Here is a 60,124-nt window from a genome sequence, read left to right on the forward strand (position 1 = left end):
TTTCTCATATCCACTGCCATATTCCCCACCAAATAGACTAATTCCGCAGTAAAGTTACATAACCACTGCCATAACTCATTATACCCACATGCAGAACCAAAGGCCATGTCTTTTTAGGGTCTGTGTCGGCAGGACTTTTTCTTTATTTTTTTATTTTGGGGGCCAGTTCAGTATAAGAAGATGCTGCACTTAATTAATTCTATCGTCTATTGGAGGATATGACTTACCGAATTTTGGCAGTTTTGTTAATAATCTGGTTTGGGGAGGTGGCTTCTATTTTATTCGTTGGTGAGTTGGGTGCAACGTGATGAAGGGTGGTGAGACCTTGCAGTTGACGAGATACCATGAAGGCTACCCAAACTATTTTGCAGATTGGGTTTATGGAAAAAGATATCAAGGTTCTATGATTCTATCCTTAGGATTTTGGGCCTGTGCTCGGTTTCGGACATGTTCAAAGTGGGTAATGCCAACAACAACAACCACCAAAAACAATCTTTCCGACACTACAACAATTCCACCACACGACTAAACAAGCAAGTATAAAACCATAATTCTAATAGAAATTAAACTTGTTGGGATTCCAAATCCTAAGAAAATTCTAACTCAAATATCAGTAAAATAATTCTAACAAACAAAAGAAATATGATCTTAGCTTAATTATGTTCTTCAAATTTTATTATGTCTTCTTCTTGAGTAATCTTTCCACATTGATTGACTTTGTAAAAATATATGTAATTTAATTTTAGGAAAACAAAACTCAAAATAATTTCTTTATTTTCCACTAACTCACAAATATAAAGCAATTTTGAATTAAATGGATGTTAAAAATTGTGATTTCGAAATGGATTTATTTGTGTTTGATTTTGAAATGACAACCCTTGAATTTGAAATTTACATGTGAATTTGAAATGATTTTAAATTTAAGCTGCATTTGGAATTCAACTTTGAGGAATTAGAAATTGGATGGCCGAATTCGAAATGGATGGATGATTTCAAATTCAACCTTTGTCACTAGCTCTAATGCACTTTTCCAATATGAAATTTCTTCTAAATTTTGGATGACTTTTGTTTTTCGCTCTTTTAATATTTTAAAGTTCATTTTGCTTATTTCGTCCTTTTCTTAGTTTGTCTTGTCCTCCAATATGTCCCCAAACCTAATTGAACATCTTTTCATGCTCTCCTTTGCTCGCTATATCATTCTCCCTTAATTTTACCTTTGTTGTCATGTCTTTGTCTTTGGTTTTTTCCATACCACGTCATAAATTAAGATGGACATTAGATCTACAACTAGAGTGCTAATGTGGCACCCAAGCTCTGAGGATAAGGGTAACCTTGTCAATTTTGTGTATCCCATAGAAAGGTAAAACATGTAAAAATTATCAAATAGTCACACTAATCAAACCTTAGAGATATTCCTTTCAGAGTGAATTCATAGAGTTTTTTCAATATAAAAGTTTAATAATTCATATAACTATGAAATACTAATTTAATTCAAGTTAAGTTAATAATTAAATATGACACATAATCCAAATCAACATGTCTAAACAAACTAAGGCAAAACAAATACTAAACTAATGAGAACGCATCTTAGCTACCATGTCACTCATTGCTATCTACATCTAGGATATTTGAAAAGGGTTTTCAAAACAAAAATAGTGAACTTTAGTTCAACAAAAACATACTAATAATATCTTTTTTTGAAAAATAAAAAAATAAAAAAATAAAAAATAAAAATCAACATAATATATAACATAATGATCAAATATACAAAACAAACAAATTTTTTTAAACTAGTGAAACCTTCATAAATAGATGACCATTCAATTCAAAAAGACCTAGTCAATCACATGGTATCATCAAATCAGTAACTACCCTACTGATTAGGTTTTCTAATCCTTATACAATTAGACAAATAAGGGTAAAAAATACAACTCATCTTGACTAGGACAAGATATCTTAGTATAGAACATTATTGATATGTTTCAAAATATAAAATTCTTTATAATGATAAAATACTTTGCTACTCTTTTAGAAAATAACATTTAAAAAAAATTAAAAGTCATGATTTTTTATATGCAAAAGTAAAATTTGAACTGAGTAGAAAAGTTAATTAAGTTTTAGTTTCACCTAAACAAATGAAATAAATTTCATTAATGCAAGTGTAGACCCTCCATTTTGTCCTCTTGGCACATGTATTTTTCATATTTGTCTTCCCTCAGTTTACTTATTTGTGATATAAGTTTATGATCCTCTTCTGTTTAATCATTTGTTGTGTTTCTTGGTGGTCTACTATTGCTCGGTTTGTTATTGATTTTCAAGCCTTTTTGGAGACCATTAAGGAGGATTTTATGGATCCTAACATGATTTTGAGTGACCTTTTAAGCTTAGGTCTAGGAATGCAATTGTTTATGAGCCGTGACCTAATGCCCTTGCTTGGTTCTTGGTTTAGGTTAGCTTAAAGGAGTTTTTAAGGGTATTTTGGAGCTTGGGTGGAGATGAAGACAAGTGTTCAAATCTCACCCACTCTTTGCTCTTTAAAAAAAAAAACCTTTTTAGCTTTTCAAGAGAAAAACTATTTTTTTTGGCATTTTTTCAAAGAGATCATTTTTTATTTTTTATTTTTTGTGAGAAAAAGAAGTTTCTTTTGGCAAAAAGAATATTTTTCATTGGGATTTTTGGGATAAAGAAAGAGAGGAAGAAAAACAACTTGGAAAAGAAGAAAGCAAAGAACCAAAGAAAAAGATGAGGAGGTTTATAGGCATACTTCTTTGAGGTAAGCTCTCATTTGTGGAATCAATGCTTAGTTTAGTTTCCCTATCTTTTCATCCACCATTATTATAAATTTCTTGTTGGTTGGGTATGGATATTAGAATTCACCCGTTGATTTATTGATTTTGGGTTGTTTATAGACTTGCTACTGTTCTGTTCATCTTTGGTTTCTTTTGTTTTGTGTGAGAAGAATTTGAATCTAGTTCATCTTTACTATATGACACTTTGGAGAGTAGATGTTGTTTTTTACTAGTCTTTCAAGGTTGATTACAAGAAGGCCATAATGGTGATAAACTTTAGTTACCTACCATTATACAACTTGAATTGTATCATTACATTAGTTATGATTATTAGGACTAATTATATTTATTGTTCATGATTGTTATATCATTACTGAGGGGTTATTCATTAAATTCATTAGTGTAGGGTCATCTATCTTCATTTGAGTAAAGGTCCACCCTTGCCATCCTACATAACATCCTATCAAAGTAATGATGGTAAGACTCAACTCACATTTTACATTGTGATGAGGAGGGGCTCAATTGAGATGAAATGGTGACTTCCTAGATTTGGGATGGTGCATTGCCCAATACTGCTTTTTGATCAATCCACGTGTCAGTGGATCATTGTGCCTCTACATTGTTTTATATTTAGGTTTTTTTTTTATGATATTTTGATCTCATTTTCTTATATTTAAGTTTCATTTTTCGTATATTCCTTAAACAATTCAAATATAATCATGTACTTCAAAGCTCTAGATTTTAAGTACACATAACACTTATTTTGTAATATAACATTTCCCCCATAATTTATATCAAAACCCAAAATATAGGACCTTGTTCTAATAGTATGTTTGAAATTTTATTTATGGTTATAGAGACTTATAAGCTAATAAATGATAACCAAATTAAGTTTGTGAGCATGGAAGAGTATTAGCACCTTGACTTAGAAAATGTGGCACCAAGGCCTCATAGGATTGCACCTTGTACCCATAAGTGCCTATTGAGCAAGGTAATGTGATAATCAAGGCTTACAAGGGCATCATGTGGAGATTTGGTGGTGGCTTGAGGTGCAACACACAGTGGCGGAGCCAACACTTTACATTAGGCAATGCAACTTTAGTACACATACAAATTTTGCCAATTAAAAGCAATCGTTGCCCTTAGCCCAATGGTTCGACCTTGTAATTGTTCATAGGGTATAGAAATAGACTTGGGTTTGAGTCTCTTGTGGTAAGAAAAGGAGTTTTTTTTTTCTAACATTTTCAGGGAGGGGTGGTAGTCGAAATTTCAACACATGGACATAGGTGAAATTTCAAGTGTGGGATTTTGGGTTATTGATATTTTTCCTTGGAATAAGAGGCTTTGAGATGAGATTTCAAAGGGAATTTTGATTTTTTGGATCTTCTATCTTTTTTATCAAAATCATTACGTATGCTCAAGCATTCACGATGTTTCATCCTAGTACTTTGAAAATTACTTAAAATGCATTTTAAGGAAGCAATGCATGACTCAAAAGTGGTGATGGTGGCTCGAGCTATACCAAGGGCACAACATGAATAAATCTTGCTAACACGCATACATGGGAAAAATACCATGAGGTGTGGTGCAACTCATGAGTGCAATAACATAGGGTGACGTTATGGCACGCAAATGAGCAAGGTTGTCTCAAGTTGGATGGATCAACTAGGTTGGCACACATAAGGGCCAAAATAGTAACACATATCATGAGCTAAGAGAGGGCTTATCACCAAGGCAAGTTGCAAGCATGTAAGTTAAAAGAGGACTTGGCACACACATGGATTGCCTAGACACAGGAGCAATAAGTTGGGCATATAAAAGGCTAACTAAAGACTTAAGTGGGTTGATGCTCATGGGCTCAACAACAAGCATGGGTTAATACCATGTATGACACATGGAAGACTCCATGACATTAGGGTCAACCCAAGCAAGAAAGACACCTTGGAGTTAGGGCAAAAAAAAACTAAAGGGTCATTAATAAGGATTTGACATTTGATGGACTACCATGTGGGCTGAAAGAAAAAAAAAAAAAAAAAAAAAAAGGTTTGGCATAGGCCAAGTCAATCTCCCTAGTAAGCACTAAGTCACAAGCACATATGCAAGCAAATAGTTCCTAAATGGTGGCATTATATGTTGACAACTGGAAGTAGTTGAGGGCTTTAAATCGATTAAAGGACATGTAACAAATGGTTAAAGCATGGAGATAGGTCAAAGACATTTAAGTTTGAATTTGAATTCAAATAGGTTGTTCACATATATGTGGGAAGCCATTGGTTGAAGAAGCTTACAGATAGTGTGCCCATCAACTATTCAAAGCATAAACTCACTAAAGAGAGTATAAGAGCCATGCTTGAAAGAAAGATCAAGTGTTTTTATCAACTTTGTCTAGAAGTTGCTATATCCCACGTCACTCGAGAAGTGAATAAGGAAGGGTCCTATATGGAGGCCTTTCACAACACACCATCAAAGCATTTTTTTTTTTTTTAGACCGTAAACCCAATAAAGAAGCAAAATTGGGGTCGACTGGTAGGCTATGTGTGCGTCACTATAACCCTGAACCAGACAATAAAAAAGGGTATTGAGTTGAATCTTATGGGTTCATTGTAATAAATAAATAAAAAAGGGTATTTTCCCTTCAAATTGATTACAATTTGTTGCATCTTAGGTGGTAATTTCTCTTCGGAAACTAGATTTCGTTACGCATTTGAGATTTGCATTTGCCAAATGGGACGGGACAAGGATGGGGACAGAATTATAATTTTGGTTTGAAAATGGGAATGAAAACGCTTACCCCACCCTGACTCGGGTTTGGGGCGGGGATGGAAAATAGTTTTATATTTTGGAACAAGAATGGGATAAGAGTGCCCCATTCCAAACCCGTCGCCCCGTTGCTCTTCCTAAACACAAGTGCCGCATATCAAGGTTTAGGATTTTATTAGCTCCATTGTCAATCCTAAATACAAGGGCCGCGGATCAAGGTTTAGGCTTGCCACAAGTCAATGTTTAGGTTTTTATTATTATTATATTAATATGTGGTTATAAGAAAAACTTCATTCAAAGCTGAGTGAATTTAACATAGAGAATGTGTGAAATTTTCAAAGATTAGACATCTTCATTCCTGTATTTGTGTAAAAGTCGGCTGTGGGTCACCTTTCTCATACATGGTACATTATAATTATTGTGTTGACATTTCTTTGTTACCTATGAAATTGATTACATCTAGCGCCTTTGACCCCTTGACCTTAATTCATTTTACAAAAAACAAAAAAATATTTTCTCTCTTGGTATGAAATTTTTGCCACCATCAAATAAATTAAAATTTTGGAGAAATGTATCATTATTGTTACAAATTTCTCCATGGATTTTTCGTAAATTCTAATAGTGTGATTTTTCTTTTTAAAAAAATGTTATTTTAAAAAATTATTATTAAAAAATAATTATTCAAAAACAAAATATAAAAATATGATACTTTTTATCATTTTTTTATTTTTATACTAAAATCAATAGACGAATTTGATTTTTATTAAATGAAATTTATCTTTTCAAAAATTGAGTTTCATTAGTAATTGAGAAGAGCATGTTTTATTTTTGTTGCTTTATATAAAATGAAACCTCAATCTAAAACCTAGGATGTGAAAATGGAAAGGGAAGGGAACCAAGGAAAAGTCGAAAAGACCGTGGAAGGGAGTGGCAGCCTGCGGAGAGGCATGACCTGTTCTTTGTAAATCGGGTTGTACTTGGATGCCTTTTCTCTTTTAGCCTCCAAAGTCATCAAGTCAACACGGCTGATATCTGGGCTCAATTGCGAGTATTCAAAGCCAAAAGCCCCTCATACTCAGTCCTGTCTTCTTCTTCTTCCTCATCATCATCAGCTTTCTTGTTCAAAATCGCAACTCGAAGCCCTATAATATTCTCCACTTGAAATATCTCCGAATCTTTATGAGCGACTCATTAGGCGCAGCCGCATTCATGATGAAACCCAAGAACTTCTTGCAGAATATAATGAAGCCCTTCAAATTCAGTTCCAGCAAAGGTAAATTGGAATTGAATTTAATCCAAATAGATTTTAAAATTCCTCTGCTGCTTCTGCCTCGCTCAGCATTAATCTGATTGTTTTTGTTGCTGATCAGAGGGACAGAAAGAGGAGGATTTGGAGAAGATCGCCGCCCAGGAACAGAAGCTATTCCCTTTCGAAACCCTAGTCGCAGCCACCAAAAATTTCCACCAGAAGCTCGGTGAAGGAGGTTTCGGTCCCGTCTTCAAGGTACGGTTTCAATTATAATATTGGGTCTGTTTAGCTGCCGAGAAATTTGGGCAAATTAATTTAATTTTGAAGTTGTGGTAGTTTTCTTCTCTTGTTTTTTGGAAATTCTATCCAACTTGGTTAAGTAGTTCCGTTAGGCTTAATTGAGTCCAGGGAACACATAAGGTTCTGTTTGGGAACCACGAAACTTGAGGAACACACAAGTTTGAAATTTTAACACTTTCTGATACTATTTAGGTTCCACAAAAATGAAAACAGAAACATCCATTGAAACGTAAGATATTTAGTTGGCTCGATTATCTTCGTTGCTTGGAACCAAAACAAAGAAGCAGCTAAGAATTCGGTTTTAATTTTCTTCTGTTTTCCTTCATTTTCTTAGCAACCGAACAGGGCAATTAAGAAAAACTCAGACATAGTTGTGTAGATGCTGGAATTCGATTGGGTTAATTCACTCAACTCTTCTACTTATTTATTTATTTATTTTTTGGGAAACTGAAAAAGGGAGAATGTAAGGCTCTATTTCTAATGTTGTCACTTTTCCTTCATTTTCTTTGCAACCAAACAGGGTGATTTAAGTCAAAACTCAATAAAGTAGTAAAGCTTCAGTTGGTTTGATTCTTATAATTTGTTTTGGAATCCAAAGGATGGAGAATAGAGGGTTTTAATTATTTCTTCTTCTTTTTTTCTTTTTCCTTCATTTTCTCATCCATTCAGTTCAATTGAGACATTTTTTCCTAAATAGTGGGAAATATTTTGTAGGGGAGGTTGGAGGATGGAAGAGAGATTGCTGTAAAGAAGCTGTCACAGAACTCGAATCAAGGGAAGAAAGAGTTTGAGAATGAGGCCAAGTTGTTGGCTCGTGTACAGCATCGAAATGTTGTAAATCTGTTAGGATATTGTACACGTGGTGCAGAGAAACTTCTTGTCTATGAGTACATCTCCAATGAAAGCCTTGACAAGTTTCTCTTCAGTAAGTAGTGCATGTCTTCTTCTTTTTCCTTTCATGCTGTTATTCATACTCATTTCTCCATTGAATCCTCTGTTTGGTTGTTGAGAAAATGGGGAAAGAAAAACAAGTTTTTACTTTTCGATTTCTGTCATTTTTTAGGTCCTATATAGTGGAAGATCCAAAATATCTTTTAATTTCGTACACTTTCTTGGCAACTAAGGAGGGCCTTAGAGAAACATAAACTTGAAATATTCCTAAGAGCTTAAGATGATGACATCTACTCAATTGAAATCCTCTATCTTCAGTAGGTTTTAAGTTCTGATTGAAATTGTTGTAATATTGTTAAATTCTTCTGCAATATTCAATTCTTAGGAGATTTGAGATTTTGTTTCAAGTTGGATTTTCGGTTCAAGATTCATGAGCTCTTTAAATTTTTAAAGCATTCATATTCAAAATATTGTGGTAAATTTTGTTTCAACTCCATACTGATGCTTATGAACTTTTAGAAAATTTTTTAGAAAGGCAATCATTTTCCCGTTTATTTATTTATTCAGTCCATCGCTTTCAAATTTTACCAAGTTTTTCAAAGCTTTAGTTTGAATTTTCCAGGTGGTTTACTTTGAAGGTGATATATGTAAAGATAGCTGATTTTTCAAAGATTTCCCTTTTTTTTAGTGAATAAAATTTTCAACCATGAAGTATGTTTGCTAAATTCAGATTCTAAGTAATATGTTTAGCATATAGAAGTGGAATGGATCTCTTTTTCTTAGTAGGCATAGAAGTGCATTCAACCTCATTGACGAACATTGTTGTTGACTTTAGGCATGCTTTATTTCCCTGTCAAATAATTTCTCTCTTTCTAGCATGACTTTTGGCATTCTCCTTTCTTATTTTCTTTGTCTACAATCATATAAGCAGGGATGGATACTAGATATATTTATGTACTTACATATGTGGTAACCAAAGGTATAATCAACCTTGAAGCAATAGTGACTTCGACATTCATGAAAGAAAAGGATACAGACCCATTATCAAAATAAAAATGGTGTTTTACAAAATTTACATTTCAAAAACGCACAAAAAAAGAGAAAAAAAAAGTGTTGTTTCCATTTATGAAATACTTATTTTAAAAATAGAAGGGAATTAAAAATCTCCATCTCTTTAATCTTTGTATTGTTTAGTTTTGAAAGTTTTTTATATTAAATAATCTAGAATAAAAATTAGGCATTTATCATATCAAGTTTTAGTGGCAACTAAGAAGGTTTTCCTTTTTCTTTTTTCTTTATTTTTTTCAAATCAAAAGTTCCAAAGGACAGTTTAGTGAACATCATATATTTTCTTCTGGATTTTAATACATCAACTAGATACTTCTATACTAGCTGTAGAACACTCTACTTTCATTGCTACTAATAGAAGGCCATTGAACTCTTTTTTTCTTTCTTTTTTTTTTTTTCTTTTTTCCCTTTTTGAGGTTCTGTTATATTAGGTAAGGAATTTTCTTTCCCTCAATATTTCCGAGGTGCTTGAATCTATACACATGCATTTTTTTACATTAATTTAGCAGCATAATATTTCATTTAAATGTACAGGTAATAAAGTGGCATATAAAATGTGTAAAACAAAATGAAATGTGAGAAGTTATTTATTGAATCGTTTCCTCTTCAATCTCTCTTCTGCAGTTCTTGAAATTACTACTATTAAGCAGTTCAGTTTGGATATAGAGTCTTTGAAGGATAATTTTATTTGAGACTATTAATCATGAGAAGCATTAGTTCAAGGGTCCTGAAGGGTGAATCTCAAAGATGAAATACACCTAGGGGGGGGTGAATAGGTGTTTTTGTGCAATTTTAAAAATTCCCAACATATATTATCTAACCTTAGAATTTTACACAATATATTCTTCTCTTTAAATCTTTTCTAACAAAAGAATTAAAGTCACAAGCAAGTATGAATGCAACAATACTCTCCCAACAATTTTCAAATGTAAGTCACATGCAAATGCTACAACACTTTCCCAACACAATTCATAAGAACCATTTCTCATCAACACAATTTTCAATTTCTATTGAATATCTATATCAAAATAACCAGAAAAAATATTCAAGATAACCAATTGAAAATCACAACTACTTCAACTCATTATTTTCCATGTAACTTTTATGCCCAAGTAAATAATAATATCAAATGTAAAACTAAACAAAAAATTAATCAAGCATTAGAACAAGAGAAAGAGAGACATTGACACCAACATTTACGTTTTCCAAATCCTTCTTCGGACTACTTGCTTAATGAAGATCAAGACATTAAATTTGCTAAGAGACTAAGGTATGTAGTTAAGGTTGGAGTTGGATGGAATTAAATCGATCATATTATTTAAATGTTGTTTTACTTGAAATATTTTTTTAAGAAATTAGGAAGGCTTGGGAATTTTTTTTTACTTAGTGTTCAAAATGCCTTGTTCCAGGATCAATCCAGGAATAGGTCGGATCGATCCAAGTTACACTTTCTTGATTTAATTTCAGCCGTTGGATCTAAGCCTTGATTCATTTAAAAAAACCCCCAAAATTTGCTTCTTGATGGGTAGAGAGAAGCAACAGTAGCCGTCTCCTTTCCTATTTTGGGGTGTTTGTTTGCCAAGAAAATCCGTCTTTCTACTTGTTTTCCAAATTGTTTTCAACGGATTTTCTTGATAAAAAAAAAAAGAGTTGATTCTTTTATTCATTCATCTCTCTATTTTGAAACTATTGGGTTTGGGAAAAACTCGTTTTTCTTCTTGTGTGGATTCAAGAAGAAGTCGAGATCAAGCTTGCTATGGATTCCAAGTGTGCTTAGGAATAAGAAGGTGAGAAGCTGAAAGTGAAAGATGCTAGTCAAGTGGTCCGAGAAGGATTGGTAAGCTTGAGTTAGGTAAAACCTTGTGTTTAATGTTTGTTCTTCATAGTGAATGTTTTCGATCAATCGTACGCTCGTGGTTTTTTATCTCCTCAGGAGACACGTAGGTATTTTGTCCGAAATTGTCAACCTAACTAAACACTCATAGGTCCCATAAAAATGTGTGTAATCATAAGAAACATAATTTCAAAAATCTAAAAAGACAAATGGATTGTGAAGAAATGAATGCAATTAACCAACCCAATGTGCTGAATTAGAGCTTTTTGACAATTCAAGGATAACTGTGGTGGCTCTAACAGGAAAAAGAACCCTTCTATTTTCAAAGCCATCGCTCTAAGCAATATGTTGATTAGCATTACCAATATTGATCTGGTAGTTATCATATTTATTATTTTCCTTAGGCTTGACTAGACTGGGAAGAGATTGACAGTAACATTGATGGTGACTGTGATGGTCTTGATTCAGAAACAGGTAGACGAGAGGAACTGGATTGGAAACGAAGGTATGACATAGTTGGAGGCATCGCACGGGGCTTGCTTTACCTTCATGAAGACTCCCATAGTTGCATAATCCATCGGGACATCAAGGCCAGCAATGTTCTACTAGATGATAAATGGGCCCCAAAAATTGCCGATTTTGGTATGGCACGTCTCTTTCCAGAAGACCAAACTCATGTCAACACCCGTGTAGCTGGCACCAAGTATGTGGTCTTGTATCTTAATTAAATTTTAAGTTTGAATGTGATTTATGCTGTCAAATTGAAGGAACATTTGGGTCCAACTTCTGGGATCTGGGTGGTAAGTCAACCTAATAAAGGATTACACCTTGTAACAGTGGGTACATGGCTCCTGAGTATGTCATGCACGGACATCTTTCAGTGAAGGCAGACGTATTCAGTTTTGGGGTTTTGATTTTAGAGCTGATCAGTGGTCAGAAGAACTCCACATTTGATGTAAATCTTGATGCACAGAACCTACTTGAGTGGGTAAGCTCTTAATCCATCTTTCTCATATTTCATGCTGGTTCATAATTAAATTACTATTCTGTGTTCGGACATTATCCTGTCAAATTTTAATCATTAGAGTGCACTTTGGCTAAAGCAGTCACAGAACTGGCCTGCAAGCATCTCTTGATTGATGATAATGCAAGGCTTTGAATTTTCTCCCATTCCCTACCCCTAGGTTTTCCTTGTATCTGAAGCCCTTTGATCCATGTTGATCTCCATGTAGAAGTACAAAAGGAGTAAAAATAAATAAATGAAAATGACAGAATGACCAATGGCTCTATGCCCCCAAGTGTTGTTTAGGTAACTCCTCATTTAGCGAAGTACCTTACAGCTTGTCTTGATTAAGATACTAATTCAGGACCAGGTTGCTAAGGCCATGGATGTCTTGAACTCGTAACCCTTCTTGCCCCTTCTTATCTTTGGTCGCGGGTAATTTTTGTAATGGATTACTTTAGCCAATTCTTATCCTTGCCCGAGTTGGTCCCTATCCAATGTATTACCTGTGAATGACCTTCCATCCACTCATGTAATTGAGTGGTAAATTTGCCATGTCAGCAGGAGAAAAGAGATGGAATGGCAAGTTTTTGTGATTATTGTAGGCTATTGCAGGTAACTCGGGCATTATTATTTGCTGGCTACACTTCTAAAGAGTCGTGGATTAAATCCATGATGTTTACTAAATGTCAATTACAATGTATGGAACCCTCTAAGAAAAAGCAAAGAGCCAGGAATTCAAATGACTATAATTCTGTGGCGCAGCCAACTTGGGCTGTGGAAGCTTCTTCTAAGACCACATTATGATTATATAAATGAAAGCAAATAGCCAGGAAGTTGATAGGAAACCCAACATTTTGTTCTTTATTTCTGGTTCATTGACTGGGGAACAACTCTTTCTATCCATGGTCCCACGCCCCAACCTATCAATTCTATATATTATGGCCTTTATTTTGAGTTCTACTTTACATTTTTCTTGTGTTGTTCCATTTGGTTTGGCTGTGTTGTTAGAGTGTATAAGAAGGGAAAGTGGAAGAAAACAAAATCAAAAGGAATAAAGAAGAGAAAATAAAAACTAATGAAAGATAAAAATTAAATTTAAATTCAATAATTATTTTTTATTATGAAAATAAAAATTTTAAAATATAAAAGTTTCAAATATTTTTATTGTATTTCATTTTCCTGGTATTTTTTTTATAATCCTAATTAAGCCTTTGTATTATATCATTATTCAACATAGATACAGCTGTTAAATCAATCTAGGACGGAGCTCACATGCTCAAAGTGGCTTGTCCTAAATATGAGTCATGCAGTGATTTTAAAAATTGCCCAATAATTACATAAATCATTTGTCAGATTGGAGTGTGAAGCTGAAGTTGGGCAAAATTTGCACTAAAGCTTTGGCTTTACATTTGGAATTCTATCAAAATCTGGAAATTCTGGATTAGGAATCTTTTTTTATAAAAATAAAACATTAAAAAATTTAAGAAGAAAATTATTGGTTCACCTAAAATTTGGTGAAATTTGGGTCATCTAACAATGAGAAAGAAAAAAAAGAGGGTTGAATTGTCCAAATTTCTCAGACAAATTCTGTAAGTTGGACAACTTGGGATCTGGGTTAGTAGTTTCAATTATTAAAACAATGGTTACTTGTATCGTACTCAGCAATCACAGTGAAGCTCCTCAAAACGTCTGATGCAGTTTTTGAAAATTTCACCAAAACACTGCCCCTAGGTTTTTAAGGTCACTGTATTAGTAATGAATGTGTGCTTCATGTTTTTCTGACTCAGACTACACTCTTTTTTTTTTTTTTTAACTAGTAAAAGCATTCATGTTACATTGCATATTAGCTTCCGCTTCCCTATTATTTTGTGATGGTCTAGTGCAACTCTTTCTTTAGCTACGCTTTGCTATTATTGTCCGAAATTCCACTTGAACGTGTCCATAAGCGGCATCATTGTTGTGGTTTATCATTGCTGCAGGCATGGAAACTTTACAAGAAAGGCCGAAGCTTGGAGGTTTTGGATCCCTCATTAGCATCATCTGCAGTTGCTGAGCAAGTAGCGATGTGTGTACAGATTGGTCTGCTGTGCACTCAAGCTGATCCACAGTCACGGCCCAACATGCGCCGTGTCGTGGTTATGCTATCAAAGAAACCAGGCACCCTGGAGGAGCCAACTAGACCTGGATACCCAGGTTCAAGATACAGAAGATCTCGTCGGCCTACAACATCAGCCTCCACAGCTGGAACTTCGGGTGAATCTTCACACACATTTGAATCTACCACAAATAGCGCCACTGCAACCACGTCAGGGGTGGCTAGCCCAAGATTAGACTCAAGAGGGAAACGTCCTGTGCAAGGTTAACCATTCAATTTTGCTTATTCTTTGTGTACTGTGTAGATATGTGGTGTTGTTTTATTAGTTTGTAAATGTTAGCAAGGAATGGGTTAAAATGAAATGTCAAAATGTAGTTGTTTTAATAGGGTTTCGGTTATGGACAAGACATTACATCATGAGCAAATACCACGGAGAAATGCACACCTTCCTTCAATTTTTTTTCCCGGAAGCAGTATGGTTTTTGTTTGGAACGCTGTCCATTTGCCTTTTGAAGAATCACATTTACATTCACATCCAAAGGACAAAACCTGTTGGCATCTAAAAACAGGAGGTGAAACAGAAGGATTCTCTGATCTAAAGGGTCAGGGACTTATATTATTATCACCCATTATATGCCAAGCTTCTTCTTCCCCTTCCCTCAGCTTGGCTTCACTGGCGGTGGTATGTGTTCCTTGACGTTGTTTGAATCCAACTTTATACCTGTTTATCTGGGTTCTTTGGTAATGCCAAAGGCCAATAGACCCAGTAAAACCCCAAGATTCAGATGTACAGGCCGTGGCTTTTTGAGAGAGTTTGGGCCAGGCAATCCCTGTGCTGCTTTTCTCCACTTGAAAGCAGAGGGAATTAGAAAACAATAACAAAAAGAGTAATTTATTCTTTTATTTAAACTTATATACCAATATCAATTGTTGATTCCAATCTTTAGAGAATATCTATTTTTGAAGCATCTCCGAAATTTTTAAGAATAAATGTTTATTATTTAATTTTATCATCACTTTATTGTTGTCATTAGAAAAAAAAAAATGGGTTGTCGTATTTTGAGTCAAATACAACACACCAAATTCAAAATAAATGAAAGCGCCATCTTATTCTGATCTCTTGGATGAAGTATTTATTCTTGATATGACTTATAATTACTTTTTTAATTTAAGTAAATTAAGGGATGTTTGATAAAATATTTAATTACTGAAAAATAATAAAATTTTTCAGTCTCATTTTTTAAGTGCAATTGATATTTCATATTAATTCTTTTTTTATAAAATAGATATTTTTATTATTAAATCCTCTTTGTATTAAATTTTATCTCTTTTTAAAAGAGGGGTTTTGTTATTAGTTCCTTCATATAAATAACAAATAATAAATATTCTAAAAAAAATTCTATGTTAATTTATTTATGATAAACTATATTGAATCAAACCAATTTATTTATATTAAAATTTTAGTTTTAGTTTTTAATACAATAAAGTTAAATTTCTAAATAAGCTCTATTTAATTGGTTTATTAAAACTATTTTTTTTCAATAAAGTGTTGTAAAAAAAGATATAGTTATTCTTCTTTAAATGATTTTGATAAATAAAATAATAATAATGGTGAAATAAAGTAGGAACCACACTATTTTTATTTAATATTAATTATTTATGTTATATGAGAATATTTTTGTTGCAAACTTTTTAGTCCAAAATTTATTTTCATATTCAAATTATATATTAACATCACATTTGGTTATGAGAAAGTTTGAAGAAAATAAAATAAAAAGGAAAAATTAGGAGGAAAGGAAATGGTATAAAACATTTTTTCTTTAAGGAAAATATTTTATAGTTTTTTTAGTTCTCAGAAAATAAAAGATTTATTTTTAGGTATTTTCTTAATATAAAAAGTCAAAAATTTAATTCTTGTAAGGAGTTAGAAATTCCAAATATGGATTTCATATAAAAATAAAAAAAATAAAAAACCCTATCTCACCTTAAATAAAATGTTGTAAGATTTTTTAGCTGAAACTATTTTCAAAATTTTCCACTCACATATTTAATACTACAGACCCGTAATGAGATAACAGCTTTTATAAAGTGGAAATTTAAAAATGTAAAAATGAAATATTTTATTATAAGGCACATGTGCACAACAGGCTTCTGTGTTTGTGTTTTTGCTTTTTTGAAACACCTTTATCATTTTTATATTTAAGGAATAAGGACCACTGAATTTTTTTTTATTCCATCTGACTTAAAAAAAAAGTGGCAAAAATGGAAATTGTGGTATTGGAAGTCAAGGGCCCAATGCAGACAATTTTGAACTCTAATTCTATTAAAAATAATTTTATTCCAAGTTAGAGAAACCTTTGTTTTGAAAATGTGATGCAATCATGGAAAGATTTGTTTTGTGGTTGTCATTTTGGCTTAATGGAATGCTTGTAATAGAGCTTCTTATGAATTTCTTAGACATTATTATGATAAAATATGTTAGGTCCACAACAATGTCACTCCTAAAAAGATTGATAGTTCAAAAAGTGAAGCCCAAAATTTAGTACACTTGGGATTTGATGATGTATGATGTGTTCCATAAATATGTGGAAGATGACTTGAGAAGTAATGTCCAATATGTTTTTGTGACTTGAATTTTGTGCAAATTTGTTTTGACTTGAAATTTGGTGTGACTCGAACTATATAAAGATGATTAATTTGACTTCGATGGTAATCAATTGATTCTGAAATGAAATGACAAAATGTATGAAACTTGGTCTTTACGACAGAAGACCCAAATGAGAATGAATGTAAGAGAGTTAAATAGATCTTAATAATGTTCAATAATGTTCTTTTTATAAAAAATGTCATTTTGTAAAGGTTTAAAGACTTTTAAAATTCTAAAAAAAAAAATCATTTAAAATAATTTTTTAGTATATTGAGTATATTTGATACAATAAATTGATATTATAGCTTTAAACTAACTTAAAATAAAAGGTCAAGATAATTAACTTTTTTATAAATGGCATACTTTTTTTTTATTATATAATTCCATTACATAGTATTGAGAAAGTAAATATAAAAATTTAGGTTTTTCGAGAATAATTTTATGTTATTCATAACAAATAAATAGGAAAACACGTTTGATAACTATAAAACAAGGTGTTTTTAAACAACTCTTTTAGTTGTTTTTTGTTGCTTTCACTTATTTTCTTATGGTTGTTTTAAAAAAATAATCACACAAGTATGTAAGATGATTAAAAATAAAGAATTATATATAAAATTTATTTTTAAAAATATTAAAAATAAGTTAAAAACATTTTAGGTTCTAAATAGGCTTTTGTTTTATAAAACACTGTATAACAATTTTAAAAAATTATTTTTGAAAATAGTTATAAAAAAAATGCCTTAATAACTTAGAAAGCTTAATGTTTGCCTATTTTTTATTTTTAAAAATAAAAAATAGTTGTAACTTTTATGTAAAGTATATTAATTATTGTCTAAAAAGTATGAAGTTTCCTTATATCCTTAAAAATTATTTTCAAAATTTTTAAAATTTAAGGTAATATTTTTTTTTAATACCTTAATTTTTCTAAATTAGTTTTTAAAGTCACTGCCTTATAAGGAAAATTTCAAAATATTCTTTTACTTTATGTAAGAATTTCTATCAATTTTTATTTGTAAAAACATAAGTAAATCTAAATAACACCTTAACAAATAATTTTAATATATAAAGTAAAAAATCAATTGAATAATACTTTTTAAGTGAGAAATATAATTTAACTTCAAATTATTTAAATCATTAAATTAGAATAATTTAATGTTTTAAATTATTTTTCTTTCCCCCTATTTTCCTTCCCTTAGAATATTTTTTTCATGATTGGTTTTATCATAAGAAATACAAAATAAAATGAAATATAATTAGTTAAAAATTTATATATTTTAAAATTATTTAATCTTTATATATAAAAAGAAAATAAGTTAAATAAGTTTAAAATAATATATAAAAATAATTTATTGATTTTAAATTTATTTATTATTTTCCATCATTTTTCCTTTCTCTTGATTTTTTCTTTCTATTTTATTTCTCTTACATTTTTTCACATATTTTCCAAAACGCAAACATAATCTAAATGATCAAATACATTACCTATATCATCAAAAAGTAGTATTAAGGTAATATTTCTTACTGAAATTTTGCATACAAACAAATATCTTCGAACAAGGAATCCTCATTTGAATGATCCATAGTGTGTATACTTATAAAGATTTTTTTTTTTTTTTTTTTTTTTTTTTAAGATCCAAGAAATTTCAAGTTTTGCACAACTACTTATTATTTTTAAATATGTATATTAAATTTAGATTTTATAAATTTGAGTCACTATTTGCAAACTTATGCCTTCACCCATAATCAATATGATCGATGATGGAACTTCTTAAAAATTTATTATTTTCCCAAAATAAATTGTCATAAAATATATGAAACTCAAGGTACCTTGTTCGTGAAAAGATAACATTATTATCAAGGAAGAGTTGAACTCCATATATTTGTAGATTTCTCATAACATCAAATTGATAGCTGTTTTTGGTTTATGAAAAGATGATTTGCTTAAATTTTAACTTCATTGGTTTATAATTTATACATGATATGAGACAGACACACTAAAACTTCAATAGTATCTAGATCCTTAAATTATTGAATTAAATCACGTCATTTTCAACCTTTTAACTGGCACCTAACTCTCCTATATGATCTAATTACCATAATTAATATTTTTAATTTAATTATAATTCAAGTTGCAACAGTCATGATCTCTCAAATTTAATATATTAGTGTTATGTATTAAATTTAATTAGCATATGGATGAAATGATTGCAACATAGAATTATGGCTTAAAAGATATTTTGAAGGTTGATTGAATCGATTTTGCCAAAAGAAATTGTTGGAGTTGGGTGGATATCCAAGTCGGATTGACCCAATCTATTCCAACCAAATAGGAGATTAAGGGAGAGTTTCAAAGAGTTGGAACCGTAAAAAACTATCTAGAAATCACCCCAATAGAAAAAATAAAAAAAATAAAAAATTATCTCTCTCTCACATTAACCTTTCTTTAGGAAAAAAAAAATCTAGAGAATTTGAAAAGAAAAGTCCTCTAAAAAATAAGGTAAAAGACTTTTGTATTTTGAAATAAACCGATTTTCGATTTTAATGTAGTTCTATTCACTACTTGCAACAAATAATTAAAAGGTGAAACAACTATTTTTTTGAATTTTGGGCATCTCAAATAGGTAATTCAAAGTTTTTCTATATAAATGGAAAAAAAAAAGAAAAACCTCCAAAGAAGGTTTATCAACTTAATTTTTTTCAATAGCTTTCTTTTTTTAGAAAGATTAATATTTTAAAATTAACATTTAATAAGAAATTAAGTATACATTTTTTGAGAAATACTACCCCTTTATTCGGTTTATATAACCAAACCATGAATTATCAAAACAACTAAAAATAAAAGGTTATTTGATTAAAAGAGTAATTGAAAATCCAAGGAAATCTAATTGTTCATTATTTTTTAACCTTATTTTGATAAAAATATCCTTATTTTTTTTCTTGTAAAATTAATCATTTCTTTTAAACATAAATGTAAATATTTGAAATAGTCAAGTTTGTTTTTGTAAAAAAAAAAATGGTTACTTGTCAAATAAAAACATAAGAGAAGTTAAATTTGAAAATATAGGGATTATTTCACTCTTTTTAATTGATTATTTTTTTTTAAATTATTTCTTAAAAACAGCCGGTTAAAAAAGAGTTTCTAGTTCACTTATTCTTACATGATACACCTATTTAACATTCACTTAAAATAAATTATGTGTTGTTGCAATTTTGGTTGGTTTTTTATTCAAGTGAATTTCTAACTCAAGTTTAGGCAATTTGTTTTTCAACTCATTTGACCATATATTTAAACAAAAGTTAGTAAGAAAACTTTAATTTAAAAATGGGTAATCATTTGTTATCTTAAATTAATGAATAATTTTAATAGATTTTCTTACAAATTTATTAAAAAGATGTGTAAATATTATTACAATAATAAAATCTAGAGTGAGTTTGATAGTGTTTGTATTTAAAGTGTTTTTAATAAAAATATTTTTTAAGGGATTATATATTGATTTTTTTTTTCAAAAAGTATTATAAGTGGTTTTAAATTTTTTTAAAATAATTTTCAAATTTTATTAAACATTTATTTATTTTTCAAAAATAGCTATGATATTAAAAATATTTTCTAAAAGTATTGATAAAGGAATTAGTGTATCTATTTTATTTGGTGACACACTTATGAAATATGCTTAAAAGCTTGTTGGGAATAGATTCTTAAAGTTAAAAAAATTTATTTAAAGCCAAACGCAATCTATAAAATATATTTAAATAAAGTCTCAAAGTCAAGTTTCACATTTCTCAATAACATTTATCTAAATATTAAAAAAAAAGAAAAAAAAAACTACTTTTTTTTCTTAAAAAGAAATATGAGTGGGTAAATTTTTAAAAATTATTACACATATTTCTAATAAAGGGCTGGAAGAATGTATCAAAAAGGAAGTTTTGAGAAAAAAATAATGTATTTGGAAAAAAAATTTACAAACTAATCCTTCATTCAAAACAATTCTCAAACTAATATATTATGGACAGACATATGCATGGCTCGAGATTTATTTATTTATTTTTGTCACAAAACCATAATTAGTAATTTCGGTTTTAAAATTTGTTTGAATATAAAATTATGATTGGTGATTTAAGCTTAAAACAGTAATAACTGCTATTTTAAGTTTTGCTATTTTAAGTTTAAATTTAAAGTGGTTCTCATCAATTTTAATCATTTAAAGAAAAATTCAAAATAATAGTTTTCAACTATAGTTTTGTGACATGATAAACATGGCATAAAATGCACTAATTTAAAATTTATTTGGGGAATAAAATTACTTTGTGGAATTTCTTTTAGGCTATATTTGGTTTTCAAAAAATGTAAGGGAAAATGCAAATGAAATAAAATAGAAAGGAAAAATGGAAGAAAAGAAAAAACGAGAGAAAATAAAAATAAATTTAAAACCAATGAATTATTTTTATATACTATTTTAAACTTATTTTACTTATTTTCATTTTCCAGTATAAAAATTAAATAATTTAAAAATATATAAAATTTTAATTAATCTTACTTATTTATTATTTTTTATAAGATAATCAAATATAAAAAATTTATTTTTAATATTTTTTTTCTTTTCTTCAGTATTTTTCGAAACCACGCAGAACCTTAAGAAATCATTTTTACTCAAAAACTCAAAAAAAAAAAGTCAAACGTCATCATAACAATTTGATGATACAAATTGAAAACGATGTAGTATTAAAGTCAAACTCATTGACTTAGAATACCAATACATACGACATAAGATGCGAGGTGATACGGAACTCACACATTAAGAATCTTCATCTCCAAATCTAGAAGAATAGAACTTGTGTCTGAAATTTAATTAACGGCTGCGATTGATTTATCCAGATTTATAGTGTTAAAAGCTTGAACAATGGGCGGTTGATTGGAGTATGGAAAGGATAGATAGGGACCCACAAGTCAAAATAGCTGTGGGATATGTATGAATCAACGGAACATAGTCTGGTTTGAATAATTGTACGGTCAATAACCCATTGAATTTTGGGCAAAGCTGTGACGGGGTGTGAGAGAGGTACCCCTGAAGGTACATTTCATTACAAAAGTCAACAGCAATTCTCCGAACACTCCAACTATATATCACACCAGATGCTGTTCTCCTTAACTCCCTACTCCTCGGTCCTCAGTCAGCACTCCTCACTCCATCAACACCGTCCCATCTCCCTCTCACACATCATGGCCCACTCAAGGGCCCAAAAATCCCATTTCCAAGCTCTGGCTTTTACTAATCACTTTCTCACAGCTCATTCCAAACTTCATTTCACGTGTCGACTTTTCATTGGGTGAATGGGGAATCATTTGCTCGATTTACTTTGACTCCAGAGAGTGGCCCAATGGATTCTTGACGCGCGCTACACCTCTGGAGTTTCGCGTGTAGGGAATCACGGCCTGTTTGTTTTGTATTGTGGGGCAATATGGGAATATATTTAAAACGGGGACCACTTTGGTAAATGGAACCATGGAAATTTTGAAAAACCCCACAGTGTCCCGTCCACGTCATCAATCTGTGTGATGCCTTTGAAAAGAAATAAGAACCCTCGGATCCTCACCCAAACACACAATCCCCAGCCGTCCGATCTCTCCCCAAAAACTCATCCCTTCTCTTTTCACTCGATCCGATCCTCAGAAACCCCCTCTTTAAAGCCTCGCTTTGAGTCTCCTTCACCATCTCACCTACAGTTCCTCCTCTTTCTCTCTCCTAAACTATCTTTCTCTCTCTTCCCCCTTCCCCTCATGGCCACCGAAGAGCCCAATAACCCTCCCCAACCACCTTCTTCTATTCCCCAGTATTCAGAGGTAAATGGGTTTTCATTTCTCTCCTCATCTAATGATGGGTTTCGAGTATCCCGTGAAAATCCAGCTAGATTCCGTCAGGGTTTGCTGATCTTTTCATGTTTTGTGTTGGATTTCAGATGATTATGGCGGCGATCGAGGCTCTGAACGACAAGGGCGGCTCCAACAAGTCCTCTATCTCCAAGTACATCGAGTCGACGTACGGAGATCTGCCGGCGGCTCACTCCACCCTGCTGGCGCACCACCTCAACAAGATGAAACAGAGCGGCGACCTCGTTATGGTCAAGAACAACTACATGAAGCCCGACCCTAACGCGCCGCCGCGGAGGGGTCGCGGCCGTCCTCCCAAGCCCAAGGTTCCTCTTCCTCCAGGAACCGTTCTCGCGCCGCCGAGGCCCAGGGGCCGTCCGCCAAAGCCCAGAGATCCATTTGCTCCGGTCTCTCCGCCGAAGAAGGCTTCCTCAGGAAGTGGAAAGCCACGCGGACGTCCTCCAAAGAAGCCCAAGGTGGGAACTTCGTCGGCCCCAGCGCCGGCGACTGGGGCACCGAGGCCCAGGGGGCGGCCGCCAAAGGTGAAGCCGGCGGTGGTTCCTGTTGGTTGTTGATTTGAAACTGAGAGTAGGGTTTTTAGGTATATTAGCTCTAATTTATGGTTTCTCTTCATTAGCTTTTCAATCTTTTTTTTTCTTTGTTTCAGTGTTGAGTGTTGTAAGCTAGTGGGTGTCTGTAATTGCATGTAAATTGTGCAGCGGCTGTTTAAGGCTTTGGCCTATCTCTCTCTCTCTCTGTCCCTCTCTCTCCTCCACCCCCTTCTCTCTAAAAAGGATTTAAAGAGACTGATTCTGATTACATTTTCCTTGCTAATCGCTTTGTGCTTTTGCTTTTTTCCTTCCCTGTTTCACCCCTAGAAAAAATGAAGTAGCTTTGGATGGGACATTGGTTTTCTCTTTGTTTTCCTTTTTTTCTTTTCCTTTTCAATTCTGGGTTTTGAGTGGCAGTTTCTTTGGAAGAATCGTGCATTGCTGGTGAACACACATGAAAAGCATATAAAGTTGCTAGCCTTGTTGGTGGACATGTGTGTAGGCTTTCCCTTTGTTTCCTTGCGGCAGTTTCTCTGATACAACATGACATTGTTTGTGAACATGAAAAGCATATAAAGTTGAGCTTGTACCATACCCACATTGGTGTTGTAGGTTTGCCTTCACTAAATTGTTTTGGAGACATGGTCCTGTAGATTTTAGCCTGTTGGGTCCTGTCATTTTGCACACTAATTTCAGTGTATGTTGGTATGGTACACTTTGGCATTTTGGACATGCTCCTTGTCAATTTTGTGGAAGGTTGTGCCAATGTGGGTAGTTGTTTGATGCTACCTTGCTTTGCTTCCATGCCTAATTATTGATTTGATTGCAACTTATTTTGGAAGCCAAGTTAATGGTGATGTTATTTAAATAGATTTGAGAGTGAACTATTCATTTAAACCGGGTTGTCATATTCATTGCTAATGGTTTGTGTTATATCTCTCAACGTTTACATGGCATAAATGTCTCTTGGCTTTTCATTTATATTTAATAACTTCTTCAACCATGAATAATGTCTAGATCATGTTGCCATGATGAGGAGTAAAAGCTTGAGATGGAAGGAAGGGTGGACTCTAATTTAGAAGACGAACCGATTCGCAAAGCTTGGTTAAACAATACTCTACCTAACAATTAGGTGAAATTGGAATTTAGATTTGAGGAAGAGGAAATGATCAACATTGTATGGTAAGGGGAAGTTGGGAAATGTGGAAAATGAGGAAATGTGGAAATTCATAAAAATAATAATAATAATTCCTTACTAGTTATATTTGCATTTACCCTTCATTTAGACCTCAAAAGGATGGAAAAGGGAAAAATTTTGAACTCTGAGTTGCCATTAAAAAATTATAGAAAATAAAATATAACGAAATTGTTTAATTTGTTTTTAATATTCTTTATATATTTGTATTTTTAAAACTTTTTTCTTTATTCTCTTATTTTCTTAAATATTTTTTTGTTGCTTTTTATTGCATATATTAAGGAGAATTTTAATTTCTTATTATTTCTTTTGGAGGGGGAGGTAGGCAAGTAGCAAGGGAAGAAAAATAAAGAAAATGCATTTCAATTAAATAATTTTTTTCATCCATTTTAAAATTTTATTTTATTTTTTAAAATGTAAAACTAGAGTGTGATTATCTATGTGTAAAATACTCTTGATGAAAACTGAAAACCAAAAACCAAAGAGAAAAGTTGATAATTTTTTCTTTTTCCATTTCTTCTTAATACTTTTAAATATTTAAAGTGATCATAGAAGTTTGATTCCAAGTTTCGAAACCCTGTCTTACAAAGGTCAGAAGGGGAGTTTGTTTTGTCGTTTTATCTCAGAAAGAGGAAAAACCGAGAAAGTCCATTTTGGTATGAAGTTGTAATATGAAGCTTAAGCAAAGGGTAAAGATGAACATTATGTTAAAAACACTTTTAGACTTTTAGTATACACGAGTGTTGAAATTGAGCTTGATAGCTAACAAGTTTTATTGGCAGATTGAAGTTGTTGAATGTCAATAGCTACAAGCCCAGAGTCCCTATGTTCCATTTCTTCTTATGTCACATTTTGAATTACATACAGATTACGGCGTAAGCCAATACTGCATAACTCTTGTATCTATTGCAGAGCCCAATATGGCAAAACTGAGTTTCTCTCTTCCAAGCTCCTCAAAGCGATGCTTTCTTCCACTTGCATTCTGGTCGAAAGAGGATTAGATCCCTTCCCGTATCTAACAAAGCCGTGTCTCTTTGGTTGCCAAGAGAACCACGGAAACAGTCTCACTCTTATTTTTGCTTGTCTAAACAGCGACTAAAAGCTCAGCTCAACTATGCAAAGTTCACTCTAGTGAGTTTGTTCTATCATTGTTGCACTTCCCCACTGAATTTGTTTCTTTTGTTTTTTTTTTTTTTTTGTTTTTCTTTCTAATTCTGTCTCATTAACTAATTAATCTTTTGATGGACTTGTTTTTGGATTCACAAAAAGGGATACTACAAGCACTGAGTTGAGTTACTTTCAGGTCTTGTACTTATCTATTCATAGCAGCAGCCGCAGGGACTGGACATAGGCCCGCAACTTCAGTGATTTCGGAAAGTTGCCCGTGTCTTTCTGTGAAAGGAGTTCAAAGAGAGAAGCACGAAACTTTTGAATCTTGTGGTTTTTTGTTCTCAACGTCCAGAAATCCCCTGTTTTTCTTTCGATAGCGTGTCGCTGATCATCCGCTCCTGGGGGGGCTTGCTGTTTTGGATTAATTTCAGTCCCTTTGTACTTGTGATCTTCCACGGAAAAGAAGTCTCACACGTGTAAAAGCGATGAATCCATCCTTTTGTCGTTACTCGTATTATGGTTTCATTTGGGCTTCATACAGCCTCGATATTTGGAACATTCTTCATTCTCAGTGAATCTTACTTTAGGCATACCAGATGTTTTCTTGTCTTTAAATGGTTTTTCAACCAATTAGAAAATTGCCTTATCGTCAGAGTGGAATTGTAACCAATCAATTGTTTAGGAGCCAATCGTGGATCTGTACTACTACTACCTACAAGTAACTAACGACCAGAGCGACATTCTTCAAGATTGGAAGACTTTTGGGACTGCTTTCCAACCTCGTGTCCCTTAATTTGTTGTTCTCCAACGTGTCTTAGATGAACTTGGGAGCAGAGTTGACTACTGCTCTATGAAGTTGTCGTATATCTGCTAAGATGGATTTGATTCCCACTTTCTCTTGACCTGCGTGTGCTTCTTTTCCCTTGAATACCAGCATGTGATTTAATCGAGATAAGGGCCAACAATATTTTGCCACAGAACTGAACCAAGAGTCTAATATTGTTTTCAGATACCCGAGCGCATTGACGTGTAAAACCATGATCCATTGGTTTAGCCGTGCTTCTCAAGCTCTTGATGGTTCAATTTTGTGTTGAGGAAAAAGTTCTTTCACTAATGATCTCTATTTCTGCAATCTGCATCATCACAGATAGGAAAAGGGGTGCATATTTTAGCTAGGAGGAGTTAGCAGAGGGAAACGTTAACTGAGAAACCATAATGGCTACTTTTGTTTTTGGGTGTCGAGAAATAAATAGAGAGTAGGAGTCTAGGCACCGTTTTCCTCAGCAACGACTACGAAATTGAAGGGAATCGTTGGGATCTTTGCCAGGAAGTGGAAAACATAGGTCCACTTGATGTAGAAGATTCGTGCTTCTCCAAGCATGCATTTCGGCATTTGAGGAACAAGAGAGAGGGGGTGGGACACTCAAGAGCTTCAGTGATCATTTTGAGAAAGACTATTCCACTTCCATTTCAAGAAAAAAATCATTTATATATGATCTGCGAGTATGGATCATCCTTAGGGATACATGCATGGAACTGAGATTTGGGTTTGAGTTGGTGCCTGGATGAGGGGTTCTGAGGATTTGAAATAAAATGAAATAGAGTCTTAACTCTTTAAATTCATGTCTGTGACATGACAGGATGACCGTGAAATGAACAGCAGCGTATACAGTTCATGCTCGGGTAGGCGTCAGCAATAGTTTTGAATGGTGGGAGACTGTCAGGGCGTGGAGAGTTCCATTTCATCCATGGATTCATGGAAGGCTGTCCACAAGGACAAAGGAGGGCTTGGGACACAGTACGATGTGCTGCAGAATCAAGACAAAGGAACGCAAAGAAAGCATCGATCTATTTAATGGCATGAATGGATGCTCCAGTCCAAAATACTGGAACAGGGCATTACATTCAATAGTATGAAAATAGATATACTAAATTTAAATGAGATAATATAAACAACGTAAAACAATAACAAGCTGACGTATTGGAGTTGGGTCATGGCCAGCTGTTCCAACGTTGGAGGAGAAAGAGCTAAACATGCATCTCCTTCCAATGCTTTAGAGTTGGAAGGGCAGGGGATATGTTGGTGTTGGCTAGTAAACTGGAAGAGAACACACAGCGAACAGATCTGATGAACGGATTTCTTAACCCAAATGCAAACCGCGACCGAATTATTGTTCACTTCCTCTTGAGATGGTAGTGGAAGAGACCTTCTATAATTCCTAGTACTCATTTCATCCCTCTTGGTGTCTATCAGTCTCTCATAATTAAACACGTCTTGGAGAATGATCCCATGCTTTTGCCTACATCTTATCACCTGAAGACTTCATCTCACTTCTCTTGTTAAACCATGTCCTGGCTACCCTTCTCAGGCACTTTATAGTGAGAGAATCTTGAGCCAAAAATGGCCCTTTTTAACCAAATAGTATCTTCGTACTATGACCTTCCTTCGAAACTCACGTTCAATCTAACTCCCTTTTGTTCGCTTACATGCCATGTTGATTTTTTTATTTCTAATTTTCAATTGAAACCACATCCTACGTTAAATGTGCTTTCATATTTTGAACTGAAACTGTATTTTCAAAACATCTTTCAGTTCATATGAAACCATATTTGAAAATTCAGTTTCTATCAAATTATTTTAAAAAAAAAGTTATATCGTGAAGATAAAAGAACTACTTCGAACATAACTTTCAAAGGTGCTCCCATGTGATATTTGTTTTGATAAGACAGATTATTTGGACTCAAAACTCTTACAGTGAAACTAATTGCGTTTGCATTCTTTTGCCGATCAAAGGATATTTCCATAATATCCCACTGGGTTGTTCGCTCAGTTTAATCCCGTCATTGGTTATTAGTTCCCCTAGTGATCATAGTCGCTTTTGTAAATGAAAGCATCGCTGTCATAATCCTCGAACCCATCTACTTCCATCTCAAGGTCATAAGATTGCTTTGCAAGTTCTGGATATTCATGTAAACCTAGGAATCCAGTTTTTGTCATATTATGGTTTAATTTGGGCTTTCACGGTGCAGTTTATGATTAACTGTAGTGTTGTAGCATACTTCATTCTTGTTGACACTTAGGCGTATGCATATTTTCTTATGTCTTACAAATAAAATTTTAACAAATTAGAAAAAAATGAGTTTGTAAGCAGGCAAATTTATAATTACAAACCAATTGCTTACTAGCCAACTGAGGTTCTGTACTATATGTTAGCTTTTTTCTTATAATGTGTGACTATATATAATTATATTTGTATAAATATTATTTAAGGGTATCAATTGATAAGTAGGTGAATCAATTGATTGAGCATCTAAGAATTTTATGTATGGAAGACTCAATTATAAATGGGGAGTTAGAAAATTTAATTTATATGAATATAGTGTTACAACTTTTGTAACACCATCATTATAAAATTTAATTTATACATTATATTTATGAGTAATTGAGGAAAATGGAAAAGTATAACTTATTTAATTGTATAGATGAATTCAAGTTCACAACCCACCATTATCTATTAATTTTTATATAATGGTTATAAATAATAAGTATAACTCCATCTTTGATGGAAAGACTAAAAGATGTACAACTTTTATAAGTTAAGGTCCCAAATCACACTCTCATTCTTATGTCCTTTTGTTATTTTATTTTTAACAACATACACCACACAAATAACTCATCCACTATATGAGAGTAGTGAGTTGAAGACTTTGATAATATAATTCATAAGATGACTCAATCTCACTTTAAAAATGTCATTGATATATCATAAATCAAAGTAAGAATATGATAATTGTTTTAGTACTTATATTTATCTTGTTTTATGCATCTAAAATTGTTTTTTAAAATAATTATTTTCTATAAAATTTATAAAAATTTGGTTAACACTATCTAATAGTAGCTACCAAGCAAAGGAAGATTCTTGAAGATTTAATGGCTTGTCCGATCACTTTGGAACCTTCTGTCACTTTCATGGCGTCATATGATTCCATCCTGTCCTGAGTGAGTCCGAGTCGGAAGTAGAGTTGACTTCTCACTAGCATTGTGATACAAACGTGGTTCCATGTGTTTTCCATGCCCACTCACGTTCTCATATTTTTGTCCATCTCCTTGAATTTTTTTTTTCTTTCAAATTTTTAGAGGGGTGTGATGTTTATCAAGATCTTCATTTTTAAACATAGCATATATGGGCAGCCAGTTCATTCCTCGAGTACTTTTAGGTACCTGAACATCCCATTTGGAGCAGGAAGACTGTTTTTAAGCCGATTTTTACATTTGATGAAATGTCTCTCCTTGATACACAAGGAAAATTGAACTGATGCACAAGTTAAGCTGTATGGAGATTAACCATGAAGAGAAGTTGCGTGACCGACCCAATCCAAGGATGCCATGAAGCCCGAATCAAAGCCGGTAAGACCGCAAAAAGCAAGCTACTTTTGGGCCCTCCAAAGCGCACATTCTCTATCCTGGAACAGCATATTCTGTATTCCGGAGCCGAGCATTTGAAGAACTTGTCATTCTCCTTTCTACATCAACGTTATTTTTTAAGGACAAAACAACACGGAGTTGCTTCCAAATGGAATCGAATCTGCACCTGTAGTGGATTGGGCCATAATACATAGCGAACATAAGACGCAAGTGCCATCGATTTTGTTTACTAAATAAATATGAGTCCAAAATTTTGATGGAGGCATCCAAATGTTCAAATCACGCAGCAACAGAAATCGCAGATGGTGCCAAAAAAGAAAAGGGCCTGAAAAAATTTAATTACTAGTAATTTAAAGAATTATCATTAGGGAAAAAAACTTGAAAGGACAAAATAAAGAAAGAAAGAAATGGCAGTGGGATTTGCGAACCATCAAGAGAAGAGTAGCGATGGAAGCGCTCTCTAAAGGGAGCTTAAAAATGCGTGAGCTTCGGAGGTCCTCATCACTAATGTGCGGCCCAAACGGAACCCAAACCCCACCCTATTTCTCTCGTTGTAAATAAATGCTCATTCGTGCGTTTTTAACACTCACTTTCACTAGAGCTGTACACTTGTATCCTCTCCCGTCTTGACATCTCCCAAATCAAAGCTTCTTCTGTCATCCCCTATAAGTAAGATTTCTCTTTTCCTTATCTTTCCCATTCCCAAAATTCCTCTCTCGCCTTTTTCTCTTCTCTCAGTTTAGGGTTTTGTTGCAGGGGAAGCAATGGTGATGTTCAAGGTTTCTCGAGTCACAACTTCGCCGTTTGATGGCCAGAAACCGGGAACTTCTGGCCTCAGGAAGAAGGTTTTAGATCCTTCTATTGATTTCTCTAAATTAGGGTTATGATTTCTCTGTGTTTTGACGTTTGATCTTCGATATTAGTAGATCTGTGTTCATGAAAACAGTGGCAATCGATGGATCCGTTTGTCCTTTGCTTTTGTGTTGTAAAAATGGTTCGTGTTTTGTTTCTCTCCTATGCTTGATAGATCCGATCGGCGACTGCACTTGCTTTGTTTTCGATCTGATTTTTGCAATTTTTGGGCTCGCAATTCATTTAGTAGTTTTAATTTTTCAGAAGCAAATTATTATGTGATCAGATCTTCCTCATGTCAAATAAGAAGACTATAATAGATCATGGATCGTGTTGATGAGCATTTATTGAGTATCTATAGGCAAAGGATTATTTTCTTTAATGATTCTCCGTATTATTCTGCATGTAAAAAGTTTAGAGTTTTCTCTGCTTTTTTCGTTTGTCATTTGGAATTTCGGTTCAGTGTGATTCCGGTCTTCTGGCTTGTGTTTCTGAAAATGGGTACCCTGTTTGTTTGTTTTGTTTGAGATCAGAATCTTTAAAATATCCCATTTGTTTCTTTTAAAGTAAATCTCATTAGATAATGATGGATCAATTTTATATGTCAAATTGCTTCCTTGGTCACACACCTTGAACTTTGACTGGACTGGTGGGTCTCTGTTATGTATCTGAGACATAATAATCAATTTTTTGTGGATCTTTGTTTTTTGTTGGGTTTTTTTTTTGGTTAAAATTTTATTTTTAATTTGAATGTTAAATGAAGTAACTGTTGCTATTGTTAATTCATAATGTCATTCCAGTTTGGTACCTGAGGTTAATTCTGACTCTGTGCCAATCTATATATAGATTATCTATCCAATGGGCTAAGGTTGACAGTCAGATCTATCTCATACCCTAGAACTGTTAATAGAACAATTCTTAGTAGTCAACCATGCTGGTTGGCTGATGTTTTCATCATCCTAGTATTAGATCTTTTACTAATACATTATTGTCTCTGATGTTATTTTATCAATTCAATATAGTTTTTTTTCTTGATATTCTACTTAATGCTAATAAATAATTAGAGAGAAAGGATAATAGGAATCTGACAAAATTATCATTGTAAGAATGCTTTCAGGTTAGTAGGACAGTTTCTAAATGATTCTCCTGTTCTGCTAGATGGGGGAGGGATAAGAAGAGGTAGTATCCCTTTCAGATCTTAGTTTTAAAAGGCTCAAGGCGCACCAAGGCGCAAAGTAGTCCTAGAGCCTGAGGCGCAAGACGCGGGTTTTAGTGAAGTGAGGCGCACCTTAATTTACATATATATTTTTATATAATATAATCAAATTTAACAATCATTTATTTGTCCTAAACACATAAATCATCAAATATCATTCAAAACTTCAATTTAATCAACAAAAAACATAAAAATAAAGAACTTCAAGCATAAAAACAAATCCAAATCCAAAGTTTCCAAACCAAAAGGTCCAAAACATGAAATTTGTCCACAATTCAAAAACATCATTAAAAACACTTAAATAACAAATTTGTCCACAACAAGCAATCATCACTCCTCCTCTAAATAAACAAAATCATCATCATCATCATCATTTCCATCACCACATTTGTAGCCTTCTCCATCTTCTTCATCTGCTGAATCAACCATGTCTCCATCTTCATCTTCATCTATTAGTGAATGAGAAGGCAAAGTTCTAGAACTTGAAGCTATCCCCCTTGTTGGTGGTATTATGCTTGAGCTTGTTCTAGCTCTAGCTCTAGTATCAAACCTAGCCTCCTCAGCTCCAGTAGCTCTAGCAACATCACCCCATGTCAAATTATCATCATCAAATACAAAATCATCTTGTGCACCTCCATGAGAATCCTCATCTTCCATTCTTCCTATCAACCATTCATTGCTATCACCTATATCTTTCAAAGAAATTGGGTTAGTGGTGTTACGTTCATTGTATCTTCTCTTCAAGGTTCAATTATACTTAATGTATACCAAATCATTCAAGCGTTGATGATCTAACCTATTTCTCCTCTTTCTATGAATCTGCAAAAATTCATAAGCTTATGAATATATTTTAAAGTTTTAACTTTTAAATTACATTCAAGACTCTATTAGACTATTACTTGTAATTATTTTGGTCACTTACATTTTCAAAGATGCTCCAATTCCGTTTACAACCTGATGCACTGCATGTTAAGTTGAGGATTTTCATTGCAAACCTTTGCAAATTTGGAGCTGAAGCTCCATATGCAGCCCGCCATTCAGCTGTAGTATAGATATTAACAATTTAGTGAAACAATTCCCCTATTTTAGCAAAAATACAGTCTAATCATTTAAATAAACAAAACTAAATAACTAACCTGGTGCTATAGTCTTTCTTGTCCTAACAGCTAACTCATTCCCGAATAGTCCTTGGGCATTTGTGAACAAACTTACTTTGGCCACAACTTTTTCTTGCTTAGCAGGGTCTCTTGTTAGCCTTAAGATGCATTTATACAAATAACTCATAATCTCTGCATCATGATCTATTTCTGGTTTATCATAGAAGAATTCCGGGTTCAAAAAGTACCCTGCTGCATGCAAAGGCCGATGAAGCTGAATCTCCCACCTCTTATCAATGATGTTCAAGATTTCTTTGTACTTCTCTTCATTTCCATTAAAACTTCTCACAATTGAATCCTTAGCTTCATTCATGGCCTCATAGATGTATCCCATAGGAGCTTTTTTTTCACCATCAACCAAACGAAGCACACGAACTAGGGGACTTGAAACCTTTAAGCAAAACACAATAGTGTTCCAAAATGAAGGCATTAGAACTATGTTGGTTATAGTTTTCCCTTTTTGCTCTTTTGCCCATTTACTATCTGACCAATCTGAGCTTGTAAACATCTTCCTCAAGTTGTTTTTTTGTTCATGCTATCTCGATAATGTGATGAAAGCAGTTGCAAACCGAGTCTTAGCAGGCCTAAGCAATTCCCTTTATCCAGTAAACCGCCTCATCATGTTGAGTAGCCCTGAGCGATTATAAATATACCCATTTAGTGATATAGCCCTCTCCAATGTCCTCTTGATGTTTGGTAGCTTTCCAATATCTTCCAACATCAAGTCAAGGCAATGTGCAGCACATGGTGTCCAATACAAATACGAGCGCTTTAATTCTAACAACCTCTCTATGTGACATTGTAGATAATAAATTTACATAAGTTCTCAAGATAAATAATTCAAATTTTAAAAGTAAATAAAAATTCAAGAAATAGTATTTATTACCTGCCATCACATAACTTGAGTGGTTATCTGTTATAACTTAAATAACATTCTTCTCACCAACTTGCTCTACCCATTTGTCAAGTAACTCAAACATCTTTTCTCCTGTCTTAATCATTGAAGAAGCATCAATGGATTGCATGAACATGGTTCCCTTTGAACAATTAACCAAAAAGTTCACCAAAGTTCTCTCTTTCCTATCAATCCATCAATCCGACATAATTGAACATTCATTTTTTCCCCATTCCACCATATGTTCTTTCATCAAATCTTTTGTGAGAGCAAATTCTTTCTTAAGGTTAGTAACTCTTACCTCATGAAAAGTTGGTCCCTTCATACCCACACCATATTAGCCAATAGTCTCAATTATTGGTTGGAAACTCGGATATGTGATTGCATTAAATGAAATAGCAGCCTCATACATCCATCTTGTGATAAGCATACAAACTCTTTCTCTTGCTTCCTTTTTGTAGGCATCATTGATGGTAGTTTGATTCATCTTTCCACTCCTTCGATTTTGAACAACCATTTCTGCATTAGGAGTGAAAAAATGATCCATAGAACCTTTTTGTCTTGGTTTTTTTGAAGAAAACATCCTACCACCACTACCTCCTCGGTTACTACCTCCACTAGAAATGTTGGTGACATTCGTTCTACTATTAATCTCCTCACCAAAATCTTCATCTTCCAAACCAAACAAATCTTCATTAACATCTTCGCTCCCCATATTCATTTGCTCTTTTTGATTTTTCTTGAAACTCATAAACTCTTTCATTTCTTCTCTAACATGTTTCAGACATTTTCTACACTTTTTAGCATTTCTATATCCACCAACAAGATGTTGTTTGTGTCTATATATGCCTCATTTGGTTACTTTATCACAAAAAATGCATATGATGGTGTTTAAATTTTTTTCATTAACCAAACGAGCATATTTCCATCCGGGATCTCTTCTTCCACTTGCACTAGAGTCCACTTGAGTTTTACTCTCATTACTTATCTTGCAAACAAATTATCTATACTCTAAAATAAAATAATTAAAATTAAATTAAAAAAAATTGAAAAAAAAATGCATATCACATTAACAACAAATATGCATATGAGTGTTTTTTGTTTATTTATTTTTATTTAGTAAAATTTTTATGTCAAAATACAATATTTATATTTTAAAAAAAAATTGCCAATGAGAGTTATGAGATAAGAATGGAAAAAAATGCAGAAAAGTGAAGAAAAGAGAAAAATACCGAGGTTCAGAAGGTACATGACTATTTTTCCCCTATTTTTCTTCTTCTTCTTCTTCTTCTTCTTTTGCTTCACTTCTCCAGCACGGCTGAGGTTAGGGCACGAATGGGAGTGGTCTCGGGTTGAGAAAGACCAGAAAAGGGGGTTGGAAGGGAGGAACAGGTCAAAACGGCGTCGTTTTGGCCTGTTTTTTTTTTTAAAAGGAACAGGCTCCAAAACGATGTCGTTTTGGCCTGTTCCTTTAAAATTGAAATGGCCAAAACGACGCCATTTTGGACCCACAAAATAAATAAAAATATTAGGGCTCAGCCCAGCCCTCTGCAACCCGACGGAGGAAGAAGGAGAAGGAGAAGGAGAAAGAGAAAGAGGGCGTACTTGGTCAGAGGCGAGCGCCTTGCGCGCCTAAGCGGCGCCTTCGTGAAGGGGCATCGCCTGCCTTCAGGCGAGACACCGGAGGGTGGCGTCGCGCCGCCCTAAGGCACGCCTTTCACAACTATGTTTCAGATTTTCCAAGATGTGGTTGAAAACAAACGGTTTCAATGATTTGATTAAGAGTTGGTGGATGGGATTTCAGTTAAGTGGTTCATGTGGTTTTATTTTGGCATCTAAGTTGAAAGTGTTGAAATTTAATTTGAAGGTTTGAAATAAAGAGGTTTTCGGCAACAAATTTGTAAGAAAAGAGATGGCTTTTAATCAAATGGCCTTTTCAAAAGCTAAGGAAAGGGAATCCTCTCTTTTCACTTGAGGAGGTTGAAGCTAGTTGGATAGCTTGAGAAGGTTATTGTAAGTGGGCATCTTTGGAAGAAGTTTCTTGGAGGCAAAACTCGAGAGAGATTTGGTTAAAGGATGGTGATAGAAACACAAAATTTTTTCATAAGATGTGGCACAATATAGAATAAGCTTTTTGAACAAGAGCAAAGTTAATGGGGCTTGGCTATATGAGGATAATGCATTAAGATAGGGATTGCTTAAACTTATCACAATTTGTTGCCTGATCTAGGAGATTAGAGACCTAGCATTGATGAGATGTTGTTCAAAATCTTGGAGAGTTGGGAGGCTAATGGGTTAAAGGTGCCTTTATCAGCGAAGGAGGTGTTCTTTGAGGAGTTAGAATTGAATGGGGACAAAGTTCCTAGCCTTGATGGGTTCTCTTTAGCCTTTTGACAATTTTGTTCAGATTTTGTGAAAATGGAAGTATTAGGCTTGTTTAGGGAATTTTTTTATTAAGAAAGGTTGGTAAAAAATCTAAATGCCACTTTTTTGGTGTTAATTCCCAAGAAAGGTGGTGTCGAAGACTTGAAAGATTTTAGACCTATTAGTTTGGTAGGTGAGTTGTACAAGTTATTAGCTAAGGTTTTGGCTAGGCTAAAAAAGGTGGTGGGAAGAGTAGTTTCGAAATTTCGAAATGCCTTTTATAAAGGGAAGTCAAATTGTTGATGTGACTCTTATTGCTAATTAGGCTATTAACTCTTTGTAGAGGAGTAATTCTAGTGATGTTGTTTGCAAGTTAGACATTGAGAAGGCTTATGAGTTATGATCATGTTAATTAGGGATTCTTGCTAGATATTATGGAAAAGATGGGATTTGGTTAGAGTTAGATTAGATGGATCAAATGGTGCATTTTTAGGGTGAAATTCTTGGTCCTCGTAAATGGTACCCTTACGATTTTTTTCCAAAATTCTAGAGGATTAAGACAAGGAGATCCTCTCTTTCCCCATTTGTTTCTGATGGCGATGGAGGCCCTCAATTGCTTGGTGGAAAGGGTGTAGGAGGGTTTTTTTTATCGGCTTTCGGGTTAAGGGGAGGAAGGGAAAGGGAGTGGAGGCTTTGGATTTGCTATTTGATGATGATACCCATGTCTTTTGTAAGGCTTCTCACTCTTAGATGATCTATTTATCTTGGCTTCTTATGTGGTTCAAAGCTATATCAAATTTGAAAATCAATGTTGAAAAAAGTGAATTATTTCCTATAGGTGAGGTTGCCAATGTTGAGGTTTTGGTTGTTGAGTTGGGTTGTCGGGTAGGTAATCTTTTGTCTAGTTACCTTGGTCTTCCTTCAGGCACTCCTTTCAAGGAGGATTCAATTTTGTATCAGATGAAGGAAAGGTTCAAACGTAAGCTCTCAATGTGGAAAAGGCAATATATTTTGAAAGGAGGGAGACTTACTTTGATTCGTAGCATTTTATCTAGTTTGCTTATCTACTACATGATTTTATTCACCACATTGGAGAAAAAGTTGCAATTAGTGAATTGGTCAATCTTATGTAGAGAAAAGATGAAGAGGGAGCTAGACATTGAAAGTCTTTCTTCTCTTAACAGGGTCTTGTTCAATAAGTGGAGTTAGAGATTTGCCTTTGAAGGATATGTCTTTTGGAAGTGGTTTATTTAGGAAAAATATGGAGAGGAGGTAGGAAGGTGGAATTCTTGCATTGTGAGAGGAGGTTTTGGAGACCGGCATTGGAAATCGATTAGAAAAGAATGGGATCTCATCAAAACTAAAGTTTCTTTTGCAATGTAGGATGAAGGGAGGGTAAAGTTTTGGGTGGATAGATGGTGTAGAGAGGAACCTTTACATGTGTCTTTTCCCACCTTGTTGCTTTAGTGTTGAATAAGAGGCTTGGGTGGCAGATGTTTGGGAGGTGCAAGAAGGGGGGGCACTGAAACCCTTGTTTTGCTAGACATCCGAACAACTAGAGTTGGAGATCATGGAGTTTCTTTTCGCAACATTGCATGGAAAGGTTGTGAAAAGGGGAGAGAAGGATAGGTTGATGCGGGTGGGCTCAAAGAATGGGGTATCCTTAATAAATCTTTATAGTCTATGTTAGAGCCAGGACACTCATTTACTTTCCTCCATGGTATTATTTGGAATTCTTGGGTTCCAACTAAAGTGAGTTTTTTAGCTTGGGAAACTTGCTAGGGGAAGGTTTTGATGTTAAAGGAGAGGTTGGTTGGTCCTTAGCAAATAAATGTTACCTTTGTAGAAGCAAAGTGAGGTCTATTGATCATATCCTTCTTACTGTCCTAAATCTAGGGAGTTATGAAACTTTCTTTTTGCTTTATTTGGTGTCACTTGAGTTCTTCTTGTGTCGGTTAAGGCCTTGCTAAGTTGGAATGCCTCCTTTGTGGAAAGAAAGCGAAAAAAGGTTTGGAGAGTTGCCCCATTGTGTATTTTTTGGTCTTTGTGAAAAGATGAAAATCAAAGAGCGCTTGACAATACGAAACAGATGATTCTTCCTTTGAAGATTTTGTTAGTGATTAATCTATTGTTTTGGGTTAGGGTATACATTGCTGAAAACACTTTGTCTCTATTTGACTTTGTAGTTTGGTTAGGGTCTAATTGAGGGAGGGAGTGGTTTTTTGTATTTTCCCTCATTTTGGCTAGACCTTTTGATTTCCTTTGTATGCTACTTGTGGACCTTGGTGTATAGGCCTTTTCATTAATATACTTTTCCTCTTGCTCACTTATAAAAAAAAATAATAATAATATTATGGTGGTTGGAACTTTTCAGGTGAAAGTATTCAAGCAACAAAATTACTTGCACAATTTTGTTCAGTCAACATTCAATGCCCTTTCACAAGACAAAATAAGAGGTAGGAGTTCTATTATTTATGTACCTTTTGTGTACATTTAATAAGATTGATATTGTTATTGGAGGTATTTTAATCTATACAATGAGATGATTCCCACTCTATAATTGCAATGAGAGGCTTTTGAAACTCCCAACATGATGTGAGGCTAAAGGAAAGCACTTTGAATTTATGTTCTTCTGAAAGTTATTTACCATTTTTCAGAAATATGCCCCCCTTTTGTTTCATACCTCACATGATTTTTGTTTTGATCTAATTTATTATCTGTTAAATGGGTCAGATTTACTCTTTTCCTAGTTTATGTTTGTGCATGCAGGCATGACACTTGTTGTTTCTGGTGATGGCCGCTATTTCTCGAAGGATGCCATTCAGGTACATTCTTGTCCATTTGCGCGCATATTTTTATCATCTTGTTCGTATATGGTTTTGGACTAGTAATTTTATTTATTTATTTAATTGTTTTCAGTACATTGTTTGAGGCCATGATATTTATGTCATGCTATTAGTTGTATTTACAGTATTTCACCTTAAATAATAGCAGAAAGTTCAAATTAGAAACACTAGCCTTTTACTTCCCCAAGAACTGAATGATAAATGTAGTTCTCATTCCTTCTCCCCAAATCCCAGCCTTCTTATAGCTGCTTTGTTGTAAGCAAGGTTTTCAAAGGCGTATCTCAGGCGCGCCTTGAAGCGAGGCAAGGCAAAAACGCCCTGACGCGTAAATAATAAAACGCAATGCCAGAAAGGCGTACGCCTTTTCCACCGAGGCGTGTCTGAGGCGCGCCTTGATTGCGCCTTTTACGCCCTAAGAAGAAGGCGCACGCGTTGTGGCCATGAAGAAATTTAAAAAAAAAAGCCCTAACTGATCCCTAAAGCAAAACTCGAGTCCCGATTGAAGGCAAACAGAAATTGGGAGAAAAACTCCAAAAGGAAACCCTACCTGAAGCGGCGGCGACCAATCCAGAGCATCTTCTTCGGCGACGACCAATTGCAGAGCATCTTCTCCAGCAGCGATCCTTCTCGTTCATCTCCAGGTATGTCGCGAACTCCCTTTCTTCGTGTCTCCGATGCTTCCCCCTCTCGGTTTCATCTTGTTCTCCATCTGCCATGGTTTTCTTCATCTTCCATGGCAGTCGACTTGACGCAGAGAGGCTGGCTCTCTCTTGGCAGTCAGGGTCTCCTTCTCGTTCTCGTTCATCAATTTTATTTTTTTTAATCAAATGCCATCCCCAATTTTAAAAATAAAATGGTGCGTAGTACGCACACCCTCAATAGCCGTCTGTGACTCCTCTGTTGAAACAGAGGTGCATCGCCCTCCTCTTCTCAGTTCCCACCCGCCTAACCAATCGGCAATCACTTTTTTTTTTTTTATTACAAAAATATAATCATATTTCACAGGTGAAAAACCTTTCTTTCCTTGATGGTGTGTTTGGTTCACGAAATATTTATTTTTTTATAAAAATAAATAAAATTAGTTTAAAATATACACTTAATTTAATAATTATAAATTTATTTTTTATTTCTTTTTTTCTATTTTTCCAAGGTATTCACTCTTATATTTTGTCTTCACTCTTATAAGTATATTTTTTATTTCTTATTTTTTTTAAATGAAATATAACATTCATTTCCTTATTAAATGGAATTTAGATTATAAAAATATCTCTTCCCTTTTATGTGTATAATTTTAAAATTCTTCTAAAACAAATATTGGTTTTTTAAAATTAAAACCAATTAAATTTTGAATTTCATTTTTAAATTCCTTTCAATTATGTCTTGTTATTATTTTTTAGTCAATTATATTATTATATAGAAATTTGAATATTATTATTGGTGTTTTTTTTTTTAGAATGAGTTCCTCCGATTCGAAAAATTCAAGAAAAGATTTTGTGTGGAAGTATGTTCTTGAAGTTGCCGGGGAGCAATATTTAAGATGTAAATTTTGCAATCAAAGATGCACGGGAGGGGTGAATAGACTCAAGCATCACTTAGCCGGAACTCATCATGGTATGAAACCATGCAACAAGGTTAGTGAAGATGCTAGATTGGAATGCAAAGAGGCATTGGCCAATTTTAAGGATCAAAAAACAAAAAGAAATGAATTGCTCCAAGAAATTAGTATGGGTCTAACTTCAATGCATGAGAGTGCCTTGTCTAAAACAATAGGGACACTAGGGAGTGGGAGTGGGAGTGGGAGTGGGAGTGGGGAACCTATTCCTAGGGGACCCATGGATAAATTTACCACTTCACAACCTAGACAAACTACTTTGAATTCAAAGTGGAAGCAAGAAGAAAGGAAGGAAGTGTGTAGAAAAATTGGTAGGTTCATGTATTCAAAAGGTCTCCCATTCAACACTGTGAATGATCCTTATTGGTTTCCTATGATAGATGCTGTTGCAAATTTTGGGCCCGGGTTTAAGCCTCCATCTATGCATGAATTGAGGACATGGATTCTTAAAGAAGAGGTAAATGACCTAAGTATCATTATGGAAGATCACAAAAAAGCTTGGAAACAATATGGATGTTCAATTATGTCAGATGGTTGGACAGATGGAAAAAGTAGGTGTCTTATCAATTTTTTGGTGAATAGTCCTGCTGGCACTTGGTTTATGAAATCAATTGATGCTTCTGATACAATAAAAAATGGGGAATTGATGTTCAAATATCTTGATGAGGTGGTTGAAGAAATTGGAGAGGAGAATGTTGTGCAAGTCATCACTGATAATGCCTCTAATTATGTGAATGCTGGAATGAGGCTTATGGAAAAAAGGAGAAAATTGTGGTGGACTCCTTGTGCTGCTCATTGTATTGATTTGATGTTGGAGGATATTGGAAAGCTAAATGTTCATGCTACTACACTATCTCGAGCTAGGCAAATAGTGAAGTTCATATATGGGCATACTTGGGTTCTTAGCTTGATGAGAACATTTACAAAAAATCATGAACTTCTTTGTCCAGCAATTACACGATTTGCTACTGCATTTCTTACTCTTCAAGGTCTTTATAAGCAAAAGCAAGCTCTTATAGCAATGTTCTCATCAGAAAAATGGTGTTCAAGCACATGGGCTAAAAAGGTAGAAGGTGTGAAAACTCGAAGTACAGTGTTGTTTGATCCAAATTTCTGGCCTCATGTTGCTTTTTGCATAAAGACCACTGTTCCATTAGTTAGTGTCTTGAGAGAGGTTGATTCAGAGGAAAGACCAGCCATGGGTTATATTTATGAGTTGATGGATTTAGCTAAGGAGAAGATTGCATTTAATTGTCGGGGTGTGGAGAGAAAATATGGCCCAATTTGGAGAAAAATTGATGCAAGATGGACTCCGCAACTTCATCGACCTTTACATGCAGCGGGTTATTATCTTAATCCTCAATTGTGGTATGGAGATAAGTTCTCTAATGCTGATGAGGTGAGGAAGGGATTATTTGAATGCATGGATAGGATGTTGGATTATCAAGAACGTTTAAAAGCTGACATTCAGTTGGACTCATATGACCAAGCAATGGGTGAATTTGGGAGTCGTATTGCAATTGATTCTCGAACATTAAGAAGTCCTACAAGTTGGTGGATGCGTTTTGGGGGTTCAACACCGGAGTTGCAAAAGTTTGCTATTCGAGTCCTTAGCCTTACTTGTAGTGCTTCGGGATGTGAAAGAAATTGGAGCACATTTGAGTCGGTAATACTTCTATTTTTGTAAATTTTTATACATATATTTCTATGTCAATGTTAGAGAACCTTATTTCATTTTAACACATAAATTTGATACTTTTATTATTTGTAGATCCATACAAAAAAAAGAAATAGACTTGAACATCAAAGGTTGAATGCTCTAGTGTATGTAAGATACAACACTAGGTTGAGAGAGCGAAGTCTACAAAGGAAACAAAATGTTGATCCGATTTTGGTAGAGGAGATTGATTCGGATGATGAATGGATTGCGGAGAAAGAAGATCCCCTCCTCCCCCTTGATCTTTGTTGGCTTCAAGATGATGAGTTATTCAGTGTTGATGCCATTAGAGCTGTGTCATCCAACTCCCAAGAGACTAAAACATCATCGGATCACATGGTTTCTTCACATTCCTACAAAAGGAAACATAATGAAGTACCAAGTACTCAAAAATTGAAGTCATAAATTTGATTAAATTTAATAAAAAAACTTATAATATTTACACTTAATTAATTCTTTATGCTAGGTACAAGTGGAGGCAAAGGCAAAGAGAAGGAATTGAATTGACACCAATTGATGAAGATGAAGATTTACATGAAATGGGGATACATGATAGTGGACATTTTCCTACTATTGATACATTGGATGAGGATGATGATGACCTTGAAGATGAGGATTTAAGTTGAAACAATTGACTCTAGTTGTTATTTTATGACTTAGTTATGGATTTTTTGTAAAAGTTTAGAACTATTATTATGGTTGACTCTATTTTCTATTTCATGACTTAGTTATGGTTTTTTGTTAAAGTTTGAAACTATTAGTATAGTTGAATCTAGAATCTATTTTATGACTTTGTTATGGTTTTTTTGTGAAAGTAGGGTACTAGTATGCTTTTTTTATTATGATTCTAATGAATTGTTTTCATGTTTCTATTTATGCTATTTTATTTTATATATTTAAAAATATTAATTAATTATATAATGTGAGGCTTAAAAAGCTTACGCCTCAACGCCTCGCCTCACGAACACAAAAACGCCTCGCCTTACGCTTTCGCCTTTAAAAACTTTGGTTGTAAGAGGGGAGGAAGGGGGTGGTTGGGGTATGGGGTGTGTTTGTTGATATTCTATATTTGTGGCTCCAAATTTATGCCCCATTGTCTTTGTGCTAAAGTATTCTGGCCATTTTTTCAGTTCAGTGTGAGTTTGACAATAATCCTATTATGCTAGCTCAGCTATTAGATTTGACTGGTTTAATATTTCTTAGTGGTGGAAGTTGGTAAATAAAGTCTGTCCAAAAGTTGGGTTGGGCAAAATGGATGCATCAGGTGACCTAAGCAAGCCCATCTACATGAATGCATATACCGTATGTATGTCCATGTGTTTATGTGCACATCTATGTATGTATCTATATACTCATGTATGTATGAATAATCAATCAAAAGAAAAAGAAAAAAATAAATAAGGGTGGTTGATCTAATATTAGAGCTTAGGGTTTGTAAGGACACTCCCAATTATCATGATGCCTCTACTGCATCCAAAAGCTTTGATAAACTGAAAACTTTGACACGACATAGTTTTCGCTTGTGTTGTGCTTTGCTATTGGTTGAACATTCTGCTCTTAGAATTGGACTTTAAACTGACTTGACTAGGCCTCCCAGTGTAACCTGGCCTATCTTACAACTGCAAAACATGGGTTATTGCTTTCTGCTTTTTCTCTATTCTTTTCTCTTGAGTGAGAGGTCATTGCTTTCTATCATCTGTGTGGTACGAAATCCTTGCATCATCCGAATGATTCTTGATGGCTGTGTTGTAATGCCTTTATCTAATGTTTTTTTTAATTAATTTTTCTATTTTTATAAAAACTGCCAGATTATAATTAAGATGGCAGCTGCAAATGGAGTGAGATCTGTCTGGGTTGGTCAAAATGGGTTGCTTTCAACTCCTGCTGTATCAGCTGTCATCCGTGAAAGAGTGGGGAAAGATGTAAGTAATTTGGCTTCAACTATCTACATCTTACTGTATGTCCTTCTTCGCCGCCGCACGTCCCCCCACCCCCCCAGTTTCATTTTTAAATATTGTTTGCTTGCAGTTAGGAATAGGTTGAGAACAACAAAAATAATGAATTTGTATATGTACTATATTAAATCAGGGAACCAAGGCATCAGGAGCATTTATACTGACAGCAAGTCACAATCCAGGTGGTCCCAACGAGGTATACACAAACTGTGTAATTTCTTAGTTTTCTTATTTTAGGAAAATGGTTCAGTTTGGTAGTCATGAATTAATATTGGCCTCTGTAGGATGCCAAACAGATGGGATACTTAGTTATAACTTTTCACCTGTTTGGTTCAGTCTATCCAAAATAGTGTTCCATTTATTATGTTCACTTCCTTGTGGTTCATTTCCGTTGGCTCCTGTGACCATTGAAAATTCAGAACTCTAAGATTCTGAAACCATTCTTAAAAATGAGCTAGTTGCAAAATGATATATACCTCCTAACACATGGATACATTGAACAGATGAACTAGAAGAACAAAAGGGTAAGACCATATTAAGTCAATATACATTGGAAGAAATATTATTTAATACTCAATTTTGAACGTTTGAAGCAGATAAAATTTATTTTATTTGATTCGGATTTATGGTAGTGCATGATTCTTGTTCTTTATTTTTTTCCCTGTGTTCTTCCCTTGCAGGATTTTGGAATTAAGTACAACATGGAAAATGGTGGACCTGCTCAAGAGGCAATTACTGATAAGATCTATGAGAACACAAAATCCATAAAGGAGTATATAATTGCAGAAGATCTTCCTGATGTATTATCTGCATCTTAAGCTGCATATCCATTTTTTCTTGATTGCTGCAAGTGTGGTTTCATCGACTTAGATTCTCATTTCACAATGTTCTATATGCACTCTAGGTGGATATCTCTGCAATAGGCATTACAAACTTCACGGGGCCTGAGGGACAATTTGATGTCGAGGTTTTTGATTCAGCATTTGATTATGTGAAATTGATGAAGTAAGCTTTCTTTGCTGGAACATCATGTCCTTATCCTCTGTTTCTATATGAAAGATATATATTGAATGATGGTGATCTATTTCATCTTCTCTTTTGTTTGTGTTTTTGTTTTTGTACTCTCAATTTTCATTTGGGATGGTCAGAGTGATCAACAAGAACATTGTGCTCGTGTTTTGGTGATTAAGAAGCATGTGCCACTTATCAAGCGAGGATGCTGGAAAAGCATACCTCTGGATTGAGGTTTAGGAACAATTTTATACGTTCGTCTTTAGTTCTGGATTGAAAAGCCTGGATGTGCAATTCATGGGGATTACTGTAGTTAATTTCTTCTGCAAAGCACTATTGTTTGAAGAGGTAGCTTGCTTTTTGTTCACTGTCCAGAGCTCTTGATTCTTGTTCAAATTGGCTCCCCCCTCCCCTTTTACCATGGACCTAGATGCAATTATCTGACTGGTCTGATTTCTGGAGACACACAATTAGAATGTTGTATTATGTGAAATTGAGAATCATCAAGAATTGGTCTGCCTTATTCACTGCCCCATTCTCGCTCAGTTATGGAGTAGTTCAACTATTAGATTTGATTTTTAATGACCAATGCTTTACAACCAGATCCTTTTTAAGAACTGGAGGGTAAACACTCAGGAGGGAGGACCTTTGAGAAGTGGAAGCTAGAGTTCTTAAAATGACAATTACTTGATAAGTGGTTCTTAAAATGACATTTTACTGGTTGCTTGGAGTTCATGTGCTTTGTTGTGAAAGTCTTACATAGAGCATTTATTATCATAATGTTTTGAGCTGTCATTATGATTTTTCCATGGTATGATTTCTTCCTTCTGTTGTAATATGATTTGTATATTTATTCTAGTCAATACTTCTCATATTAATTACAAAACATGCTATTGTTTGTCCAGTATGAGTGGAAATTACTGTAGTGGGGAAAAAATCTCGAGTTGTCTAGACAGGAGTAAAGTGTCATGACTCATGCATGCTGTAGAATATTCCTATTTGATCTCTTTATTGATTTTTGGAAGCTTTATAAGAATTTTCTCTTCAATATTCATATCTTTGTTTTGAAGATCAAAATTCTGAGATTGTTAATTAATACTTCAAGTATCACTGGTGTGTGTGCATCTTCTTTTAACACTACCATACCGGATTGTTTTTTCTCTATTTTCCAGGTCGATTTTTGATTTCCAATCTATCCAAAAGCTGCTCTCATCACCAAAATTCACATTCTGGTATATAGTAGGCCTCTTAGTTGGTTCTTTATTGCTGAGTATATATTTTTTTTTTTGGAATATTTTTTTGGAATCTGGTGGATACCTTAACTTTTGTTCAATGTTATTTTTAAAGTTATGATGCACTGCATGGAGTTGGTGGAGCTTATGCAAAGCGAATATTTGTTGAAGAGCTTGGTGCACAAGAAAGCTCATTGCTGAACTGCGTTCCCAAGGTTTGACTGACTTGATGGACTATTTCTTGTCTGTTGTAAAATTATCAAACTGAATAATTTCAAAACCTAAGAATCTTTTGTTATTTCTTTTTTTGGCTGATTTCATGCAAACAGGAAGACTTTGGAGGAGGGCATCCAGATCCTAATCTAACCTATGCAAAGGAGTTGGTTGCATGTATGGGATTGGGTAAATCAGATGCTAAAAATGAGCCACCAGAGTTTGGTGCCGCTTCTGATGGTGATGCAGATCGTAACATGATCCTTGGCAAAAGGTAGTACTGCACTTCATTTCTGGAAAGAATACTTATTATTTGACATAAGTCTTAAATCACCTGATTTACCTTGCAATGTCAGGTTTTTTGTTACTCCATCAGATTCTGTTGCTATCATTGCTGCAAATGCAGTTGACGCAATACCCTATTTCTCTGCTGGTTTAAAGGGAGTTGCCAGGTTCTCTATTTTCTTGCTTAGCTTCTTATTGGTGTGTTTTTTTGCGCATGTGCTAGCTTATTCCTTCTTATATCTGACTTTTTAATTTGCTTCATGCGGGACCAACAAATTACCATCCATTCTGCATGCAGTAGGTCCTCTAATCACTAAAAAACCATGGTGCAGATACAAAATAGCAATGTTTTAAAAACCGGACCGGACCGGCCGGTTCGACCGGTCGAACCGTCAACCGGTGACCTTTCCAGTTCGGTCCAGCCCAATGAACCGTTTTATGGTCAAACTTCCGATGTGGGACTAGGAATAGTACTAACATGGCCTCTTTGAGGGCTGGAAGCATGAGGGCTGGACTTTTGCAATGTTGTTAAAATATATATATAATAAGACTTAAGATTAATGTTTTTATTTCAAATTTTTATCATATAAAATCTTTAAAGAAATGTAAATATTTAAATTCCTATTTATTTTTATAATAATAATTATAAAAAATAATATAAACTAATTAATAGAATAATTTTAAAACAATAAAATACAAAAAAGAAAGATAAAATTAAATATTATAAATTTTTTCATCTTAAATATATCTTCATTCTTAAATATTACATATTTCTATTTAATAAAATTTAAAATATTAAACTTTATCATTTAATTTAATATACCAAATATAAAAACCAAACATTATTAAAACTTATAATTTTATATATTTTTAATTTTTATAATTATTTTTAATTTTATATAATATATAAATTATATATATATTATATCACCGGTTCAACCGGTTCGACCGCCGGTCCGACCAGTGAATCGTGAACCGGTAATTTTTCTGGTTCAATGACCGGTCCGGTTCTGAAAACATTGCAAAATAGTGTTATGGGATTAGTATTTAGAAATGAGACACATAGTATCTTCCTGATCCCTGTAATAACTAACAGATAAAATATTGTTATGCAATATTTTTTATAAATGACATGAATATAATATCATTCCTTATCCATTTGGCCATTCCTTGTGTATTGGTTTGTAAATGTCATAGGTCTTTGTTTGAAAAAAATAAAAAATAAAAAATTCATTCAAGGCAGTCCTTAATGAATTGAAATATTAAAGAAAACTAAGATGGTAAATTTAATAATGACACATTCAAACAGTCTAGGATGCTTGTTTAGACAACAAAAACAACAATAATATTTGTTCTTCCAATACATCAAAATGTGACCATTCCTAGCATAAAAACTCCTTAAACCATGAAATTTGAAAGTCCTTGCCCTACTTATCTGCTGAGACCTTTGAAATTTAAAACTTGTTAAAACTAGGTCCAAGACGTCTTGATGTCTTTTGGATTGTTTTTCTTTTTCCTTTGTTTTGATCAGGTTATTTAATTAGGGAAGGATTTCACATTCTTCTCTTGTTTACTCTTTCAATGAAAATGGTTTTTGTCTCTGATAAAAAAGATAAGGTTCTTTTTTCAAATCTTAAAAGCCAAATGAAATGCATGGTACATATGTAGGTGCAACATGAAATATCCATTGTATTTCATCTAGGATAAAATCTACACTTGTAAATGTGAAAAGGTGGAGGGCAAAAGAGAATATATAAGAAAGAAATCCACAAATTTTTATATATTTGGTTTGCTTATTTAAGGTGGTTAACCCATGACTCCCACCTTGTCTCTTTGTGAGGGAGTGACAGACCCTTGTGTTATGGGGTGATGAATATCCATGCATACTAAAATTGTGGTCCCGTGTACTTTGGTGCTCTCTTTTTGGCGCTTTAATGTATTATATTCGCATTATTTACCTATAAAGTGTCTAAAAATGTGTTTATCTATGTGGATCTGCATTCTTGTACCTCTTAATCTGAAGAAATATTTATGATAGGCCAGTAATATGAAGAAATATTCTTAAAGCAATAACAATTAATATATATTAGAGAATGTTGGTTACAAACCTTGGCAGGAAGATGGTTCCTCAAATCTGAATTTGAAGGTTATTTTTTAATAAATATCACCCATAAGGGGGAACCTACTCTTCATGTTATAGGACTAGTGTCCTTTTCTGAATGAGCATTCTCCTACACAAACTTCTTCTTTTCCATTTTTTTTTTAATATACTCTTTATTGCAGTTTTTGGCCCTTTAATTTAATCTGATTCTTTGACTTTACTGCTTGTAGGAGTATGCCCACATCTGCTGCTCTTGATGTTGTAGCCAAACATTTAAATCTGAAATTCTTTGAGGTATCCTGTTTCACATTTTATTAGATTCTTTTGTGCGTCATATACCACAGCTATGAGAGGCATACATTTGTTATTGACTGTTCAATGCCAGGTCCCAACTGGCTGGAAATTTTTTGGTAACTTAATGGATGCTGGATTATGTTCAATTTGTGGTGAAGAAAGTTTTGGAACTGGTAGGTTTCATATTTTGTGTATGAAATTTCTGTTAATTATGACATACACATATGTAAAGCAATATTTTGATCTGTTGTATCTACGGACAGGTTCGGACCACATTCGTGAGAAAGATGGAATCTGGGCTGTTTTAGCTTGGCTTTCTATTCTCGCTTATGAAAATAAGGAAAACCTTGGTGGAGCAAAGCTTGTTACTGTTGAAGAAATAGTTCGCAATCATTGGGCTACCTATGGCCGCCACTATTATACTCGATATGACTATGAGGTATGATATACTACCTAATTTTTTGTTCTAGCAAAAAGAATCTTGGAGTATCTTTTAACTGGTTCAAATTATTCTTGAAGAATGTTGATGCAGGTGCTGCAAAAGAACTAATGGCATATTTGGTCAAACTTCAATCTTCCCTTCCAGAAGTTAATAAGTATGATTCTCATTCAACTCTTTTTTTCCTCTCTTTTTTGTTGAAATGCACCAATTTCTTTTCTTTCATTAGGAAATGGCAGGGCTCAAGGTGCTTCTTATTTCTTTATTATTTTTCTTATGTCCCTTGATAACCTCTCATGGACTCAATATTTTTTTCCAAGCACAACATTGCATTTGTCTCATTCATATCATATTCATCTGACACCATCAGAACTTCAATCCATTAAACCATTTTTATAAAATTTAACATAAAACTTTAATTCAGAGTGCCACAAGGATGGGCCAGTTTTTAATTTTTCATCGACTTGATATTTGATGAGGCATGATCAATGTAACAGTAGGCTTCACAATCATCAACTAGATATTTGACTAGCATGCTTCTGCAAAAGGGCTATCTAATCCAACAGGAAGCTTCAAGATGATCAATTTGATATTTGACCTACATGCCTGCATGAAATTGGTATGTAATCCAACAGCAGGCTTTGCCATGGTAGTCCTACCAAAAGGTATTAAGCAATGTAAGAATAGAAGGCCCTATCTGGTTTAGAGCTGTTTGAGAGTGATTTTGAAAGGGTTACAAGCGTTTCTTTACAGAAATTAGGTGTTTGACAAACTTCTAAAACTTTAGAGAATCACTTGAAGTGATTCCTGGACAATCACCCAAACGGGCTATTAGTATGATACTAAATCATGTAGACAAAACTTTACCATACGCTATTTTGGTATGAACTTCTACATTCTGATTGAACTGCTGTTAGCATATCTGGCTTCTTATGGCCTAGGTTTATTGAGATCTTTCTTCTACAAATATGGCATCCAGTTTAGTTTCTAGACCTGTATATCCATATTACATACTTCAGAACATTCCAGGGCAGTTCATTATTCTCTAAGCATGAGCACTTCCTTAACATTCCCACTCTTCATGCAGAAGGCGAAATCACCTTCACCTGACCCTTAATCTTTTCCTGAAGCAACAATCTAAATAGGCACATTTTAGGCTCTTAAGAGCATCTTGATTTATTTTGATGAGTGATATGAGCATTAAACCCAGCCTCCTGAATTTCTGTGAACAATGAATCTGCTGTTGTCTTAATTTAGGACTCATAGACATACATTTTCCACAAATCTAGATTGGTTATTACCTGCTTGATCATGAAGCCATTGAAGAATTTATGCTGTTTATTTATACAGGATCATAAAAGGAATACACTCAGATGTCTCAAATGTTGCGAAAGCTGATGAATTTGAATACAAAGATCCTGTTGATGGTTCCATCTCAAAGCATCAGGGTATTCGATATATGTTTGAAGATGGGTCACGATTGGTAAGTAGGTTTCCTTTATCATTTCTTTTGGGATTGCATTGGCTACTGAACTTTCAGAATTACCTGATACTTATAGGGAACAAATGTTCCTAGAGATACATAGAAATTGAAAGGATCTTCTGTTCTTGCATGAAAGTTTTATCCACAAGAAGCGTATATTTCATTTTTTAGTTGATTCCCTCATTTCTTATATACATCTTTTCCAAGACTTGCGTTTGAGAAAATACTGAGTCCAAACTCCACTACTAAAGTCGTTCTGTCTTGTTGTCCCTCACTGGATATAATTCCAGATTTTCCGCCTCTCGGGAACTGGCTCAGAAGGTGCAACCATCCGTGTCTATATTGAGCAGTATGAGAAGGATTCGTCAAAGACTGGGAGGGATTCTCAAGAAGCCCTTGGTCCTCTTGTGAGACATCTCTCTCTCTTTTATCAGGACTGTTTATCACCCTGCTTTTGATCATATCTTTTGGCTGACCTATGCATTTGATCCCAGGTGGAGGTTGCTCTCAAGCTTTCTAAGATGCAGGAATTCACAGGCCGTTCTGCTCCCACTGTTATCACATAGATGCACACTGCTGCTGTACACAACAAAAAGATTGTAAGTTTAATTATTAAGGGGCTATTCCTGGTGTCATTTTGTACCTTCTGAGGTTTTGTCAACTCTATCATACCAAATTAGATACCTACATAAGCGGTCATTCTGTGGTCTGAGCACCGACGACCAAAAAAATGCTTTGCTGATTTTGTTTTCTGATATTCAGAATAATGTTAAGAGTTCCCCGACTTCGCTATCAATTTTGTAATCTTCAGAATAACGAGGATTGAACTCACTTGGTCCTCTTTGTTGGGCCTCTAGTCTCTTATAAGCATTCATTTACAGTAAAATCTCGATAAATGAATATTTGATAAATTAATAATCTTGCTAAATGCATGAGATGCTAAAATCTCCTAGTCTTAGCTTGGGCCACTGTATTAAATTAATAACTTGGTTAAATGTATAAGATAATAATAATTTTAGAAATCTTTAAAGACTTAAAAAAATATAAATTAATAATTGATGAAATATATATATAAAACAAATAAAAATTTATATTATAGAAAATGGAATTTTATAATATAGTATTGGGAAACTTTTTATACTTTCTAGTTTTCTTGATTCACTCCCTATCATCATATTTTAAAACTTCATTTTCTAGGGCATTAGGGTTAGACATAATTCTTTTCTTTTCTTTTTCTAAATTCTCTTGGGCTTTTATGTATTAATTTTCCACCACATTCATTGTTTTTAGATTTAATAGTCATAGTACTTTATAGAAGAAACATAAAATTATTTATTTATTAATAAATCAATAACCCACAAAGATAATAATTTCTCTTTATTCCAATAGTATTATTTTTGGGGGGTTTGAAGCCCACTGGGCAGCCCAGACTGAACTTAAATTGAGAGTATGATATCACTACTCAGATTATCCTTTCATGGAGTTAAAAAATTCTTTGAACATATTTCCTTAAAATTTGTTTGTAGCATGCGTTATAGATTTCTTTAAAACTGCCTTACTCCAAATTTATATTTGGTTTCTTTAGTTGGCAATGGAATTACCATCAAATTTACAGACCTCCCAAGAACATCCCCACGGATTTGAGATGTTTGGTTGCTTTGGAAACCAATTCCAATTCATACAATTTAGTTTGTACTTCTAAGCTTCTCTATCTTCAAGTTCATAAAATACTTTCAAAGGAATCAAGTTGTTGAGTAAAATTTGGGGATGAGAATAGAAGGTGGTATTGCCAGTAGGTAAGGCCTCAAGTAAAATTTGAGGTATTTATATGTAACTCGGGAATTATGGAAATATGTAGTATCCTAATTTATTTATGGCTTGTTTTGGTACGAACAAAATAAAACAGTTTTTCACAAGAATGAACCCAAAAAAGCGATGGCGATAAGCACCAGAGATGTGATATAACATTGGCGCTTCTAAAGGCCATCGCACTCCCCAACCTTGATTTTTAGGTAGTGTTTCTTCGTCCATAGGTTCATCACCTCACGCCATATGAGAAAGGCTTGAGATAAGTATAAATGGGTGTAGGATAGGTTTGAAAAACCTAGAGCATATAACTTTGTCTCATTTCACCTCATTCCAATTATATATAATTTTAAGTAAAAAATTATTTAGTTAATTTTTTTTAAACTTGTTTAACATAAATAAAATAATACTTTTAATACAAATAACTATTTATAATATTTTTCTTTATAAATTATATTTATTTTTAATGAAATTTAAATTTTATAAAAAAAATAATAATAACTTTTTTAAAATTAAATGAGGTGGGGCAAGTATGAGAATCTCTTATATTCATCTAACACCATTTAATTTTATTTTATTTTTTATGAGAATAATAATATATATATAAATAAAGATGATGAGGTTGGAATAGAGGTGAGGTGACCTGTCGTCCAACCACCCTCCACATGGCATATGTTATTCACCCAAAATTTCGTAATTCATGTTTTCTTCTCTTTATATCAAATTATATATTTTGTCTTCATATTAAAAATGTATTTTTCAAAAAATATATTCTTTTTGCCCAAAATCCTTTTTGTTCTTTATTTTTTTAATTTCAAAAAACACTTTTGTAAAAGGCGTTTTTAAATATAAATTTTGCTCAATTTTTTTCTTCTAGAAACATTCCAAATATCATTTTTAAGGAAATTTCTTTATATGAAATTTATAAATATGCTTTCTGTTATAAATAACTTTTTTTTTCATATATATATATATATATATATATATACATGTCAAAGTTAGAGAGAAACTCATCCTTCTCAAACATGATTATTTTCTAAAATTCATTTGTTTAACACATAAGTTTTATACCATATTTTGGGAAAATTATTTTGTCAAAGTATGATTTCAAATAAAATGTTTTTTATAATTTTCTTTCCATAGGTCTAAAATCAGTTTTTCAAAACATGATTCACACAAACATTATTTTCTTAAAACACGAACTTTATCCACCGAATATTTTCTTGAAGATCATCAGTACACACGATCTGTGCGGGTTCTCTGGATTGTATAAAGCTAGACAATGGGCAATATTCAACACAACACTTCAGTGGAAATTTGGTAGAAAGTCCTTTTTAAACATGGGAGGGATCATAGATTCTCCATTCCACGTCAAGAAGAGGGGAAGTTTATGAAAGAACAATAAATGACAAATGTTTTAAAAAATAGAAATATTATCCCACTATATGAAAGATTGAGCATGCATAAAGGATAACAAAAAGGCCCAACCATGACCAAATACTGAAGTTGTATGACAATATTTTTGCTAACAACCTCAAATTAAAAGGTTGTTTCAAAAGAGCCAAACCTCATCAATCATATTTCATCAACCCGAAAACTCACCAAGTTTGGAGTAATGTGGCAATATGCCAATTGCCCTTTTGCATTTATGGGACCATTGGACCATTGAAGGAAGTTCATCATTTTGGCAAGATGGATGGATTTTTTATAAGAGCAAGGCAGTTTTAAAAAATAATTTTTAAATTATTCGTAGTAGGAAAAATAATTCCAAATTTATAGTAGTTTTGTTCAATTAGGAAAGAGAAAATAACTTGTAAGTGAAAATTCTCGCTTTTGGGACTATTGGACCATCGGACGATTTTCATACTTTTAAAAGTGAGAAATTCTCACTTCAAAAAAAAAAAAAAATCTTCAAAAATCCATTTTTTATTCTTTATTTTATTTATACAATAATACAATTATTATAAATATATATTATAAAATTAATTAATTTTATTTACTAAATTTAATATAAGATAAATAATCTTTTTTTTCTCTTACATTGGAATTAAAAAAAAATTATTATTAATTTATGTGAAAAATAAATTTTAAAAACAATTTTTATTAATTTATTAAATAATTATTTAGTATATTATTTTAAAAATCCCAAGTGGGAATAGTCTCTTGAAGAGGGACAATTCCACACCACCTTTAACTTCAAAAAAAAAAAAAAAAATCATACTAAATTTAGTATGTTATTTAGTAAGAGAAAAAAAATGGATTTTTGAAGGTTTTTTTTTTTTTTTTTTTTTTTGAAGTGAGAATTTCTCAATTTTAAGGGTGGTGTGGAAATTGTCTCGAAGAGACGATTTCCACTTAAGTTTTTTTTTATAAATAATATACTAAATAATTATTTAATAAATTAATAACAATTGTTTTTAAAACTCATTTTTCACATTGATAATAGTTTTTTTTAATTTCAAAGTAAGAGAAAAAAATAATAGATTATTTATCTTATATTAAATTTAGTATGTTATTTATATATTAAATTTAGTAAATAAAATTAATTAATTTTATAATATATATTTATAATAATTGTATTATTGTATAAATAGAATAAATAACGAAAAAGTGGATTTTTGAAGGTTTTTTTTTAAGTGAGACACAAGAAAATCGTCTCTTAAATAGATGATTTTTCAAGTTATTTTCTCTTTCCGGACAAAACTATGATAGACTTAAAATTATTTTTCCTAATTTAAAAATTATTTTTTCAAACTGTTGTACTCTGATAAGAAATACGAAGATGGATAGGAGTTGTTCCAGCTTTTAAGTATATATTTTGAGGAAATAGAAAATGATGCTGGAGGAAATAGTTTACTGTTTATATGGTGGAGAAACAAATTCTTTATTATCCTTTTTTGTCTCTAACAATTCCTGCAGAGATTCGTGTATCTATCAAATTATTTATGGTTTCAAAATGCAATTTCTATTTCCAAACAAATCAGAATCTTAACCTTTTAAATTTGATTGCGCTTCCTCTAAAAGGTCAAGAATCCTGAAAAAAAATCCCTGTGGAATGACAAGACCGAGAAAACAATTAATGATTCAACTACCTTTATAAACGATATGATTATGTACACTTCACACCTTAATTTATTCAATACTAAAGTTTTCCAAAACCTTAGTTCACATGGAGACCGAATAAACATCAGCCTATTATTAGAATCCATGTGTGATACCGCGACAAAGCTTAACACAAACTATATGACAATATCATTACTATCTTCACTTGAATTTAGGCAGAAAAACTACATATCATAACCCAGAAGCATAGGGAACTCCAGTGGTCGGAATCCATGAATCTCCGACCAAGAATCTGCCAACTGTAAATTTGTCGGCCTCCGCTGCGCTAGTAATAACATGATATCCTCGCCACTTCACCCTGCCACGAGTACTTGCACCGCTTCCTGTGTTCATATACTCACCATAATACAGAGTTGACAGACCAAAGTCTCCTTTCCATGGACTCCACCCCTCAGGATGGATCAAGCCGTCTAGAGAAGTCTTCATGAAAACTGTCCTTGAGTACTTACGCCATGGCCGCCCGAGATACGTCTTAAACCGACTCTGAACAGGTCTCAAGTCCGGAGCTGCCATGACACGCGAATTATGGATTGAAATCCCAGTATTTTCATTTTGATCGGATCTTCCCTGAGCGGTGATGACGTTTGCTTGGTTGCTCATGGGTCTCCTCACGTAGATGTTGCAGTTCTGGAGAACCGCAACTGCATCTCCAAAGATGAAGTCCACAGTTCCATATACATCGCAGCTGCGGTAGAATTGGCGTTGTGTGTGCACATATAAGGTGTCTTGGTAGCCTTTAAAGCTACAACCATAGAAAACCGAACCATCCGAGCTTGAGCGAAGTGCAACTGCTTGGTGTTTCTCAGGTCCAGCCGTGTTTTCAAATGTCATATCTCGAGCAATGAAGCCATGACCCGAAACAGCTGAAAGAAACTTAAATCTATATGAGTGAGAGATTATGATTTTATTTGTTTATTGGAGAAAGAGCATGGTTCAATTTTTAATCATTTGGATAAGATTTTCGTTAATGTATGAGTGGCCCTAAAATATTGCCTAAAGTTTTGACTCCAGCCTGTGAATGGATATGAAAGTTGGGCGCTGTGTTGGTGTGTCTCATTTACTGAGGCCGGGGTAACAGAAACGAAAAATTCTAGAAGCTAGCACATCAACCAGTCTCCTCATTGGATTTCTTTTTCGTCTCCTCTGGTTTTCAATGTTAGAAAACTGTCATATCAACTTCAGTGTTACAAGCATATGAGTTTGAAAAGTAGTACAGACACGAGCTTATATTTTGCATGAATGAAAGAAGTATTAAATGTAAGTTTGACAAGAAGTAGATATGTAGTATGGTACATGTTCATTTGTGCGTAGTCAATTAAAATACTGAAACTCTACGTTACTGGAATATTGAAGATGGATTACCTGATTAAGGAGTTTAATCAGAGAGAAACTTACCGAAAGTGGCAGAACGGAAAGTTGTGGAGCCATCTTGAACATTCTTATTGCCGGTGACAATGGTAGCATCTTTCCCATCTCCGATTATCATGATATTTTTCATTTTCCTCTTGATTTCCACATTTTCTCTATAAACACCCGCTTTCACGTATATAACAAATCTCTTAGTCCCGCTTCTTAGCTTAACCGACGCCGCAACAGCCTCAGAAATGGTTTTGTAATTACCGGACCCGTCATGGGCTACCACAATATCAGCCCTTGAAGCTGCCCCAGATGACTGGAGAAGCTTTCTATCAGCAGCTGAAACCCATGTTGGGAAGCCATTAGAAAGCAAGCGTCGGCCACCAGCCTGATTGTTAGATAGAATACTTGTTGCGGAAACTGCTGCCTTGTTTATTGCCAGCGAATTGCTAAGCAACTTTGAGAAGTTACTGGTTGAGATTGACATAGATGGGAAGGATTGAAACTGATCAGAAGATGGATTGAAATCAATAAATCCGTCTAGACAAGTTTGCTGATTGGCAATTGCAGCACTTAACCATGTTTGAGAGTCAAACATGACCGCTGGACTGATAGAGTTGATGGAACGATTCACCAGGTCAATGGTGTTCTCATAAAGCTCCAAACAATCAGCCCAAGCCAACTTGGTTCGCTCATCCGACGAGCTCAAGTCCATAGCTGAAACCAGCAGGTGGAGTCGCTTGGCTTGGTTCATTGTGACTCCAAGGACCCTGTCGCGAAATGGGAACTGAATTTCATCAATCCCTGCAGTGGGCTTGTAATTGCCAATGAAATAATTGCATACTTCAGGATATGGGGTCTGACTGCATGATGATATTGGAGCACCATCCACCACCCTCACGTATAATACCACAAAATAAGCACTCAAAAAATGCAATAAGAGTCTAGCCATGAGGACCCAAGTTTGCTGGCAACCGTATGCTGTTTTCTTTAATTTGGATGTCTGCGTCTTGCGAGGAGCCTCCTTTTTATAGACCACAAGTTGGCTTACCAAAGAAAGCTTGTATTATTACAAGGTAAACTAATGCCACGCTTTCTCCATAGATCTTTTAAGTTTGGTTTTTGATCAACATCACAATTATGATAACCAAATAAGAACGTGATTTTTGTAAAAAGTAACTGATTGCTATTCTTTAAAATATATAAAATTCACTTTGTCAACATTGGTTAGAAATACCCTCTGCATCTAAAAACAATTTTCAAATGTGAGCTGCCTTTCTATCTGTGGTTTCTTATATCCTCAAATTTTGAATCTATCATGAGGTGCAATAATATTACTCTTAAACTTGAGAATAAGTGACTTAAATAATGGTTTTTAGAGCAGGCTCACGTGATGTGATGTCAAATGTAAAAAAGATTTGACCCTTTTTCACTAAACATCAATTGATATTTAGATGAAATAATTAAAGTTTGGATGAAATGATCGAAGTTCAATCCAACATATAAAACTCTTTGGTTGTTTTTCTCTAGCTTAGTGAAGTATAGGCACAAATGTCGTATGGTATGCAAGATTCTAAATTTAATCCACAAGAAGTGAGATATTTTTTGAACTAAAAATATAAATAAACGTTCTTTCTTAAATAAATAGTTCATCACCAGCCACACCCTCAGTTACCACCTTATGACTTATTCAAAAGCAATAGGAAACGACTCGTGAAGCTTTGTCTGACTGCGATGGCCTTTGTCCCTTTCCTTCAGTTTAGGTGAACAGATATGTGGGTTGTTGGTTCCTTCATGTTATCAACTTCTTGTGTTGCCATGTGGTTCCATTCCCGTAACAGTTCCCATTAGCCACTTTTGAAATGGCTTAACCCTTGCACTAACACGTGTTATATGACAATTCGACAGATTCCTAGCACGCGGGTAGCTCAATTTTCTGGCAACTCGACAGGATTACCAAATAGACCCTAAATTATTATATGACACTAAGCATGCTAAAGAAAGGAATACTTTTGAGAAGTAAAAAAGATTTGTCTCGCTAGTCCTAAAGACTGATCGATTCTTTAATAGCATAAACGTCAAAGTTTTTCTTTCATTGACACCCAGCTCTTTCTTTTTCATGGAAAGCTACTGAGATAGTAGCCCCATAGCCTGGTAATGAAAATCTCAAGTCATATCAACCAAACAACTTGTTACTTGGTAACATTACATGTGAATTCACTAACTTTTGAGGTTGCGTCATGCATAATCGTGCATGTGTTTGACAAGGGACAAGGAAGACAGATAAGGGTTGCAGTCAAGTTAGGTTTACTCAACGGACATACACAATATCAGCCTCTGCTTTTGGTGTCTTGGGTACAGGATAATGTAGGCTATGTTC

The 60,124-nt window shown here is 33.8% G+C and overlaps 5 protein-coding genes across 5 annotated transcripts; 4 read left to right on the forward strand and 1 right to left on the reverse strand.

Annotated features, from left to right (window-relative positions):
• Positions 1-6,425: 6,425 nt before the first annotated feature.
• On the forward strand, positions 6,426-14,447 carry LOC100249212 (cysteine-rich receptor-like protein kinase 43). The gene is made up of 6 exons (XM_003631153.4): positions 6,426-6,822; positions 6,920-7,053; positions 7,813-8,023; positions 11,360-11,594; positions 11,729-11,879; positions 13,877-14,447. Exons 1-6 carry the CDS (start codon positions 6,729-6,731, stop codon positions 14,258-14,260), a joined length of 1,209 nt encoding a protein of 402 aa, XP_003631201.1. The 5' UTR covers positions 6,426-6,728; the 3' UTR covers positions 14,261-14,447.
• Positions 14,448-22,299: 7,852 nt separating this feature from the next.
• LOC100244042 (HMG-Y-related protein A) lies at positions 22,300-23,409 on the forward strand. The gene is made up of 2 exons (XM_002284684.5): positions 22,300-22,478; positions 22,595-23,409. The coding sequence occupies exons 1-2, from the start codon at positions 22,416-22,418 to the stop codon at positions 23,078-23,080; spliced, it is 549 nt and encodes a 182-aa protein (XP_002284720.1). The 5' UTR covers positions 22,300-22,415; the 3' UTR covers positions 23,081-23,409.
• A 6,501-nt stretch (positions 23,410-29,910) lies between these two features.
• Positions 29,911-52,290, forward strand: LOC100266376 (phosphoglucomutase, cytoplasmic). Its single transcript, XM_002284693.5, has 19 exons — positions 29,911-30,456; positions 30,544-30,632; positions 38,646-38,727; positions 39,041-39,096; positions 44,255-44,368; positions 44,535-44,597; positions 45,082-45,201; positions 45,306-45,406; positions 46,585-46,644; positions 46,760-46,859; positions 46,974-47,131; positions 47,214-47,309; positions 49,474-49,537; positions 49,629-49,710; positions 49,801-49,976; positions 50,057-50,133; positions 51,327-51,459; positions 51,750-51,866; positions 51,954-52,290. The coding sequence occupies exons 2-19, from the start codon at positions 30,552-30,554 to the stop codon at positions 52,023-52,025; spliced, it is 1,752 nt and encodes a 583-aa protein (XP_002284729.1). The 5' UTR covers positions 29,911-30,456; positions 30,544-30,551; the 3' UTR covers positions 52,026-52,290.
• On the forward strand, positions 39,105-43,244 carry LOC109122499 (uncharacterized). The gene is made up of 4 exons (XM_019219414.2): positions 39,105-39,758; positions 40,571-42,395; positions 42,501-42,828; positions 42,913-43,244. The coding sequence occupies exons 2-4, from the start codon at positions 40,572-40,574 to the stop codon at positions 42,951-42,953; spliced, it is 2,193 nt and encodes a 730-aa protein (XP_019074959.1). The 5' UTR covers positions 39,105-39,758; position 40,571; the 3' UTR covers positions 42,954-43,244.
• Positions 52,291-56,335: 4,045 nt separating the features above from the next.
• LOC104880150 (pectinesterase) lies at positions 56,336-58,759 on the reverse strand. Its single transcript, XM_010655802.3, has 2 exons — positions 57,784-58,759; positions 56,336-57,251 (listed from the first exon to the last, which is right to left on the reverse strand). The coding sequence occupies exons 1-2, from the start codon at positions 58,694-58,696 to the stop codon at positions 56,560-56,562; spliced, it is 1,605 nt and encodes a 534-aa protein (XP_010654104.1). The 5' UTR covers positions 58,697-58,759; the 3' UTR covers positions 56,336-56,559.
• Between the last annotated feature and the right edge of the window lie 1,365 nt (positions 58,760-60,124).

This window comes from Vitis vinifera, chromosome 1 (genome assembly GCF_030704535.1).
Source record: "Vitis vinifera cultivar Pinot Noir 40024 chromosome 1, ASM3070453v1".
Classification (NCBI taxonomy): Eukaryota; Viridiplantae; Streptophyta; class Magnoliopsida; order Vitales; family Vitaceae; genus Vitis; species Vitis vinifera.

Coding starts and splice junctions, on each gene's coding strand:
- LOC100249212 (XM_003631153.4), top strand. CDS start 6,729: ATGAGCGACTCATTAGGCGCAGCCGCATTCATGATGAAACCCAAGAAC. Junction 6,823..6,919: donor CAAATTCAGTTCCAGCAAAG/GTAAATTGGAAT, acceptor GTTGCTGATCAG/AGGGACAGAAAGAGGAGGAT. Junction 7,054..7,812: donor GTTTCGGTCCCGTCTTCAAG/GTACGGTTTCAA, acceptor AATATTTTGTAG/GGGAGGTTGGAGGATGGAAG.
- LOC100244042 (XM_002284684.5), top strand. CDS start 22,416: ATGGCCACCGAAGAGCCCAATAACCCTCCCCAACCACCTTCTTCTATT. Junction 22,479..22,594: donor CTATTCCCCAGTATTCAGAG/GTAAATGGGTTT, acceptor GTTGGATTTCAG/ATGATTATGGCGGCGATCGA.
- LOC100266376 (XM_002284693.5), top strand. CDS start 30,552: ATGGTGATGTTCAAGGTTTCTCGAGTCACAACTTCGCCGTTTGATGGC. Junction 46,645..46,759: donor TCACCAAAATTCACATTCTG/GTATATAGTAGG, acceptor TTATTTTTAAAG/TTATGATGCACTGCATGGAG. Junction 49,538..49,628: donor TAAATCTGAAATTCTTTGAG/GTATCCTGTTTC, acceptor GTTCAATGCCAG/GTCCCAACTGGCTGGAAATT.
- LOC109122499 (XM_019219414.2), top strand. CDS start 40,572: ATGAGTTCCTCCGATTCGAAAAATTCAAGAAAAGATTTTGTGTGGAAG. Junction 42,396..42,500: donor ATTGGAGCACATTTGAGTCG/GTAATACTTCTA, acceptor TATTATTTGTAG/ATCCATACAAAAAAAAGAAA. Junction 42,829..42,912: donor GAAACATAATGAAGTACCAA/GTACTCAAAAAT, acceptor TCTTTATGCTAG/GTACAAGTGGAGGCAAAGGC.
- LOC104880150 (XM_010655802.3), bottom strand. CDS start 58,696: ATGGCTAGACTCTTATTGCATTTTTTGAGTGCTTATTTTGTGGTATTA. Junction 57,252..57,783: donor TTTCCGTTCTGCCACTTTCG/GTAAGTTTCTCT, acceptor AGTTTCTTTCAG/CTGTTTCGGGTCATGGCTTC.